We start from the raw sequence: 72,089 nt of genomic DNA, 5'->3' as shown, positions 1-72,089 counted from the left end.
ATATATTCAGCGAGATAGCCTCCCCCACTTCAACGGGCAGAGAATTCCAGAGATTCACCACCCTTTGAGTGAAGAAGTTCCTCCTCAACTCTGATCTAAACCGCGCCCTCCCCTTATTTTGAGGCTGTGCCCTCTCGTTCTGCTACTCAGCGGCATGAGCACGTTGGGCCAAAGGGCCCGTTTCCATGCTGTAGACCCGCTATGACACTGTAACTTCATGACAGCTGCATTGCTACATACATTGTAAACTGCTCAGAGTCAGAAACTTGCTCTCTTGTCCATGCTGAGTCAAGTTCGATGAGCTCCCATCAGCTGATGCAGTTTGTTCCATTTGCACAGCCAGTTGGAATCAGCGTGCAATGAATCGCGGAGTTACAACATCACGGGGTTTATTTATTCATTCCTGAGATGTCAATGTCACAAAGCGGGGACTCATCACCCATCCTTATTCTCCTATGTGATAAAGTCCTGCCTACACTCGTAGCTTGGAATTCCTCCATCACTCCTCAGTAGCGCGGTGTGCTTCACGTTCACTTGCTTTTGCCGCTCCAGCATCTTCCACCTTGGTAAATTCTCCAGAGGTTTGTGATCAGCCTGGAGTTGCACATCACCGGGCCCAACGTCTTTGAGTCTCACAGCTCCCATTGCCACTCTCACCTGATCCCTTTACTCACTAGACTGCTTACAAAGTGATTATCAAGAAATGGAATAACTTCTCCATGGATGAAAAGGAAACTTCTGAAGTCTTTCTCCACAGAGGGAGGCTTGGTATCTCACTATTCTCGTTCATCGCAACACGACAGCTCAGTGACTATCACTGTTTGCTGTGCAGATACATGGATTTGGGCCGGTGTCTGTGGGAGTTTGCGCATTCTCCCCGTGCTTGCGTGGGTTTTCTCCAGTTTCCTTCCACACCCCCAAAGATGTGCTCTTGGGCTGATTGGTGGAACAAATTGTCCCTAAATTAGTCTCCCCTCAATCTGGTTTCCAATGTGGAGGGCCGTAAGCGTAGACAAGGGTCATGGGTGGAAGAGGGAACTCACAATGTTAAGGTGGCGGCGCGGGCTCGTAGGGCCTGTTTCCCGGGCTGTGTTGTTCTTTATAAGCTGCAAGGGAAGGAAAAGGAATGAAAGGGCAACTCGACATTCTCACTACTCACCACTATGGACTCTGTGGCCAGTGCTGCTCTCCAGCTAATGTTTTGTGCTCCTTTGTGTGTCCCGTGCGCAGATACAATGATCATTCACTCTCTTGGGACTCGCATCTGTGTCACACCATTACCGATTGCCTACACTGTCTTTCCAACTCCAACGTCTCTTCATCAATACACATAGAAACGACCCTTATTGCACCCTTAGTACTTCCCTTGTCCTTGTATTGTGAGCCTCCTGTCAGCAGATACGTGTCTTTGGAGATTCACCCATCAACGAAACGTATGATTACCATGGAACTAACAGTCTAACTGCCCAGGAGAAGCAAACTAACATGACTCCTGCATTCTGTCAACCAGCACCGATTACTTGTGCCTTATAAATGTCATAAAAAGAGAGGTGAATAATTGTCCGAGAGCCAATAAAGATATCCAGCCATATGTTGGGTGGTGCAAACTTTCATTGTAGTCACCTGTAAGACTGGTAGCATGACATTATGTTGCACCAGCTTGTTAGTTATTTTAGTTTAGTGAACCCTAGTTGCTGTTTTAGTTTAGTGAACATTATTTCGGCATTGAAACCAAGTTGGTGGGACATTCCCATCTTCCCCTCTGGTACTTACACAAATCTAATGAGAGTTTCTTCTGTCAGGGGTGTCTATAGAGCAGGATGAACATTGGAGACCACGTGGTCAAAAGTGGGCGTCGGCCCTCTGGATTCTGTTAAAAGGAGAAAAAAACCAGAGGGCAAGGCTTAAGGGTGAAAGAAGAAAAGTTTAAAGGGAATATTAGAGTTGGGGGGCGGGGGGTGGAATTCTTCACGCAGAGAGTGGTGGGAATGTGGAATGAGCTGCCGGATAAACGCGGGGTCTGTTTTAACATTTAATAAAAACTTGGACGGGTTCATGGATGAGAGGGGTGTCTGCCCTCTGCAATGTTGCTGGCGTCACTGTCCCTCGCTGCTCCGTCAGGGACGTTGCTTGTGAAAGAAATGCAAGTTGACTTTAATTATAACAACAGACAAAATGAGATTTGTCTTTCTCCTTACCAGATCCAGCACCAATATCACCAAGCTGCCAGTTGTTATTCGAACAGCCTTTAGAACATAACTTCTCAACCTTCTGTCCCGTGGTCACGCCACTCTCTTTAATTCCTAACATCAGGAGTTTGTCTTTATTGGTAAAACCTCGACATATTTCGTCACGGCATTGTCTGCTCGATACAGAACGATGAATGTTTTTAAATTAATTGTATTTTTAATTTTTGTTCCACGGTGGCATTAGCTCACATCTGCTATCAACGGGCGGCACGGTAGCACAGTGGTTAGCACTGCTGCTTCACAGCTCCATGGACCTGGGTTCGATTCCCGGCTTGGGTCACTGTGTGGAGTTTGCACATTCTCCTCGTGTCTGTGTGGGTTTCCTCCCACAGTCCAAAGATGTGCGGATTAGGTTGATTGGCCATGCTAAATTGACCATAGATGCATAGGTTAGAGAGGATTAGTGGGTAAAATATGTAGGGATATGGGGGTAGGGTCTGGGTGGGATTGTGGTCGGTGCAGACTCAATGGGCCGAAGGGCCTCTTTCTGCACTGTATGGTTTCTATGATCTAAACAAATCATAGAAACCATACGGGAAACATGGAATGTAGAGATGGTATGACAATGATGGTAGACGCCAATGACATTTTATTAAGTAGAGGAAATTCTAAAACCAAATCATCTGCCAAATTACACAATCTTTTGAAAAAAGAATAATCTTAATATGCGTGAGTCAACACAGCAAACACTAAATACAACCTATGCTCCAATATCCATTTTTAATCATTAGTTAATCGTGAAGTCACAGACAAAATGTGATCCATGATAAATTAGAATTTGTATGTTAAGAAGTATATACTAATATTCCAGCTCATGAAATTTGGCCCAATGGTTCTCTTAGAGTTTGCTTGAGTTAACAAGTATTTTAAACTCTGTCTTCCTCAAAGCAAAGTTCAGTTCTTCTTCTTGGAGCTTAGAATCGGTGTGGATGGGATAGATAAAGCAACTGTACCCTTTTTTTTGAAACAGAAAATGTGGCTGCAACATACTATCAGCTTCTGAATCTCAGAATTCTATTCAGCGCGTTTGCAGTCCATCACTGATTCAATAGCTGGAGGTATAATATATTACTGGGCTAGTAATTCAGAGCTGCAGGTCACTTTCCTAAAGACAGGGGTTTGAATACGGCCGTAGCACGTGGTGCAATTTGAATTCATTAACAAATCACCCTGAATTGAACGTCTAATGATGAATATAAATTCATTGTCACTTGTACAAAATCTGAAGAAATGTTTCATCCTAACTTGGCTCCAGAGACATCAACATTATTCACTTTTTAATATTCCATGAAGCTAGTCAAGGATAATTTGGGAGAAGCAATGAAAGGAAATAAAAGATCCTCGAATGCGGCTTTCACCAGTAGGAGAAAAGGAAAATTGCAAATACGGCAGGGTGGGGATGAAGAAATTAAATATGGTGCTCGGCCCCTCGAATCTTCTCAGTGGTCCATAATATCGTAGGCCCCCCCCAATCACATATTGAATCAAGATTTGCCCCTTGGTCTCAGGACGTATCCTGTAAACTTGTCCACTTATTATAAACATGCCGAAGGGAAATATCAACCGGTCTGTCCAGACCTGCCAGAATACGATGACAACTCCATTGATTGTTGGAAATTCCAGTGTACACAAGCCTATTCAAAATGACTTATCCTCATTCAACAATCCAGACATAGGAGAAATCTGGTGAACGTTCACCGTATTCCCTATATGACAACTACATCTTGGGAGGAGGTAAAAACAACAACACTCGAATTGTGGTCCCACCAATGATAGCAGCTGTAACACAAGTTGTGTTCAAATCCTTCAGCCAGAAAGGCCAGCACACTATTTGCCTTCCTATCAGTTACTGCAGGGTGTTTTCAGTGATTGGGATACTATCACGCTAAGATCCTTTTGTACATCAAAGTTTCCAAATCTTTCACCATTTTAGTAATGCGCTGTCACTAAGTGTGTCGGTTACCCTGAGGATAGGACTTGGGATTGTTAGATAATGATACTGACACTGCTTCTTGCACTATAAAAGGCACACTCCAGTTTTGATGATTGTATTTAGCACTTTCTGAATCTTGATATACAATGAACAAAGATTAAAAAAAAGTACAGCACAGATACAGGTTCTTTGCCTTCCAAGCCTGCGTCGATCATAAAACCCTATCTGAGCTGAAAACAAATCTTCTGTCCTTATTTGGTCCGTATCCCCCTATTTCCTTCCTTTCCATGTACCCATCCAGATGCCTGTTAAATGTGCCTGCTTCCACCACCTCCCCTGGCAGCGCATGAAAAACTTTCCCCACACATCTCCCTTAAACTCCTCCCACCCCTCGCCCTTTCGTAATTGACACTTCCACACTTGGAAAAAGCCTCTGACTGTCCACCCTGTCCAAGCCTCATCATTTTGTAGACCTCTATCAGCTCTCCCCTCTGTCTTTCCAGTGAAAACAGTCCCAGTTTATTCAATCTGTCCTTATAGCCAGCACCCCCAAGACCAGACAACATCCTGGTGAACCTTCTTTGCACTCTCTCCAAAGCTTCCACATCCTGTGATAATGTGGTGACCAGAACTGCACACAATACTCCAAAGGTGGCCTAACCAAGGTTTTATATAGCTGCAACATGATTTACCAAGTCATGCCCTGGCTGATGAAGGCCATATGCCTTCTTAATTACTTTCCCTACTTGTGTTGCCACTTTTCAGGAACCTTAGAACCCTCCAAAATGCTAATATTCTAAAGGATTCTGCAATTTATAGTGTAATTCAAACCTACATGTGATCCTCCAAAGTGCATCAGCACGCATTTGCCTGGATTAAACTCCATCTGTCATTTCTGGTCACGAGTTTCCGATCTATCTATATCATGTTGCATCCTTCGCCAATCCTGTTCACTCAGCAACTCCGCCAATCTTCATGTCATCCGCAAACTTACCCACATTTTCCTCCAGGTTACTTCAATTATTTCGGGAAGTGCTAACATCCAGATATATATGCACACACACACACATTCACACACTCATAGAAACACATTTATTCAGAGAGGAACAGACACAGCGAGTAACAGAAAACCTCGCAAATAAATACACACTTAATGCGAAGACTATCACACACACACACCCACTCACCGACCCCCCCCCACTTTCGCCTTCCAGGCCTGTGCCAATCATAATTCCCTTTCTAAATTAATAACAAACCTTCTGCCCCTACTCGGTCCAAGCCACTCTATTTCCTCCCTATTCCTGTACCCATCAAGGTGCCTCTTAAATGTTGCTAATGTGCCTGCTTCCACCACCTCCCCTGGCAGTGCGTCCCAGGCACCCACCACTCTCTGCTTGAAAAGCTTCCCCGTACATTTCCCGCCTTTTATCTTGAACTAATTTGGACGGGGATTGTCAGAGGATACTAGTTTGGCAGGGGGGCTGGGAACAAAAGCAAAGGTGAATTAACTGACAGGGAACCAGGGCGTAGGGCCAGTAAGACTCAGGGAGAGAGCAGGCAGGGTGGGGTTGTTAATCAAAGAGTGTTTGGTGGATCGTATCAAAGTTCATTTGTTTCAATGCGAGAAGTCTAACAGGCAGATGAATTTGGAGCTTGGATTAGTAGTTGAATAATGATGTTGCGCTCAATCTGGCACACATAAAATTCTCTAAATTTGCACCCCTTTATTGTGGAGTCCAAGAGGCGTAGACAAAAGTCATAGGTTGAAGAAGGATTGGCATGTGGCGCTCACTGAGTGTTAAAATGGTGGCGCCGGCTTGTTGGGCCGACGGGCCTGTTTCCTGTGCTGTGTTGTTCTTTGTTACAAAGACTTGGTCAGGGGAAGGACAGAATTGGCAGCTTAACGTTCCGGGATAGACATGTTTCAGGTGGAATAGAGGGGGGTGTAAAAGGAGTGGGGGAGTTGCAGTACCGGTTAAGGAGAATATCACAGCTGATCTGCAGGAGGCCTCCTCGGAGGGCTCATACAGCGAGGCATTATGGGTAGAACTCAGGAATAGGAAGGGTGTGGACACAATATTTGGGGGTTTACCAAACAGCCATGGACAGATAGAGGGACAGATATATAGGCAGATATTGGTAAAAGTAACAGGGTTGTTATGGTGGGAAATTTTAACTTCACCTTATTGAAGTTCACCACTTAGTGCTAGTGGATGGGGCAGAGTTTGCAAGGAGTGTAGGTTTCTTGAAACAGTATGTAGATAGTCCAACTAAGGAAGGGGCTGTACTGGATCAGATACTGGGGAATGAGCCCAGCCAGGTGGTCGACATTTCAGTTGGGGAGCAGTTCGGGGACAGTGACCACAATTCAGTAAACTTTAAGGTACTGATGGATAAATACAAGTGTAGTCCTCAAGTTTAGGAAAATTGGAGGAAGGCTAATTACAACAATATTAAGCAGGAACTGAAGGATGTAGATTGGGGGCAGATGTTTGAGGGCCAATCATCATATGGTATGTGGGAGGCTTTAAAGTGTAAGTTGATAGGAATCCAGGACCAGCACATTCCTGTAAGGGTGAAGGATAAGTATGGCAAGTTTTGGAAACCTTGTAGAATGAGAATTATTGTGAACCTAGTCAAAGAGAAAAAGGAAGCCTTTGTTAAGACTAGGATGCTGGGAACACACAAAGCAAGTGTGGAATATGAGGAAAGTAGAAAGAAACTTAACCAAGGAATAAGGAGGGCTAAAATGAGTCACAAAATCATTGGCCAGCAAAATTAAGGAAAGTCCCAAGGCTTTTTATACATATATAAAGAGCAAGAGGGTTGGCCTACTCAAGGACAGGGGAAGGAATCTATGCGTGGAGGCAGAAGAAATGAGCGAGGAGGTACTCTGTGTCAGTATTCACCAAAGAGAAGGACTTGGGGTGAATGATGAGTCTGGGAGTGGGTGTGTAGATAGTTTGAGTCATGTTGAGATCAAAAAAGAGGTGTTGGGGTCTTGAGAAACATTAAAAACATAAGAACATAAGAAATAGGAGCAGGAGTAGGCCATCTAGCCCTTTGAGCCTGCCCCGCCATTCAATAAGATCATGGCTGATCTGAAGTGGATCAGTTCCACTTTCCTGCTTTCTCCCCATAACCCTTAATTCCCCTGTCTATCAGAAATCTATCTACCCGTGACTTAAATATATTCAGCGAGGTAGCCTCCACCACTTCAACGGGCAGAGAATTCCAGAGATTCACCACCCTTTGAACGAAGAAGTTCCTCAACTCCGATCTAAACTGCCCCCCCCCCTTATCTTGAGGCTGTGCCCTCTAGTCCTGCTATCCTTTCTAAGCAGGAAGAATCTTCCTACCTCTACCCTATCCATCCCCTTCATTATCTTATATGTCTCTATAAGATCCCCCCTCAGCCTTCTAAACCCCAATGAGTACAGGCCCAGTCTATGCAATCTCTCCTCATAGGCTAACCCCTTCATCTCCAGTATCAGCCTAAGGTGATAAGGTAGACAAGACCTCAAGGCCTGATGGTATATACCCCAAATACTGAGAGAGGCAAGGGAAGAAATTGCTGGAGCTTTGAGAGTAATCTTTGTATCCTCACTAGCTACGGGGGGAGGGGGGCAGGTTCAGAGGGTTGGAGAATAGCCAATGCTGTTCCTTTGTTTAAGAAGATAACAATAATAATCCATGTAATTATAGGCCAGTGAGCTTTACATCAGTGGTAGAGTTTTCTTAGACAGAATTCTTCAAGACAGGATTTACTCCCACTTGAAATTAAGTAGACTTATTCATAGGAGCACCTTGGTTTTGTGAAGTGGAGGCCGTGTCTCACTAACTTGATTGAGTTTTCTGAAGAAGTGATGAAGATGATTGATGAGGACAGGGCAATGGATGTTGTCCACATGGACTTCAGGAAGGCGTTTGACAAGGTCCTTCATGGCAGACTGGTGCAGAAGGTGAAGTCGCATGGGATCAGAGGTGAGCTGGCAAGGTGGATACAAAACTGGCTCGGTCATAGAATACAGAGGGTAGCAGTGGAAGGGTGTGTTTCTGAATGGAGGGCTGTGATAAGTGATGTTCCTCAGGGATCAGTGCTGGGGCTTTTGCTGTTTGTAATATATATTAATGATATGGAGGAAAATGGAACTGGTTTAATTAGTAACTTGTGGATGACACAAAGATTGGTGGATTTGCAGATTGAGATGAGGACCATCAGAGGACATAGATCAGTTGGACACTTGGGTGGAGAGATGGCAAATGCAGCTGAATCCAGACAAATGTGAGGTAATGCACTTTGGAAGGTCTAACACAGACAGGAATTATACATTAAATGGCAGAACCTTTAAGAGTATTGAGAGGCAGAGGGATCTGGGTGCACAGGTGCACAGGTCACTGAAAGTGGCATCACAGGTAGAGATGGTAGTCAAGGTGGCATACGGCATGCTTCCTTCATTGGCTGGGGCATTGAGTTTAAAAATTGGCAAGTCATGTTGCAGCTTTATAGAACCTTGGTTAGGCCGCACTTGGAACATAGTGCTCAATTCTGGTCACTACACTACGAGAAGACTTTGGCGCGGGTACAGTAAAGGTTTACCAGGAGGTTTCCTGGTATGGGGGCATTAGGAGAGGCAAATGACAAACATAAGCAGCTGGGATCAAGTGAATCCCTTGAAGACTATAGGGAATGTAGGAGTAGAGTCGAGAGAGAAATCAGGAGGGCAAAAAGGGGACACGAGATTGTTTTGGCAGATAAAGCAAAGGAGAATCCAAAGAGTTTCTACAAATATATAAATGGCTAAAGAGTAACCAGAGAAAGAGTAGGGCCTCTTAAAGATCAACAAGTCATCTATGTGTGGATCCACAAGAGATGGGTGAGATCCTACATGAATATTTTTCATCAGTATTTAATGTTGAGAGAAGCATGGATGTTAGGGAACTTGGGGAAATAGATATTGATGCCTTGAGGAGTGTACATATTACAGAGAAAGAGGCGCTGGAAGACTTAAAGCACACCAAGGTAGAGAAATCCCCGGGGCCTGATGAAGTGTATCCCAGGTCATTGTGGGAGGCTAGAGAGGAAATTGCAGGTCCCCTAGCCAAGATATTTGAATCATCAATAGCTACAGGTGAAGTGCCTGAAGATTGGAGAGTGGCAAGTGTTGTACCTTTGTTTAAAAAGGGCTGCTGGGAAAACCCCGAGAATTACAGACCAGTGAGCCTCACATCTGCAGTGGGTAAATTGTCGGAAGGTATTTTGAGAGACAGGATCTACAGGCATTTAGAGACATAAGGACTGATTAGGGACAGTCAGAATGGCTTTGTGAGTGGAAAATCATGTCTCACAAATTTGATTGAGATTTTTGAAGGTGTAACCAAGGTAGACAGATGAGGGCAGCGCAGTTGATGTTGTCTATATGGACTTGCAAGGCCTTTGACAAGATACCGCACAGTAGTTTATTGCATAAGGTTAAATCTCACAGGATCCAGGGTGAGGTAACTAAATGGATACAAAATTGGCTTGATGACAGAAGCCAGAGGGTGGTTGTAGAAGGATGTTTTTCAAACTGGAGGCCTGTGACCAGCAATGTGCCTCAAGGATCAGTGCTCGGCCTACTGTTATTTGTCATTTATATTAATGATTTGGATGAGAATTTAGACGGCATGGTAAGTTTGCAGATGACACCAATATTGGCGGCATAGTGGACAGTGAAGAAGGTTATCTGGGATTACATCGGGATCTTGATCAATTGGGCCAGTGGGTTGATTAATGGCAGATGGAGTTTAATTTAGATAAATGCGAGGTGATGCATTGGTCGATTGAACCAGGGCAGGAACGCACTCAGTTAATGGTAGGGCGTTGGGGAGAGTTACAGAACAAAGAGATCTAGGGGTACATGTTCATAGCGCCTTGAAAGTGGAGTCACAGGTGGACAGAGTGGTGAAGAAGGCATTTGGCATGCTTGGTTTCATTGGTCAGAACATTGAGTACAGGAGTTGGGATGTCTTGTTGAAGTTGTACAAGGCATTGGTAAAGCCACACTTGCAATACTGTGTGCAATTGTGTTCCCCCTATTATAGAATGGATATTATTAAACTAGAAAGAGTACAGAAAAGATTTATTAGGATGCTACCAGTACTTGATGGTACTTATAAGGAGAGGCTGGATAAACTGGGACTTTTTCTCTGGAGCGCAGGAGGCTGAGGGGTGATCTTATAGAGGTCTATAAAATAATGAGGGGCACTGATCAGCGAGATAGTCAATATCTTTTCCCAAAGATAAGGGACTCTAAAACTCGAGGGCATAGGATTAAGCTGAGAGGGGAGAGATACAAAAGTGTCCAGAGGGGCAATTTTTTCACACAGAGGGTGTTGAGTCAGGAACAAGGTACCAGAGTTAGTAGTAGATGCAGGTACAATTTTGTCTTTTAAAAAGCATTTAGATAATTACATGGATACAATTGATACAGAGGTATATGGGCCAAATGCGGGTAGTTGGGATTAGCTTAGGAGTTTAAAAAAAAAGGGTGGCAAGAGAGGCATGATAGATATATATATATCTATATGTATGATATACAAGAGTGGATAGTCAGAAGCTTTTCCCTGGGGTGGAAGGGTTACTTACTAGGGGGACATAGATCTAACATGCGAGGTGCAAGATTTGAAGAAGATGTACGAGTCAAGAGTGGTGGGTGCCTGGAACTCGCTGCCGGAGAGGTAGTGGAAGCAGATACGATAGTGACTTTTAAAGGGTGTCTTGACAGATATATAAATCGGATAGGAATGTAGGGATACGGTCCCTGGAAGGGTAGGGGGTTTTAGTTCAGTCGGGCAGTATGGTCAGTGCAGGCTTGGAGGGTTCTTGTGCTGTAATTTTCTTTGTTCTTTTCTTTGATACAACATGATATAATTAGATGGGCACTGATAGACATATCGTCCAGATCTGGATCCACATCTTAGGCTAAATGATAAGAAAGCTACTTGCTGAATTAAACTCTGAACTATGTTTGCCTGATGTACAGGATGCCAACTTGTAGCATCATTGGTTGAGTGACATGTTCCTTCCATCGTACACCTCTACAAGATGAAGGGCAATCGGCAAGTACGCGACAACCACCGAGGAATCTCGCTGCTCTCCATCACAGGAAAAACCCTCACAAGAGTCCTGCTAAATCGTCTGGTCACTCACCTGGAGCTGGGCTTGCTTCCAGAGTCACAGTGTGGCTTCTGCAAAGCTCGCGGGATTATCGACATGATTTTTGCCGCGCGCCAACTTCAGGAGAAGTGTCAGGAGCAGAATCACGAGCTCTACGCAATCTTTGTTGACCTCGCGAAAGCCTTCGACGCTGTCAGCCGACAAGGCCTATGGAGGATCATGTCAAAGTTCGGCTGCCCCCCCCCCAAATTCATTCAGATGGTACATGATGGCATGATGGCCAGAGTACTGGATGGCAGAGAATCCTCTGAGGCATTCCCAGTCACCAATGGCATCAAGCGGGACTGTGTGCTCGCACCCACACTGTTCAGTTTCCTCATAAGACCATCCCACCATACCAGGCTGGTAAATCTCCTCTGCACCCTTTCCAATGCCTCCACACCTTTCTTATAATGCGGCGACCAGAACTGTACGCAATACCCCAAGTGCGGCCGCACCAGTGTTTTGTGCAGTCGCAACATGATCTCACGGCTCTGACCAGACACAGTAGTGGAAGTGTCAAAAACTAAAAGCCAGACCAACAGGCTTGGCCATCTGATATTTCAAATATGTTTTTGCCATTTCACTGTCTTTTTCATTCCAAACCACTCCCAACAGAGACACAGCTCTCCTACAATTGCCATGTTTTGGTTGAGTGTTGCTGGATTATGCTTTTCAGTAATACAGTTTCGGATTCCTTGTGTGTTCTGCGTGTCTCGGTACCTATAGTGCAATTAGTCAGCAAGTTTGGCAGCTAAAGGGTAATGGTTCAACTAGTCAGCGATGGAACCTTTAGAATTCTCTCCATTAGCATTCATTCACACAGCTCCAGAAAGTTTATTTATTTATTTGTGTCACAAGTAGGCTTATATTAACACTGCAATGAAGTCACTGTGAAAACCTCTGAGTTGCCACACTCCGGCGCCTATTCAGGTACACTGAGGGAGAATTTAGCATGGCCAAGTGCACCTAACCAGCTTATCTTTCGGACCACAGCACCCAAAAGAAATCCCCACAGACACAGGGAGTATGTGCAAACTCCACACAAATGGCCACCCAAGGCTGGAATTCAACCCGTGCCCCTGCCACTGTACTACCTGGGGTGTCACTGCAAACGTGGACAACAATGATTTGTGGGCGGCATGGTAGCACAGTGGTTAGCACTGCTGCTTCACAGCTCCAGGATCCTGGGTTCGATTCCCAGCTCGGGTCACTGTCTGTGTGGAGTTTGCACATTCTCCTTGTGTCTGCGTGTGTTTCCTCCGGGTGCTCCAGTTTCCTCCCACAGTCCAAAGATGTGCGGGTTAGGTTGATTGGCCATGCTAAAAATTGCCCCTTAGTGTCCTGAAATGTGTCGGTTAGAGGGATTAGTGGGTATAATATGGGGGGGGAGACCATGCAGATGCTGTGACAACAGATGAATGAACACCGCTCAATAATCACCAGGCAAGACTTGGTGAACACTTCAGCGGTCATGGGCATTCATAAGAACATAAGAAATAAGAAGTAGGAGGCCATCTAGCCCCTCGAGCCTGCCCCTCCATTCAATAAGATCATGGCTGATCTGAAGTGGATCAGTTCCACTTTCCCGCTTTCTCCCCATAACCCTTAATTCCCCTGTCTATCAGAAACCTATCTACCTGTGACTTAAATATATTCAGCGAGGCAGCCTCCACCACTTCAACGGGCAGAGAATTCCAGAGATTCACCATCCTTTGAGTGAAGAAGTTCCTCCTCAACTCCGTTCTAAACTGCGCCCCCCCCCCCCTCTTATCTTGAGGCTGTGCCCTCTAGTTCTGCTACCCTTTCCAAGCAGGAAGAATCTCTCTATCTCTACCCTATCCATCCCCTTCATTACCTTATACGTCTCTATAAGATCCCCCCTCAGCCTTCTGAACTCCAACGAGTTTCTAACGAAATTCTAAATTTGGCCTCTGATCTTCAAGTAAGCTTTCTCCAAGGCGGCCTTCACGACACATGACAGCGCAGAGTCGCTGAGCAGAGACTGATAGCCAAGTTCCACACACGTGAGGACGGCCTCAACCGGGATCTTGTGTTCATGTCACACTATCTGTAACCCCCATGACTTGTCTGGGCTTGTCTCACTTACTGTCCTGTCTGGAGACAATACACATCTATTTAACCCATGCTTAATGCTATCTCCACTCACGTTGTCTGCACCTTTAAGACTTGATTAGCTGTAAAGAGTCGCATTCTAATCAGTATTCTGTAAACTGTGTGTGTCTTTACATGCCCTGTTTGTGATCAGAACTCCCCACTCATCTAATGAAGGGACAGAGCCCCGAAAGCTAGTGGCGTTTACTACCAAATAAACCTGTTGGACTTTAACCTGGTGTTGAGACACTTCTTACTGTGTTCATATTGCTCCAGGCGACACGAGGAAAGAATGTTGAGTATTTCTAACCTGGACTCAGACTAATACCTTGTGAAAACTGCATTTACAGGAGATGACAAAGGGAGCATTTACACAGACAAATTCAGACTAACGGAAATGTTTGTCTCTTAATTTATATTTGGGACCGACCGCGATCACTTTTGTACAGGATATTAGAAGATCAGGATTTAAAGGCAGAAGTCTCAAACCAAACATCAGATCAAAACCTGACAGAGTCACTCCATTCATTCGAACCTGAACGTAAGTGTGTCTGTGGAAAAGGATTCAGACATCTGTGTGACTGGAAACAGGGACGAGCATTGTCATGAATGATCTGAAAAACAAAACTGCAAATTTGAAATGGTGTTGTTTAACTGGGAGCCTGTGAAGCTCAGTGAGGACAGGGTGATGGGTGAGTGAATGGGACTTTGTGTCAAGGGCAGGGATTTAGATACACCCAAGGTTTTCATGGGTTAAATGAGGAAAACCGACTGGTCAAGTCTAAAGGAAATAAAGGAATGAATGACAGTTATAGAAACATAAGCTGAGACAAGGATTTAGATAAACTCAAGTTCATAATAATAGTACGAGGCTGTCGAGGCAAGTCTTGAGGGAATAAGAAATGCATGAAATTTTCGGAATCTAAACTCAGGTAGGGTCACGGTGAACCATATTACTGGGATATGTTAGGGAGGGGGTAATTTACTCCATGTTCATTTCTCAAATACAGAAAGATGTTTTTGATTTGATTTATTATTGTTACATATGCTAATATACAGTAAAAAATATTGTTTCTTGCTTGCTATACAGACAAAACATACCATTCATAGAGAAGGAAATGAGAGAGTGCAGAATGTAGTGTTACAGTCATAGCGAAGGTATAGAGAAAGATCAACTTAACGTGAGTTAAGTCCATTCAAAAGTCTGACAGGAACAGGGAAGAAGCTGTCTCGAGTCGGTTGATACGTGACCTCAGATTCTGTATCTTTTTCCTGAAGAAAGAAGGTGGAAGAGAGAATGTTCGGGGCGCGTGGGGTCCTTAATTATGCTGCCTGCTTTGCTGACACAGGGGGAAGTGTAGACTGAGTCAGTGGATGGGAGGCTGTTTCTCCAAGCATATCCCACAGTCTTTGTGGAATACGTGAGGACAGACTCGAAGGGTTAGTTTATGCTTCAAAAGCGCTAATTCAATGTTGTGCCCTTCATATTCAAACACAAAAGATAGAGAAAGGAAATACTTATACTGCAGCGATAACAGAGAACAGCTGTATTTCACACGGGATCGAGAATCATAATGTTGCTTCTAAGACAATGAGTTGTGAGTTTCTTTGAGTCTCCCAGATAGATCCATTTCTTCAGGGGTCACATGACAGACGTAGATTCAGCTATTTTCAAAGATGTTTGTGCCATTTTTAAAATGTTATAAATATCCATAAAGATATCAATACGTATTTTCAAAAATAACGCAGCGCGAGGTCTCATAGAATCATAGAACCCTACAGTGCAGAAAGAGGCCCTTTAGCCCATCGAGTCTGCACCGAACACAATCCCGCCCCCATATCCCTACATATTATGCCCATTAATCCCTCTAACCTACACACCCCTGGACATTAAGGGACAATTTCTTAGCATGGCCAATCAATCCAGCCTGCACATCTTTGGACTGTGGGAGGAAACCCACGCAGACACGAGGAGAATGTGCAAACTCCACACGAACAGTGACCCAAGCCGGGAATCAAACCCAGGACCCTGGAGCTGTGAAGCAGCAGTGCTAAGCACTGTGCTACCGTGCCACCCCAATGTCCGTCTTGTCTCAGTCCCCTCACCAGTGGAATGGCAGAGGTGTGTGGTTGGACAGTCATGTGGGGGTGAGAACCAGGGGACCCAGGTTCAAATCCCACCATGGCAGCTGTTGGAATTTGAATTTAATAGAAGTCTGAAATTAGAAGTCTAAATGATGAGCAAGAAAATACTGTCACAAAAACCCATCAGCAATGCTGTTTAGGGAAAAAAAAATCTGCCATCCTTCCCAGTCTGGCCTACACGCAACTCTAGATCTGAATCTTAAAGGGTAGATCAAACCACTCAGCTGCGTCCAACTGTTCCAAAGCCAATAAAAAGTTATAAAAAGGGGGCTGACCACCAGGCATAGATCTCGGCACGAGAAACGACGAACTCAGCCCTGTCAATGCTACAAGTCACATTTAGAAAATATATATTTTACCTTGGTTCTGAACCTTCTGATGCAGCCTCAGACAGTTGCCAGGGAGTGGGATCGAATCAGTGGCCACGGACTGGAGTTTGCAGTTGGGAAACTGAAATGAAGCATCACATCAGGATAAGACAGAGTTATCTAATTTACCATACCCAGATTGTCATTAGATTTTGAACATGGATGGAAAAAAGCACCGGGCGCAGTGGGGAGAAACCGTTCTGTGTGTGGACAAAGTTACAGCCGATTATCTGGCCTGTCAAAACATAAGTTGCAATGAAGAGAAATTGTGGAAACACAAGGATTGTGGGAAAGGATTCAACTGTCTATCAAAGAAAGAACAAAGAAAACAGCCCAGGAAACAGGCCCTTCGGTCCAACAAGCCCACGCTGCCATTTTAACATTCCCAGTCCCCCCTCCACCCATGACCCTTGTCTATGCTTACGGCATTCCACATTGAGGGAAGACTAATTTAGGGACAATTTATTACACCAATCAGTGCTGGAAATCCACAGTCACACAGGGAGAGAGATCATTCACCTGCTCCAACTGTGGGAAGGGATTCACTCAGTCAGTCCACCAACAGTGAGCTCACACTGGAGAGAGGCCATATACCTGTTGGGAGGGGATTCAATCAGTCTTCCACCCTACACCAGCGAGTTCACATTGTGAGTAGGTGAATGGGCCGTCCCCAGTGTGTGAAAGGATTCATTCAGTCATCGAGTCTGCAAACACACTAGTGTGTTAACACTGGAGAAAAACTGTTTGTCTGCTTCGAGTGTGGGAAAGGGATTGCTCAGCCATCAAACCTGGTAACATACCAGTGAGTTCAGACTAGGGAGAGGCCGTTTGACGATTTTGGGAAGGGATTCACCACCTCCTCCCACCTGCTGACACACCAGCAACTTCACACCGATGAGACACCTTCCAAATATCTGGACTGTGGCACGTGCTTTAAAAGTTCCAAGGAGCTGATGTCCCATCGACTTGTTCACAACGATGAGAGACCTTTTAAACGCCCAGACAGTGGAAAGTGTTTTAAAAGTTCTGGGGGACCTGAGGTCCCATCAACGAGTCCAGACCGATGAGAGACTGTTCAGGTGCTCTCATTGTGAGACTGACTTCAGATGGTCATCTGATCTCACGGTACACCAGCGAATTCATCCTGGGGAGAGATGGTACACCTGCTTTGAGCGTGGGAAGGGATTCACTCAATCAGTGTGCTGAAACACCAGCGAGCTCACACTGTGAAGAGACCGTTCACCTGCTCTCAGTGTGGGAAGGGATTCGCTCAGTCACCCCATATGCTGAGACACCAGAAAGTTTACAAGGAACTGCAGAGATTCAATCTTGCTGTTAAGCGTATGCAGGACTGAGCTATGATTATCAGGTTCTGTCTCTGCTGGTGTTAATAATCTCCAACTCAAAAAGTATTAATATTCTGGGTAAAAAAAATCAACCAGACTTGCTTTGTTTTCATTTTCAAACATCTCTAGTTTTCTGTGGGAGGCTGTGATTAGCCTAATTTCAAATGAAAAATGGAATTGACCATAAAACATAGGAGGAGTAGGCCATTTGGCCTACATTACAACAATAACTTTTTTGTGATCTCCATGCTTAGGAAAGGCACTATATAAATGCAAATGTCTTTTTATAATTATCTTCACCCAGTCCTCTGGTTATTGACCCTCGATAGTACGAAACGTTTCTCCTTGTATACTCTATCAAACCGCTGGTCCACAGACCTGTAATACTGTACAAATCCATTAAATCTCCATTTTTGGTCTAAAGAGGACAATCCCGGTCTCCATAATCTCTTCACAAAACTGAGTTTTCTCATTACTGCTTATGACGGAAGGCTGAGGATTGACAGGAGATTTTGGAAACTATTGTCAGTGGAGAAAATGGAGAAGGAATTGTGGCCAAACGGGCCACCTAAAATGGTGATTTGTAAAGCACTCTGGGACAATTGGGCAAGAACAGGCTGCAACCCTGGCAAGTGAATAAACAGGATATGGGTCATCTCCAGGATGGAAGAAACTTTCTGGTCACGCTGGGTTGTGTACCAGACATAAGGGCACCGTGAACCCTTACTTAGGAGGGAGGTATGTGACCTATGTGCCCCCAGCACCTACAGACATGGCCGTTGGGGACACACCCAGAGATCAGTGTGTTGGAACCTGATTGGACCCTTATCCATCAGAGAGATCAAGTCCTGATCGATTGACTGGCAATGGCCAAAAGGGGCATGAAACCCCACGGGGTATAAAGAGTGCTGCGCAACTAGGAATCTCTCTCTGACCCCACGAATGAGCTACAACAATGGTGACCATCGCCAGCACGAGGGGAGCCACCACACTCGAGAAGGAAGGAAGAAAGAACAGAGTCAGAGTGCTAGACCAGACCAAAGGACCAGACTACACAGAGAATTACCAAGACCAGCACACAGGTAAAGGCCAATATCTGCTTGGGCACTTGCCAGTCATGCAAAGTTAAGTCAAGGTCTTATATTGGACTTGAACTTTAGTATTTTCCTGAAAGATAACTTATTGTTGGTTGGGTGGGTGATTATTGATTGTGTGGGTTTAAATAATTATAAGATGAATTATAAGAATAATTATAAGTACTAATAAGGTGTCTACTCGTAGTTATTTGTCCACCGTATAAGGGTTAAAACAGACAGTGCAGCGGGCAACAGAATCAAACCAGAAAACCCAGCTTTATGAATCTTTAGAAACTCTTTGGGAACTGGAATCAGAGAAGAATGAAGGGCGAGTTGTCCAACTGAGCAGAGACAGTCAAGGCCCTTCTTTAAGATGCTGAAATATTTCCTCTGATGTTATCAGTGAAATTAACTGATCTGAAACATTGAACGGATTTTCTTTACTGTACATCAGGAATTCAAACCCAATAACAAGTATTCTAATTGTCCTGAAATTGATAAGACTGAAAGGTTCAAAGGGTGATGGCACCAGTTGTAGGAGAGCTGGTTCCCGATGACATGGATGTGTCTGTAGTGGGAGGAATCAGACTGTTTCCTTGTGTCCGCAATCAACGTCCCATCTGTTATGGTCCCAGATGGTGTTATAACTGGACAGGAATATCCCAGAATGGAATCCTGGATCCAAAGATTGTATTTTGTACGTGTTCTAGGAAAATGTGGAGGAACAGAGTCACAGGACCACTGATTAATTGTAGCAGCAAGAGGAAACATTTCTTAAACTTCCTGCTCTGTCCCAATGGAAGCTCGAGAAACAGCAGCTCAGCTTTGACCAGATATATTCCAAACTTCACACTGGGGAGAGACAATTCACCTGCTCCGAGTGTGCAAAGTGGTTCATTGATTCATCCACCCTGTTTAGACACTAGCGAACTCCGACTGGAGAGAGGCCATTCACCTGCTCTGAGCGTGGGAAGGGATTCATTCAGTCGTCCACCTGCTGACACACCAGCGAATTCACAAGTAATAATAATGGTTAAATTTACTTTTTAACCACATCCCGGACTGAACAACGTTTATTAAAGTCTGACCCCGACGATGTGTTTCGAATCTTATTAATATCTCCAACACAAATTAACTCCTTTTGAAGGTCTCTCTCTCTCTTCTCTGCCTCCTGCATCCTCACCTTCAACAACTGTGTGGAGCTTATTTGTCACTAAGATTGAGACTGTGCAAGAAACCACAACTCTAGCCCTGCAAGTTTAAAAATATACCTCTCAAGTTTTCATTTCAATTATTCATTCACGGGATATGGGTATGGTTACTGGGCAAATGTTTACTCCCTATCCTCAAATGCCTGTGAACTGAGTGGCATGCTGTTATTTCCATGTCAATAATTGCTGTGCATTTGGAATCACTAAACTAGGTAAGGACAGCAGATTTACTTCTCTAGAATGAACCAGATGGGTTTATTTTTTACACAATCAGCAACACTTTCACAGTCAGAAATGGACTTGAAATTCCAGTTGTTCATGAATTAAAATTTGAACATCTGCCATTACGGCATTTGAATCCAAATGCTCATCACCTTGGGTCACTAAATTCCTAGCACAGTGAAACAATAATAAATAAATGTATCGCAATAAACTATAAAAGGTGGTGAACGAAGGCCCATCCATCACCCAAACCAGCGTCTCCCAACCAGTAACTCTACACTTCCCACTGTCTTGGAAAAGCAGCCAGCATAATTAAGGACCCCACACGCCCCAGACATTCTCTCTTTCATTTTCTTCCATCAGGAAAAAGATACAAAAGTCTGAGGTCACGCACCAACTGACTCAAGAACAGCTTCTTCCCTGCTGCTGTCAGTTTTTTTGGAATGGACCTACCTTGCATTGAGGTGATCTTTCTCTACACCATAGCTATGACTGTAACACTACATTCTGCACTCTCTCGTTTCCTTCTCAATGAACGGTATGTTTATCTGTATTCTGCAAGAAATAATATTTTTCACTGTATACTAATACATGTGACTATAATAAATCAAATCAAATGCAGTTCACATCTATCGCTCCACTGGAACCGTCTGTCTCTACACTAACGCTTTTTTTTAAACTTGTCTCATTACCACCAAAGTTGCCTTGCACCATCATCTCCTTTTCGATTTAATCACTCCAACCTTACAGCCTATTACAAGACTGTTTCTTCCTCTCTCGCTTCATTTTCTCTGACTCTGTGGGGATGTAATAGTTGACAAACAAGTACATTCTTCCAGTTTGAATAAAAGATCTTGACTGTAAACGGTTACTATACTAAATGTTGCCAATTTGGATCAAAGATCAGCGAATGAAACATTCACTCTGCTTCTCTCGCCAGAGAAACTTTTGACCGGCTGAAAGTTTCCAACATTTTCTGTTCTGAGGCGGCATCTCCACATCATGTTTTGAGGTGGGATTTGAAGCATCGTGTTTTTGGATCCATTTTCTCTGACTTATCGTTCTCTGTTCAAAGGTGAAGGAGCTTTTGAAGAATGAGACAATAATTGCCCTCCCTCCCCCATCAACATGAAACTAAACTCACCGTTAATTCCCCCTCAGTAACAATTTGGAATGGAAGCAGGGCCTTACTTTCTCCTGCGAAGTTGGGGTGATGATGAGTGCCCTGGAGAAATGAGGGTGAATCCCCCAGTCCGGGGCAGAGGGGAACTGACCATCCATCTCTAATTCCCAAACAGAATATGCTGCCAATAATCAGCAATGATGTGGAGATGCCGGTGTTGGACTGGGGTCAACACAGTAAAAAGTCTGACATCAAATGGTCTGTGGATAGGCATATGGATAACATTGGAATAGTTTAGGTTAGAGGGTCGTTAGATTGGTTCCACTGGTCGGCACAACATTGAGGGCCGAAGGGCCTGTACTGCGCTGTAATGTTCTATGTTAACACTATCAAATAAATTTTAATAAACCATCAATTAATAAAACTATCACTATCAAATAAATTTTAATAAACTATCAAATAAACTTACTATCAAATAAATTTTAATAAACTATCAAATAAACTTACTATCAAATAAATTTTAATAAACTATCAAAAAATAGTTAATAAACTATCAAATAAACTTACTACCAAATAAATTTTAATAAACTATCAAAAAATAGTTAATAAACTATCAAATAAACCTGTTGGACTTTAACCTGGGGTTGAGAGACTTCTTCCAATAATCAGCAAGTCAGCCTGAGACTGTGGCCCCGCCCACCATTTGACAGCGTCAAATGCCCGGCTGATTGACGGCAGCTCCACACCAATAGGAAGAGAGGGGGCGGGAACTGGAGGACCGAACGCCAGCGGCTGGTCCTCCAAGCAATCGGAGAGAACGAGGAGCCGAGCATGCGCAGTGCGAGTAATGGCGATGGGGAGACAGTGACTGATGTCCAATCGGTAAGTGGGTGGAACCAAAATGCCGAAAATCTCAGCAGGTCTGGCAGCATCTGTAAAGGGAGAAAAAGAATTGACATATCGAGTCCAGGTGACTTTTTTGTCAAAGCTAAAAGGCATAGAAAGTGGGAGATATTTTATACTGTGGGGTGAGGGAACCAAAGATGAGCCATAGCCACATAAACAGGGGGAAAGGCTGCTAACGGCAGTCTATAGCGAATAGAAGGTGTGAGTGGCCAAATGGCAGAGAAACTAAAATCAGAGGGTAAGCTGTGACAGATGAAGATACAGGGGAAGATGGACAGTGGAGATGAGAGATGGATGGTGGGAGGCCGACAGTAAAATTGTGAGAAAGGGGGCAAAGGGACAAAAAAGGTAAGGAAAGGGGATAAAATAAGGGAAGAGCCGGGGTAATAAAGAAATAAAAGAGAATTTGAAATAACATGAAAACGATAGGTCAAGGTAGGGTACAGCTAATCATCTGAAGTTGTTGAATTTGATGTTGAGACCGGAAGGCTGTGCCGAGCCAGAAGATGAGAGGCTGCTCCTCCAGTTTGCATTGAGCTTCGCTGGAACATTGCAGCAAGGACAGACGTGGGAATGGGAGCAGGATTGTGTGTTAAAATGGCAAGCATCAGGAAAGTCAGAGTCCTGATTGCACACAGACCGAAGGTACTCAGCAAAGCGATCACCCAGCCTATGTTTCGTCACTCCGCTATAGAGGCGACCACATTGGGAGCAGCGAATGCAATAGATCAAATTGAAAGAGATGCAAGCGAAACGTTGCTTAACCTGGAATTAGTGTTTTGGACCTTGGATGATAAGCATGGAAGAGGTAAAGGGGCAGCTGTTATACCTTCTACATAGATCTTACTTCCACGGTAATTTGCTTTTTTTCTGATAAGTGAGTGGATTGATAGCTCAAAGGAAGGGTTTCATAAACCAGAATAATTTCCCGGTTGTCAGTTCTCTAGTTGATATCAAGCACAAACTCAGATTTCTCCCAGTTTCAGACCTGGGTTGAGAGTCCCGCAAGTTAATCAAACATCTCTCTCAAGTTTTCTTCAGTTATTCATTCAAGAGATGTGGGTGTGGTTGACTGTACCAACATTTATTGCCCATCCCAACTGCCTGTGAGCTGAGTGGCATGCTCTTCATTTCAGAATCAACAATTGCTGTGCATCTGGAATCACTTGGTAGGCCAAACCAAGTAAGGGCAGCAGATTTCCTTCTCTGAAATTAACCAGATGGTTTTTTACAATAATCAGCAATGCTTTCGTAATAAGAACATAAGAAATAGGAGCAGGAGTAGGCCATCTAGCCCCTCGAGCCTGCCCGCCATTCAATAAGATCATGGCTGACCTGTCGTGTCTCAGTTCCACATTCCCACCCTCTCCCCATAACCCTTAATCCCCTTGCCTATCAAAAACCTATCAACCCGCATCTTAAAAATATTTAACGAGGCAGCCTCCACCACTTCAACGGGCAGAGAATTCCAGAGGTTCACCACCCTTTGAATGAAGAAGTTCCTCCTCAACTCCGTTCTAAACCACACCCCCTTTATCTTGAGGTAGTTGGCAAAGGACTTTAAATTCCAGAGTTGATTGAATTAAAATTTCTCCATCTACCATGGTGGCCTTTGAATCAAGGTCCACATCACCCTCGGTCTCTAGATTAATAGCCCAGCAATAATACCACTGTGTCATTACCTCAAAGTTCCACTCTCTGCTAGCCCTTAACCCCACCTTTCTCCCATTTCTCTCCTATCTCCTCTCATGCCCTCTGACAGTGCATCTTGAACGAGACCAGTCTTCACTTTCATGATTTGATTCTCACTAAGCTGCTGAAATCCACCTTCCGCATGTCCATTAAACATGTTTACTTTGTTTTTTCCCCCAGTTAATATCTGAATTGAATTGTTCCCCATCTTAAACATATTCAAGTTGGGAATGTAGGAATTTGTGGATATTAAGGAAATCAATGGATATGGGAACAGGAATAGGAGACTGTAATTGAGCTGGAAGATCAGTTAATGGTGGAGTTATTTCCACGTAATCATAGCAGATGCAGCAACCCTTTCACTTCCTCCCTCCCCACAGTCCAGGGCTTCAAACACATTTTTCAGGGGACACAATGATTTGCTTGTACATCTTGTAATTTCACAGTGAGCGTTCACAGCAAACAAAGTTACCTCCTCGACAAAGAAAAGACTAAATCCCGATTCAGTCACTGCTTTGTGGAAAATTAACATTTTTCTCCAAGTTTAATCGTGAGTTTACAGTCACTTGCCAGTATAATTCGACATTTCACTCCCAATTTCAGCTCTCTGTCCTCAGCCTTCTGATCTGTCTTAATGAAACTCAGTGGAAGCTGGAGAAATAGCAGCTCATCTTTGATCAGTCACTTTACAAACTCCCAGACTCAACATTAATTTCAACAATTGCCAATCAGAAACAACATTCCCTTTCTTTCAAACAATAGGAGCTGCTACATGTTCCGCTGTTCCCATTTGCCACTCCGAGAAATATCTTTTGTTTCTACACTTAAAGCTTTTTTTAAATACTTATCTCATTATCACCAATGTCGCCTTGCACCATCATCCCATTTTTCATTTAATCACTCCAAATTTACATCCTGTCACTGGACTTTGTTGTATCTTGTCTCTTTTCCCTGACTTTTTAGAGGTGTAATAGTTTGTAAAAAAATACATTCTTTCAGTTTGGATAAAATATCTGTCCTTGTTTATAAATGATTAAATCTTTAAATGTTGCCTTTTTGGGTGACCGGTCAGTGAACTGAAACATTCACTCTTGTTTCCCTCTCCATAAAAGCTGTTTTACCTGCTGAGTGTTTCCAACATGTCCTGTTTTGGAGGTGGGATTTGCAGCCTCTGCAGTAACTTGTTCTTGGGTCACAGTGGATCAGTTTTCATAGAACAGAATTATAGAATTTTCTATGACTTATCATTTCTTTGTTAAAGATGATGATGGAGCTTTAAAAAAATGAGACAATAACTATCCCCCTGTTTAACATGAAACTAAACTCACTGTTAATTCCTCCTCAGTAATAAATTTAAACACAAAATTTGTACAGTGATTGAAACAGGAACTTCCTCCTCTAATCTTGTGGTGATAATTAGTGCACTAGGGAAGTGAATGTGAATCTCCCAACCCTGAACAGGGGTTGGGGGGCAACTGACCACCATCTCTAGCTCTAATTCCCAAACAGAAAATGCTGCGAATAATCAGCAAGTTTATTTGGTAGCACAAGCTTTCAGGTGATTGAAGAGTTGTGTTCACAAACAGGGCATATTGACATGCAGCCATGTCAGGTGATATTAGGGGCAGATGGTCAAAAGATCACCTGTTTGTTCAAAGAGGTAGGCCTTATAAATACAGACTCAATTTATAAGATAATGGTTGGAATGCAAGTCTTTACAGGACTGTCCTGGCTGGAGACAATATACAGCTCTTTAACCTGTTCTTAACCCTCTCTCCACTCACATTGTCTGTATCTTTAAGATTTGATTACCTGTAAAGACGTGCATTCCAACCATTATCTTGTACATTGAGTCTGTATATATGTATGCCCTGTTTGTGAACACAACTCTTCACTCACCTGAAGAAGGAATAACACTCCGAAAGCTTGTGCTACCAATTTAACCTGGTGTGGTGAGACTTCTAACTGTGCTAACCCCACTCCAATGCCGGCATCTCCACATCACAATAAGCAGCCGGTCAGCCTGAGTCTGTGGCCGTCAGAACATCCGGCTGATTGACGGCAGCTCCGGACCAATAGGAAGAGAGGGGGCGGGACTGGAGGACCAAACGGGTGCTGCTGGTCCTCCAATTGGAACGAATGGGGGGGCGGGGCTGGGAACGGAGCGTGCGCGGCCTGAGTAATGGCGATGGGGAGACAGTCATCGAATATCCAATCGGTAAGTGAGTGGAATGGCGGCTCTGACGGGAGCGATGGAACCGATAGGTGGGGCTGAGAGGCTTTGTAAATATGTTGTGTAAACCGGAAACATTATACACCGATCCACGTACGCTCGGAGCGGAGCCGCTCTTTGCCTCTGCAGATCCCAGTTAACGGTCTTTGTTGAGTACTGAGCATGCGCCGCCACCTTTGTGAGGGGCAACGTGCGTTGGAACTCAGTCACGAGCGCCATCTTTATTGGGGGTAATGGTCTTCAAATGTTTCTCAGTAAAAATATGGAAACAACTTGTCCATCAAACTGCTTCACACTTTGAGTTGCAGTGTACAAGTCATTGATCGTAATATTGTGCCGTTCAAATAATTAAACGATTAAAGTTATTTCAGTGAAATATTGTTAAGTGACATGTAGCCATGTAAAGAGATATTAGGGCAGGTGATCAAAAGATCACCTATTTATTCAGAGAGGTAGGATTTAAGGAGAATCTTAACAGAGATTACAGAGATACGGATTGTCACAACCATGGGGGAAATCAAAGGTGAGCATTTTAATATTTTGGTTCTTCTGCAAAGGAAACTGTTGTAAGTGACCTAGCCCAGGGGTGATCAAGACAGGCAGCAGAGTTTTGGATGACCTCAGGATTACAGAGGTGTTGAATGTGACAGGCTGGCAGGAATGTGTTGGGCTAGTTATGTCTGGAAGTAACGAAGGAACAGATGAAAATTTCAGCATCAGAATCAGCTGAGACTGGAGTGGAGTCGGGCAATGTTACTGCGATAGAAATTAGCAGTCTTGGGGAGGGTGATGCAGTTATTTGGTTGGATGCTCATCTTGGATTTAAATATGATCCCAAATTTGTGACAGCCTGTGTTTGTCTCAGAATTACTTACGGGTGGAGTTTGTAGCGGGCTTCAAACAATGGCTTCAGTCTTTCCAATATTTAAATAAAGGATGTTTCTTCTCATCCGGTACTGGATGCAGAATGTGATTTGGGCGAGAACTTGGAGGTGATAGTGTTCAAATACAACTGCTACCGTAGTCATTCTAGGGGACTGAGGTTGTGGGTTTTTTGGAAATTCTGCTAATGTTCTGTTTGTATTATTAATGTATGTAATCTTTCTCCTTTAGTATCTGTCTCTCCCAGTGCACCCACACCTCCCCTTCTCTGTTCATCTCCTGGAGGCCAGTGTTTGTGTCTTGGTTCAGACAGGTTCGCTTTCTTGAAGGATATTACAAAGAACAACCCAGCACGGGAAACAGGCCCTTCGGCCCAACGAGCCCACGCTGCCATCTTAACAAAGCATTTTCCTACACCTACCTTGCCCCGTGTGTATGCTAATGGTACCCCTATTGTAACCAGATTCAGGGGAGAATAGTGTAGGGTCAATTTGGTACACCAATCAGCCTAAAAGCACATCTTTGGGGTGTGGAAGGAAACCAGAGCACCCAGAGGAAACCCACGCAACCACAGAACGCGCAAACTTCCGCAGACACCAGCCCAAATCCACGTATCTGCACAGCTAGCAGTGATAGTCACTGAGCTGTTGTGGTGTCCATCTGCTGGTCCAGGTTTAAGCACACACAACGATGCGAAGTACTAGGCCACTCTCGAAACAGCCAAGAGCAGCCCACGCACGACCCACCATGTGCATGCCCCTCGTTTGACGACAAGGTGGACCGACACACCTGCGGATTAAAAGAGACAAAACATTAACATGTAGTATTACATTTCCAGTATCGTCCCAAGGCTCTGACCCTTTTTAAAACTGTAGCCTATAACCCTCCATCCCTGTGTCACTCGTGTGCCGATCTAAGTAAATCTTAAACAAGTCCAGCGTGCCTGCCTCAACCACCTTACTTGGTAGCGCATTCCATACCCCCACGACCCTCTGTGTGGAGAAACCTCCCTCTAGTATCCATATTATACTTCTCCCTCCTCACCCTTAGTTCACAAGGGGGTCACGAGCTATTTGGATTTTTACAATAATCCAGCAGCTTTCATGGTTACTTTTTCCTGGTGCCGGCCCCACAGATTTCAGATTCGTTCAGCTCAGTTTCATAACCTGTGTTTTGTGGGGTGTCTCTCAATTCTTTTTTCCTGTTTTATATAATTTCACAGGATATTAGATAGGAAGGAATTCAGGTGGGAGACTGAAAGTAAACATATCAGGATCTGACAGAACCACCTAATTTATCGTAAACTGAAGATTATCAGAATCATTTTAATCATGGAAATAATCACTGTCTGCACTGGGGAAAAGCCATGGCAATGTGGGGACTGTGGGAAGAAATTCAGTTACTGATCCCAGCTGGAAAAACATCAATGCATTCACACTGGAGACAGACCATTTATCTGTTCTACGTGTGGGAAGGGATTTACTCAGTTACCCCACCTGCTGAATCATCAACAAATTCACACTGGGGAGAGGCAATTCACCTGTTCTGAGTGTGGGAAAGGATTCACTTAGTCATCTGACTTGCTGATACACCAGCGAGTTCACATCGGAGTGAGGCCATTCTCCTGCTCTGTGCGGGGGAAGGAATTTACTAACTCATCCAATCTGCACAGACATGAACGAGCTCACACTGAGGACTGTGGGATGTGTTTTAAAAGTTCTGGACATCTAAAGTGCCATGAACGTCTTCACACTGATGAGAGACCGTTCAGGTGCTCTCACTGTCAGACTGGTTTCAAGTGATCAGCTGACCTCACTGCACACCAGCGAATTCACACTGGGGAGAGACCATTCACCTGCTCCAAGTGTGGGAAGGGTTTCATTCGGTCATCCCACCTCATGAAACACCAGCAGATTCATAAGTTAAAAAATCACATCCAGGACTGAACCATGTTCCTTTTGTGCTGTTTCTCCTGAAGGAATAAACTCCAGCCCAATTATAAATGTTACTATTCTGGAATAAAGTTATATAAATTTTGTTAAATACAGTGTCTGATCCTTTTTAATATTTCTGATACAACTTAGTTCCTTTTGCAGGGCTCTCTCTCTCCCCTACCTCGTCCATCCTCACCTCCAATAATAAGCGTGAGGAGCTCATGAAGCTTCTTTGTCACTAAGATTGAGACAACTCCATCAGCTGCCTTTTCCGCTAACTCACCAGGACAAACTGTCTATTGTTCTCTAATTGCTGTGTGACCTCGGCTTGGTTCGATGATGATGGTGCTTTACATGTACCTGCTACTTTGGTCTTTCTAGGTGGAGGTTGAGAGCTTGGGAGATTCCGTTGGATTTATGGTCAATTTAATGGTATATAAAATCCCTCTCCTTCTCCAACTCTCTCTTTCTGCCTGTCACTTGGTCTCTTGAGCAGTTCAAGACTGGATGGCAGGTTTCCTTCCCTGAACCAGTTGGGTTTTTACAACAATCCAGCAGTTTTCGTGATCACTTTTTCCTAGCGCCGGTCCCACTAATTACGAGATTCATTCAGCTCAATTTCACAACCTGCCTTTGTGTTTTTGTGGGTTCTTTCTCACTTTTTTTCTGTTTTAAATCAATTTAAAAGGGTATTAGAAGGGGAGGATTTGCAGTTGGGAAACTGAAACCAAACATTACATCAGGATCTGAGAGTCATTCAATTTATCATAACTGAATATCATTGGATTTTGAACATGGAAGGAAAAAGCATTGTTCACAGTGGGAAGAAACGTGTTCTGTGTGTAGACGAGGATTCAGCCGATCATCTGGCCTGTCACGATACAAGTACAGTCACGGGGATATTGTGGGAAGGGATTCAGAGACCCGTCTGAGCTGAAAATTGGCGGGATCTGGGGAAGGAGGTTGGGGGGGGAATTGGGAGGGGAGAGATGTTGGGAGGGATTGGTTGTGGGGGAATTGGGAGGGACTTTGGGTGGGGTAGGAAGGGAGGGTTGTATTGGGAGGGGAGAGGGAGGGATGAGTGCATCTCTGGCTAGGCTAGTATTCATTATCCATCCCTAATTGCTCCTCTTCCAGCATAGAAGCTTGAGAACGGAACCCAGCCAGCACACAGGAAGGGAGAAAACTTAGATTGAAGGAAACAAATGATGGCGATGTTAATTGTGTGTGGAATGGGCATGATTACAGTTTTCCCTGTTCTGAATTTCCAAGCTGCAGTCAGTGTGATTATTTTTGGGTTTTTTTACAGACCTTAGAAATGAAGGATTTGGAGATGCGGAACTCAAAATAAACAGCTTGGTTGAATCACTTGATTATTCACAACCTCAAGATCATCAGCTTTTGAAATAAGGAGGAGGAATGTTCTTCCGTTCTGTATCCAAGAAAATACTTGAAACATCAATGTGGGTGGAAAAGCCCTGAGGCACATACAGACCCAAGTTTCAGTGCACTGACTGTGGAAAGAGCTTTAACCAGTTACGTAGTCTGAAATAACACTGAATCATTCACATGTGTGGACGTGGCTTCAACTGATCATCCAAACATGGAGACCCACAAAGAGGTCAGCACCATGGAAAAACCATGGAAATGTGAGGACTGTGGTAAAAGATTCAATTATCCATCCCGGCTGGAATACCATCGGCACAGTCACACTGGGGAGAGGCCGTTCATTTGTTCCATTTGTGGGAAGGGATTTACTCAGAAAACATCCCTGAAGTTACATCAAAGAATTCACACTGAAGAGAGGCCTTTCAGCTGCACTCACTGTGGGAAGAGGTTCAGGTATTCTTCCACCCTCGCTACACACCAGCGAGTTCACACTGGGGAGCGACCATTCACCTGCTCCGTGTGTGAAAAGGGATTCACTCAGTCAGCCAGCCTGCTGAATCACCAACGAGTTCACACTGGAGAAAAGCCATTCACATGTTCCACATGCGGGGAGGGATTCACTCGCTCATCCGGCCTTCTGTCACACCAGCAAATTCACACGAAGGAGAAGCCATTCAGCTGCACTTACTGTGGAAAGAGTTTCGGGCAGTCATCCACCCTCGCTGTACACCAACGCACTCACACTGGGGAGAAACCGTTCACCTGTTCCGAGTGCGGGAAGGGATTCTCTCAGTCATTCGACCTGGTGAGACACCAGCGACTTCACACTGGGGAGAGACCATTCACCTGCTCTGTGTGTGGGAAGGGATTTCCCCGGTTATTCAGCCTCCAGTTACACCAGCGAATTCACACTGAGGAAAATCCATTCAGATGCAGTACATGTGGAAAAAGTTTCAGGCAATCATCTGTGCTCATTGAGCACCAGAGAATCCACACTGAGGAGAAGCCATTCAGCTGCACTACCTGTGGAAAGAGGTTCAGGCATTCTTCAGCCCTCACTGTACACCAACGGACTCACACTGGAGAGAAACCGTTCACTTGCTCTGAATGTGGCAAAGGATTTACTCAGTCATTTGATCTGGTGAGGCACCAGCGAATTCACACTGGGGAGAGACCATTCACCTGCTCTGTGTGTGGGAAGGGATTTGCCCGGCTATCTGGCCTCCAGTCACACTACCGGATTCACATCTAGGAGACTCCATTCAGCTGCACGTCCTGTGGAAAAAGCTTCAGGCTGTCACCTAAGCCCACTGCACACCAGCAAATTCACACTGAGGAGAGACTGTTCACCTTGCTGTGTGTGTGAAAAGGGGATTCTAAAGTTCCTTCAAACTGCAGACTCACCAGCCAATGCAGAAGTGACTGTGGGCGTTGATTATTGCTATTACCCCTGCTGCTAATCACATCCAAGACTTAGTCTGAGAATATTAGGTTTGTTTCTGCTGATATTTCCAATCCTGTAACCAGCTGGAGTTTTAATATTCTGGGAATTCGCTTGTCTTTGGGACCGTTGTGTCCTTTTTTAAGAGTACCATCTGTGATCTTTTCTCTTAATTCAAGAACAGGAACTTGTTTACAATAAATGTCTCAACGTTAACATCTATTCCAAATTGATCTTTGGTGAAAAAGCTATATTTCAGTGTCTGAAAGCTTTCACTGATGAGTATCTTCTCTGATTAGGAAGTGCTGATTAATCATCACTGTCAAGTCTTACTGTCCTGCATGTTCCTCACAGTGACACCTCAATTATGAAATTATATTATCAAGGAACATGTACAGAACAGTGAAATATTTTACAAATACACCAACAAATCATTGCTCAACATGGATACTGATAAAACTTTACAGTCGCTGAGTTCAACCATTTACAACACAGCAGCAACAACATTTGATAATCTTAGTCTCAGTGGTGTTAAATATAACAAAATGTCTTCTGAAGGCAGCTGGACAAACAGTTGTGGGAAATGGGAATATCAGGTCATGATGACAGATTTAGAAGTGGAAAGATGCGAGAAGGCCCAATTGTAAGATAAACACCAGTAGAGACTTGTTGGGCCGACTGGCCTATCTACACCCTGTCAAATTCTATTCATGGATTTAAATGATCAGACTGAGAGACACGGAAGGACACCACAACAGACAGAAACTCTAGAAATGTGGGGACTGTGGGAAGGGATTTAGTTTCCTATCCCAACTGGAAACTCATTGGCACAGTCATACTGGAGAGAGGCCATTTGCCTGCTTTGTGAGGAAAAGAATCATTGAGTCATCCAGCTCCCAGAAACACCAGCACATGCAGCAAGGAGGAACCAGAAGACTACTGTGTCTGCGAAGAGATTCACTCTGTCACCCAGTCTCCAGATAGTCTGTAAGAATTTTGTTCTTTCATTTTGTATGTATGTATATAGTCTGTAGGAGTTGCATTCTTTCATTGTGTGTAATATAATCTGTAGTAGTTGTTAATATAGTCTGTAGGAGTTGTGTTCTTTCACTGTGTGTTAATATAGTCTGTGGACATTATGTTTTTTCTTTCATTGTGTGTTTATACAGTCTGTAGTGTTTGTGTTCTTTCACTCTATTAATGTAGTCTGTAGCAGTTGTGTTAATTCATTTGGTCTTGATCCATAGGATACATTATATAGAGCTAAAGTCATGTCTTGAACAAGCCTGTCTGAGTTTTGAACAGTGAATTTAAAGTTAATTAGTGTCACATGTAGGCTTACATTAACATTGCAATGGAGGTACTATGAAAATACCCCAGCCGCCACACTCTGGGGGTGTTGAGGGAGAAATTAGCATGGCTATTGCACCTAACCAGCACGTCTTTGGACTGTGGGAAGAGACCCACACAGACAGAGGGAGAACGTGCAGACTCCACACAGACAGTGACCCAAGCCGGGAATTGAACTCGGGTCCCTGATGCGGTGAGGAAGCAGTGCTAAGCACTCTGTCACCTTCATCATGCTGAGATAGTGGGAAAGCAGGAGTTATTTGAAATAACAGAGGAATCAGTGAGCTCTCGAAGCAGGAGGTGCTGTTTATATGAACACACCTCTGTTTGGACAAGAAGCACATGATTGTTTCATGAAATGTCCATGGACAGTTCTCATTGGGAGCCTCAGGGGAGACAGTTGGGGGAGGTTTTCAGCATGGCGTTGCATGTATTTGAGAAAAGAACAATGAAAACAAAAAAAAATGAGAAAGAAGAAAGCTGGAAACTCTGCAAGAAAACTAGGGGCTGCGAGGAAAGAAGTAAACTCTGCTGCCCTGATATCACATGGGAAGTGTGGAGCTCATGTTGTTCTGTGAATCACTACCTGAATTTTACCTTTAGTTTCAGTTTGTTCTGTCTTCCTCTTAATAAAGCTGCTCCATAACTTAATTTTTATTTTCATATTTGATCCTGTTGTAAGGGCCTCAGTCCTGACAACCCAGGTGTTCACACCCAAAGAGATGATATCCATCCATTCCAGAAACAGGAAATGGTTCATATGTTCATCCAGCCTTACCAATCTTTAAGTTCTTCACTCTGCTCAGAGCCTTTTTAAGTGTTCTCAATGTGTGAAGAGTTTATAAAGCTCTAAACATCAGCACAGTCACAGCAGAAATAAACTATTCACCTGCATTGAGTGTTGGAAAAGATATACTAACAATTGAACCTGTTGACACAGCAGCCAGTTCACAACTGACTTGATTGGTTGGATCCACTTATCCTGGGTGCAGGGATGAGCCTGAACCAATTATTCACCACCCTAATGTCAAGTTCACCCTGAGCTGATTTTCTGATCCATATTCACTGCATCACCAAGAGTGCCGTCTTCCACCTCTGTGACAGCTCCAGGCTCTTCTGGTTCAGCCAATTTGCTGCTGTGACTCCCATTCCTGGCTTTTCTCCCTTCAGTCCTAATTATTCCAAATCTCCCCGAGCTTTCTTCTCGTACTCAGTCTGCTATAAATTCATAACGCTGCTACCTGCATTCTAATTCATAGTCAAAAATATTGGAAAATCTCAGCTGGCCTGACAGCATCTGTGGAGAGAGAATAGAGCCAATGTTTCAAGTCTGCATGATCCTTCATCAGAACTTCATCAGTATTTTGCTTTATTCTAATTCAGCCCCAGTCACACATCACCCTTGTACTCACCAATGTTCATTGGTTTCTAATCTGGCAATGCATCAATTTTACAATTTTGAGGTGTAAATTCAAATCCTGCCATGGCTCACCCCTCCCTATCTCCATAACCACCTCCAGTCCAACATCCATTCAAGATCTTTCTGCTCCTCCCATTTTGGTCTCTGATACATCCCTGATTTTTATCATTCCAGATATACATTCAGCTACCTGGCTGTAGGGCATTGGATACTCTCCCTAACCATCTTCACTCCCTACCTTTCTCCTTTCAGAGGCTCCTCTTTGACCCAGTGTTTAGTTAAATGTTCTAATATCTCCTGTTGTGTCTTAATGTTGAGATTTGTTTAATAATGACCTTGTGAAACGCTCCACATAGTTTCAATGTGCTAAAGGTGATTGAAAAATACAAGTTATTACTGCTGTTAAATGCCATTCAGGACTGAACCATCTTCGCTCAGATAGTTGGAGTTTATTGCTGCTCTGTTTACCTGGACTGAAGTTTAAAATTCTAGATTTATGTCATAAATCAGCTTTGTTTTATACTTGCTGTGATTTTTTTATCCTTTAATAAGAGGAGAATAATCCTGTTACAAATTATTCAGCTGGTTTTCATTTTCTCCTTTCTCCAGATTATTTCAATTCTCAAGCCTTTATTTACAGCTCCCCAAAACTGACCCTGAGTGTCCTTTCTCACTGCACTGTGTTTATTCTCTCTAATAATCCCTGCTGTCTGTGCTGAATGTTGGTAATAATGAAGATGAACAACATGAGTTGGCCCAGTGGTTAGCACTGCTGCCTCATAGTGGCAGGGACCCAGGTTCAGTTCCTGAGTTGGGTTACTGTCTGTGAGGAGTTTGCATGTTCTCCCTGCATGGGTTTCCTTTCACAGTCCGAAGGTTAGGTTGATCGGTCATACTAAATTGACCCTAGTTTCAGGGGGATTAGCAGAGTAAATATTTGCGGTTACCGGGCTAGGATGGGATTGTTGTCCATGCAGGATCGATAGACCGAATAGCCACCTGTATTGTGGGCAATGCATGATCCATAAAACCTGGAGCTCTTGTACCCAGCATTCCTATCTGTAGAGCATGCCCCCTCATCAGGAGGGGGCAATCAGCCTTCAGGAGAACAATGACCATGACACCACAAAACCCTGCCACAGCAACCTCTGCAAGACGTGCCAGATCATCAACATGAATGCGAGCATCTCACGTGAGAACACCATCCACCAGATACACGGGACATACTCTTGCAACTCGGCCAATATTGTCGACCTGATACACTGCAGGAAAGGATGTCCTGAGGCATGGTACATTGAGGAGACCAAGCAGACGCTACGACAATGGATGAATGAACACCGCTCGACAATCACCAGGCAAGACTGTTCTCTTCCTGTTGGGGAACACGTCAATGGTCACAGGCATTCGGCCTTTGATCTTTGCATAAACATTCTCCAAGGCGACCTTCACGACATACGGCAACACAGAGCCACTGAGCAGAGACTGATAGCCAAGTTCCGCACACATGAGGACGGCCTCAACCGGGATCTTGGGTTCACGTAACACTATCTGTAACCCCTACGACTTGCCTGGGCTTGTAAAATCTCACTTACTGTCCTGTCTGGAGACAATTCACATCTCTTTAACCTGTGCTTAACCCTCTCTCCATTCAGATTGTCTATACCTTTAAGACTTGATTTCCTGTAAAGACTTGCATTCCAACCATTATTTTGTAAATTGAATTTGTGTCTTTATATGCCCTGCTTGTGAACAGAACTCCCACTTACCTGATGAAGGAGCAGCACTCCGAAAGCTAGTGGCTTCTACTACCAAATAAACCTGTTGGACTGTAACCTGGTGTTGAGACTTCTTACTGTGTTTACCCCCATCCAACACCAGCATCTGCACATCATGAGCCTCACACGTCACAGAGGACCGTGCGCATGTGCCGTTCAGCCCTGTGTTTAGGGCATGCGCGGTACCGCCCAGTGATTTGCACATGCGTACTGCTGGTGATGGCGAAAGGATTGTGTTTGTTTCTCTGTGCGGTGGGTAAGTTTACTAGGTTGTCGAAAGGGAGCGATGGCGGCAATGACCGAGTGGAGAGGCTTCATAAATACCCTGTTTGGTTCCCAATTCCTGAAAATGCGGCCAACGGCCCCGTGTTTTTAAGCGGGACCCCCAGTTCTGGTCGTTTGATCAGAGATGCGGTTTAACGGCCGCTATGGCTCGAGGAGCATCATCATGGAGAGCAGGCAGCTTAGCGCGTGGAGCCAGTCGGGGAGAGGAGGGGTAAGCCCCGCCTGCCCATTCACTAACTGGAGGGCCAGCTGCCCGATGTCAGTCCTCCAGCCCCGCCCAGGGGAGGACATTAGTAAGAGTTTGCTGTGAAATCAAAGCATTGTTCTCAAACAGAAACTACAATAACTCCTATTTATATAGTGCTTTAACATCATAAAGCATGTCAGTGAACCTGAACACAAAATGTATAAAACAAAGCCTGACACACCCGGACATATAATGAAATATATGCGAGGACACATCATGTGTGGATCCACAAGAGTTGGGTGAGATCCGAAACAAATATGCATGGATGTTAGGGAACTTGGGGAAATAAACAGTGATGTCTTGAGGAGTGTACATATTGCAGAGAAGGTGGTGCCAGAAGTCTTAAAGTGCATCAAGGCAAATAAATTCCAGGACCTGATGAAGTATATCCCAGGGTGTTGTGGGAGACAAGGGAAGAAATTGCAGGTTCCCTAGCAGAGATATGAATCAGCGACAGCCACATGTGAGGTACCTGAAGATTGGGAGGTGGGAAATGTTGTGTCTTTGCTTATAAAGGGCTGCCGGGAATTACGGGCCTGTCATCTGTAGCGGGTAAGTTGTTAGAAGGTATTCTGAGAGACAGGATCTAAAGGTATTTAGAGAGGCGAGGACTGATTGGGGCAGTCGGCATGGCTTTGTGAGTGGAAAATCATGTCTCATGAATTTGATTGAGTTTTTTGAAGGGGTAACCAAGAAGGTGGATGAGGGCAGTGCAGTCGACATTGTCTAGATGGACTTTAGCAAGGCCTTTGACAAGGTACCGCATGGTAGGTTGTTGCATAATGTTAAATCTCACGGGATCCAGGGTGAGGTAGCCAAATAGGTGCAAAATTGGCTTGATGAGAGAACACAGTAAGAAGTTTGACAACACCAGGTTTAAGTCCAATCGTTTTATTTGATAGTAAACTCACAAGCTTTCGAGGTTAGTGAGTTTACTATCAAATAAATCGGTTGGACTTAAACCTGGTGTTGTCAGACTTCTTACTGTATTTACCCCAGTCCAACACTGGCATCTCCACACCTTGCTGAGAGAAGACAGAGGGTGGTTGTAGAAGGTTGTTTTTCAAACTGGAGGCGTGTGACCAGCAATGTGCCTTGGGGATTGGTGCTGGGTGCACTGTTAATTGTCATTTATGTTAATGATTTGGATGAGAATATTGGAGGTATGATTAGTAAGTTTGCAGATGACACCAAGATTGGTGGCAGGGTGAACAGTGAAGAAGGTTATCTAGGATTGCAACGGGATCTTGACCAATTGGGCCAGTGGGCCGATGAATGACAGATGGAGTTTAATGAGATAAATGCCAGGTGATGCATTTTGGTAGATCGAACCAGAGCAGGACTTACTCAGTTAATGGTAGGGCATTGGAGAGAATTATAGAACAAAGAGATCTCGGGTATAGGTTCTCAGCTTCTTGAAACTGGAGTCACAGGCGGTGACAGTGAAGAAAGCATTCGGCATGCTTTGTTTTATTGGTCAGAACATTGAATATAGGAGTTGGGAATTCCTGTTGAATTGTACAAGACATGGTAAGGTCACACTTGGAATACTGTGTACAGTTCTGGCCACCCTATTATAGAACGGATATTAAACTAGAAATGATGCAGAAAAGATTTACTGGGATGGTACTGGGACTTAATAGTTTAGGTTATATGAGAGGCTGGATAGACTGGGACTTTTTTCCCCTGGAGTGCAGGAGGCATAGGAGTGATCTTATAGAGCTCTACAAAGTAATGAGAGGTAAGTTAGTTAGTCAATATCTTTTGCTAAAGGTAAGGGAGTTTAAAACTCAAGGGCATATGTTTAACGTGAGAGGGGAGAAATACAAAAAGGTCCAGAGGGACAATTTTTTCACACAGAAGGTGGTGAGTGTCTGGAACAAGCTGCCAGAGGTCATAGCAGAGGCAGGTACAACTTTGTCTTTGAAAAAGCATTTAGATACTTACATGAGTAAGATTGATATCACGGGATATGAGCCAAATACAGACAATTAGGACTATCTTCATGGTTAAAACTGGGTGACGTGAATAAGTTGGACCGAAGGGCTTATTTCCATGCTGTAAACTTCTATGACTTTGAGATAGTAGGACTCGTGACCAAAAACTGGAGGAAATAGCTAGGTTCTGAGGAGAGTCTTAAGGGTGGAAAGTTATTGGAGGGAGGGAAGTCCAGAGCCTGGTGCCATAGATACTGAAGATATGGCCATCAGTGGTGGAGCAATTGTAACACGGTATTTGCAAAAAGGCCAGAATGAGAACAGTGCAAATACCTCAGAATTTCTTGGCACAAGAATAGAAATTGCAGGAAAAACTCAGCAGTGCTGACACCATCTGTGGAGAGAGGATAGGTCCAATGTTTTGAGTCTGGATGACCCTTTGTCAGAGCTTAGGGTTGAGTTTTTCCAGCATTTTCTGTTTTTGTTTTAAATTCCAGCATCCGTAGCATTTTGCTTTTATCTCAGAGAATGTTGTGGCTAGAGAAAATTTGAAAGTTGGGAAAGTCAATGCTATGGGAAAAACAAGGATGAAAATTATAAATCTGTTTTGAGAGCTACAACCTCAGGAAGCATGATGGTGAAAGGGGAACAAGATTTTTTACGAGTGAAGACAAGACAGAAAACCGCCCAAAGATGTGTAGACTAGGTGGATTGGCCACAGTAAATTGCACATTAGTCAGGGGGATTGGCAGTACAAATTTCGGGGTATGGGGATAGAGCAAGGGTGGGATTGTTGTTGGTGTGGGCTCAATGGGTAGAATGGCTTCCTTCTGCACAATAGAGATTCTATGATTAAAATGCTCGTTAAATCCAACAGGTCTGACGGCATCTGTAGTGAGAAAGAGAGTTAATGTTTCAAATCTAAATGCTGTTTCTACATATTCTACTGAGCTAATGCAGCATTTTCTGTTTTTATCTCAGATCTCCAGCATCTGCAGTATCTTGCTTTTACATTTACCTGGGAAAAGATTTCAAACATCAGTATGACTGGAAAAACACCAAGATTCTCACACACAACCAAGTGAGAGTGTTCCAATGTACTGACTGTGGAAAGAGCTTTAACCAGTTACACAAACTAAAAAAAAACACACCATTCACAGCAGGAAGAAACTGTATATACGTCGTATGTGTGGGCAAGACTCCATCTGATCACCCAACCTGGAGCAAAATAGGACACCGGCACTATGGAGAAACCCTGGAAATGTGCTGAGTGCGGGAAGGGATTCAAATTCCCTTCCCAGTTGGAAACTCACCAACGCATTCACACTGGAGAGAAACCATGGAAATGTGGAGATTGTGGGAAGGGATTCAATTACGCTTCCAGACTGGAAACTCATCGTTGCAGTCACACTGGGGAGATGCCGTTCACCTGCTCTGTGTGTGGGAAGGGATTCAGTCAGTCTTCCAACCTGCTGACACACAAACTCATTCACACTGAGGAGAGACCCTTCATCTGCACTGACTGTGGAAAGAGGTTCAGACAGTCATCCAACCTCACAGCACACCAACGTGTTCACACTGGGGAGAAGCCATTCACCTGTTCTGTGTGTGGGAAGGGATTCATCCAGTCAGCTACACTGCTGACACACCAGCGAGTTCACACTGAGGAGAGGCCGTTCAGCTGTACGCACTGTGGAAAGAGATTTAGGCATTCAGGGCACCTCATTGTACATCAACGAATTCACACTGGAGAGAGACCATTCACCTGCTCCAAGTGTGGAAAGGGGTTCGCTGATTCATCTGGCCTTCTGACACACCAGCGAGTTCACACTAGAGAGAAACCCTTCATTTGCACTGAGTGTGGGAAGGGATTTGCTCACTCATCCAATCTGGTGACACACCAGCGAGTTCATACTGGGGAAAGGCCAATCATCTGCACTGTGTGTGGAGAGGGATTCACTCAGTCATCCCAACTGCTGAGACACAAACAAATTCACAAGTGACTGTCAAGGATGAATTTTGCTGTCATTGTTGCTGTTAATCTCATCCAGGACTGAACTATGTTAATTCTGAAAGCTGGGATTTGTTACTGCTGGCAATAATCCTTGTAACAGAGCTGAAGTTTAATATTCTGGATCTGTAGCTGATTGTGTTCTCGGGGCTGCAGTGTCCTGAAAGAGCTGCTGTCTGTGATCTTTCCCCATAATTCAGGAACTCTCATCAGAAATTAGTTTACAACAAGATTCTGAACTTTAACTTCAATTCTAAATTGATCTTTGGCAAGAACTCTACAATTCAGTGTCTGAGACGTTCCGCTAATTAACATCTCCAATTAGAAAGTACTGATTAATCCTCACTGACAATTCTTACTGACTTTCCCATTACACATAGCGACATCTCCATTATCCACCAGAAAGAAAGGGAATGGATTCTGTGGCAAATCGAGAGTTGCCAAATGTTACCCTTCCTGCCTGGTACAGAATTCTGCTCAGCGTGGGAACGGAGACAAGTTCAATCCAATGCACTGTATGAAAACTTCAGAAATTTATGCAATATTATAAAAATTGTTCACTTTCTCTCTGTATTGTGAAGAAAGCTTCCATAGCATTCGGGCAATGCTTGCGGGCTGACGAACACAGGACAGGCCTGTTATCTTTGTCAAGGACATATCTCTACTACAGGCCCTGAAATAAGGTATTTCTAACCCTGATACAATTGGATCTCATGACCTGTATGTAACCCAACTTTCTGTGTAAAGGTTAAAACAGGCTGTTTGAGAGCAAAGTGATTTTGAAGCGATCTGTACTGGCGTCAGCCCAACATCCATACTGTAGATCACAGCAGTTAATCATTCGGAAACAGCTGTCACCAGCTAAGAGACCAGCACTCACTATGCATCGTCCGTCCGCTTGTCCTCCGGGACCAGTAAACCATTCTCACCTGCCATGGATCATGTGTTTTTCTTGTCTGTTTAGCTTCCACCTCATATTTAAACTGTTGACTCTCAATGAACTAATTTAAAATCACTTCAGAGCTCAATCCCTTTTCGGGTAATCTGAGTCCCGGACCTAAATCCTAACAGTCATAATGAAGACGACAGTTTTGGTCACTATTATAGAAAAAGATATAAAGGCACTGAAAAGGATGCAGAGTAGATTCATAAAGATGGTAGCAGATCGTGGCCAGAGCCTTCACAAGCTCCGTCTGCAGGATGGTGTATGTCACAGTGCAGCAGTCGCTGAGTGTCAGACTCGAGAGCCAGCCTAGATAAGGTGCTCAGCTTGATGATTATTTCCTCTTGTTATTGATGTGGATCGTTCAGAAACAATGGATTCTGATGATGTCATCCAGTCTCCATCTGAAGATGTCGTGAAGACTATCCAATCACAGTGAAGCCTGAGTGGTGAAAACAGTTTTGTTCGAGACAGCAGCAAGCCCATGACAGAGAGATCAGCAAATGGAACTAATGGGAAAGACAGCGAGGCTACACATGGATATCAGGAATAGTGTTAAGTTAATGAAGATACACAATTGTTACACCATCTGGTAGCTATTATGCAATACATCTCCCAGAATAGTGGAGTAGTGATGAACTAAGTCAGGGGGATATTGGAAACAGTGTCACAACTGCATTAAATTCTCTCTCAATTGGGATCACACCATCAATATGGTGGGGCGGGAGTGGGGGTGGGGAACTAAAATCATCAAAAATTCCAAGAGGAAATCTGAGGCTGCCATTATCAGGGATACTGTTCTGAAATTTACACTCACCGACCAGGGCTGATCACTCAGGCTGGCAATAGACTGTTCAGTGTTAAAATGTTGTTGTCTCTGTCCCAGACATTCATAGAATCCCTACAGTACAGAAGGAGGCTATTCAGCCCATTGAGTGTGCATCGACCACAATTCCAATCAGCCCCTATCTCTGTAACCCCACATATTTACCCTGCTAGTCCCCCGACACTAATTTAGCATGGCTAATCAACCTAACCCGAACATCTTTGGACTGTGGGACTGTGTGCATCTGGAAGAAACCCACGCAGACATAAGGAGAACAAGTGAGCTTCACACAGACAGTGACCCAAGCAGGGAATTGAACCCGGATCCCTGGTTCTGTGAAGCAGCAGTGCTAACCACTGTGCCACCATCCTGTTCCATATAGAGTTAGATTTCAGAGAAAGAGATGGAATGGGATTGACAAAATCGCTTATATTTCTAGAGGGTAAGCTTACTATAATTTCTGAACAATTGTGACTCTTATAGGTACCAAATCTTCGTCCCCAGTATTAGTCAGATTGGTTGCTGCTATCCATAGAATAGGACAGGACATATCCCCATATGTGTCTGTTCATGTACACAGGTGTGAATCTGCTTTGTGGATGTATGTATGTTTTTCTGTGGTTCTATGTAATGGCCTGGTTGAAATATGTATCTGTACATATATATCTGCATAATTGTTTCTCTGGTGTATGTTCGAGGTCGTTAAGGTGAGTGAGATTGTATGTGTGTGTGTGTGTGAGAGAGAGTAAGTTTTTATCTTTGTGTGTCTGTGTGTGGATATTTTTTGTGTGGTTGTCTCTGTGTGGGTGTGTGTACGAGAGAGATAGAGAATTTATGCATGTGTGTATGAGAGACAGTGAGTTCAAATGTGTGAATATTTATGTTTATGGGTACCTATGTGTGGGTATCTGTGTGTGTTGCTTTCTATTACCTGTAACACAATCCTTCCGCCCTCTGAGGAGACAATGGGACTGCTGACAATCCCAGTGAGTGATGCGAATGGAGCTGTTTGGAGATTCTTCATCCAGGATGAAACCACAGGCAGACTGTGTGCTGTGTAAAACCTGACACGTACACAACCAGGCCCCATCTCTCCTGGAACTGTATGGAGTTTCCGTTGCTTTCTCGATCTTTATGCTCACCTGACGAAGGAACATCGTTTCTGAAAGCTTGTGGGATTACTATCAAATGAACTGGTTGGATTTTAACCTGGTGTTGTGAGACTTCAGGCTGACTGTCGTCAGATCCAGTCCAGTAGATCACAGATGTGCGGGTTAGGTTGATTGGCCATGCTAAATTGACCCGAGAGTCAGGGGATTAGCAGGGTAAATATGTGGGGTTACAGAAATAGGGCCTGGATAGGATTGTGGTCGGTGCAGACCTGGTGGGCTGGATAGCCTCCTTCTGCACTGCACGTAGAACATAGAAAAACTACAGCACAAACAGGCCCTTCGGCCCACAAGTTGCGCCGATCATATCGCTACCTGCTAGGCTTACCTATAACCCTCAATCCTATTAAGTGCCATGTACTCGTCCAGAAGTCTGTTAAAAGACCCCAACGAGTTTGCCTCCACCACAACGACGGCAGCCAATTCCACTCACCTACCACCCTCTGAGTGAAAAACTTACCCCTGACATCTCTGTACCTACTCCCCAGCACCTTAAACCTGTGTCGTCTCGTAGCAACCATTTCAGCCCTGGAAAAACGCCTCTCGACATCTTATACACCTCTATCAGATCACCTCTCATCCTTCATTTCTCCAAGGAGAAAAGACGAGCTCCCTCAACCTATCCTTATAAGGCATGCCGCCCAATCCAGGCAACATCCTTGTAAATCTCCTCTGCACCCTTTCAATAGCTTCCACATCCCTCCTGTAATGAGGCGACCAGAACTGAGCACAGTACTCCAAGTGGGGTCTAACTAGAGTCTTATAAAGCTGCAGCATTATCTCCCGACTCCTAAACTCAATCCCTCAATTGATGAAGGCCAGTACGCCATACACCTTCTTAACCACATCCTCTACCTGCGAGGCCGATTTACGAGTCCTATGGACCCGGACCCCAAGGTCCTTCTAATCCTCTACGCTGCTAAGAGTCTTACCCTTGATATTATACTCCTTCATCCCATTTGACCTACCAAAATGGACCACTACACGTTTATCCGCGTTGAAGTTCATCTGCCACTTTTCCGCCAAGTCTTGCATCCTATCTATGTCACGCTGCAACTTCTGACATCCCTCCAGACTATCCACAACACCTCCAACCTTCGTGTCATCAGCAAACTTACCAACCCACCCTTCCACTTTCTCATCCAGATCATTTATAAAAATTACAAACAGCAAGGGTCCCAGAACAGATCCCTGGGGCACTCCATTGGTGACCAACTTCCAAGCAGAAAAAGACCCATCTGCAACCACTCTCTGCCTTCTGCAGGCAAGCCAGTTCTGGATCCACAAGGCTTGGATCCCACGCCCTCTCACTTTCTCAAGAAGTTTTGCATGGGCGAACCTTATCGAACATCTTGCTGAAGTCCATATAAACCACATCCACTGCTCTCCCTTCGTCAGTGTGTTTAGTCACATTTTCAAAGAACTCAACCAGGCTGGTAAGGCACGATCTGCCTTTGACAAAGCTGTGTTGACTACTTTTGAGCATACTAAACTTCTCTAAATGTTTGTAAATCCTGTCCCTCAGGATCTTCTCCATCAACTTACCAATCACTGAGGTTAGACTCACCGGTCGGTAATTTCCTGGGCTATCCCTTTTCTGTTTCTTGAATATAGGAACCACATCCACAATCCTCTGGAGCCTCTCCCATCTCCATCAATGACGCAAAGATCATCGCCAGAGGCTCTGCAATCTCTTCGCTGGCCTCCCACAGTCACTTGGGGTACATCCCATCCGGTCCCGGCGACTTATCTATCTTGATCATATTCAAAAGTTCCAACACATCCTCTTCCTTGATGTCCACATACTCGATCTCTCCAGTCCACCGCAAGCCTGCAGTAAAACCACAGATCTTTTTCCACCGTGAATACCAACATAAAGTATTCATTAAGCACCTCTGCTATTTCTACCAGTTATGTACAAACTTTCCCGTCTTCACATTTCATAGGTCCTATTCCTTCACATCTCATCCTTTTACTCTTCACATATTTGTAGAACACCTTAGGGTTCTCCTTAATCTTACCTGCCAAGGCCTTCTCATGACCCCTTCTGGCTCTCCTAATTTCCTTCTTAAGTTCCTTCCTACAAGACGTATTCTCCTCTAGATCCCGAACATCTCCTAGCTCTTTGAACTTATTGTACGCTTTTCTTTTTGACTAGGTTCATTACGACTTTCGTGCACCACGGTTCCAGTAACCTACCAAAACCTCCCTGCCTCATCGGAACGTTGTTGTGCAGAACTCCAGACAAACATTCCTTGAAAATCTGCCACCTTACTTCTCCCCGAGAATGCCTCCTTCCAATTTATTCACCTAATTTCCTGCCTGATGGCTTCATATTTCCCCACACTTTCCTAGCTTGCCTGATCCTATCTCTTTCCAATGCTAGTGTAAAGGAGATAGAGTTATGATCACTGTCCCCAAGATGTTCTCCCACTGAGAGATCCGACACCTGTCCAGGTTCATTAGCCAATACCAGATTGAGTACAGCGTCTCTTGTAGGCTTATCCACATACTGTGTCAGGAAACCCTCCTGAACACGCCTAACAAACTCCTCCCCATCCAAACCCTCGGGATATTCCAATCAATGTTTAGGAAATTAAAGTCTCCCATCACGACAACTCTGTTATTACTACATCTCTCCAGGATCTGTTTCCCTATCTGCACCTCAACATCCCTGTTACTATTGGGCGGCCTATAGAAAACACCCAGTAAAGTTATCGACCCCTTGCTGTTCTGAACTTCCACGCACAGAGACTCTGTAGACAATCCCTCCACGGCGTCCACCTTCTCTACAGCCGTGACACTACCCCGATCAACAGTGCCACTCCCTCACCTCTTTTGCCTCCCTCCCTGTCCCTCCTGAAACCCAGCACCTGAAGTATCCAGTCCTGTCCCTGAGACATCCAAGTCTCTAATGGCCACCACATCACAATTCCAAGCAGTGATCCACTCTCTAAGCTCATCCACTTTATTCACTACACTCCTGGCATTAAAATAGACACATCTCAAACCTTCGGTCTGAGCGCTCCCTTCTCCATCACCCGTCTATCCTCCCTCTTGCACTGTCTACAATCCTTCTTTATTTGCAAGCTAACCTCCTTGCTCCCAGTCACCTCATCTCGATTCCCTCCCCCCAACCATTCTAGTTTAAAGTCTCCCCGGTGGCCTTAGCCAATTTTCCCGCCAGCATATTGGTCCCCTTGCGATTCAAGTGCCACCTGAATCAGGTCACACCTGCCCCTAAAGAGGTCCCATTGATCCAGGATTCTATGGGAATTCTATGTTTAAATAGTGAAAAGGGGGGCGGGGTGAAGCTGGAGGACCAAGCCAGAGAGACTGATCTGCCAACCAATTGAAGTGAAGGAAGGATTGGATTGGAGCACTGAGATGGAGTGGCTAGTCTTCCAACCAATTGGAGTGAATGAGGGGTGGGGCTAATCCCAGAACCCCCTCTGGTTGAAAGTCAAGGGAAGAGTGGCCCTTTGTGTTTGTATCTTTAATCAGATGAAAGGCTGCAGGTGCAGAGCAAATGGATTGTTACTGCAATGGATTCATTCTGGATGGATGGGGATTCTGAGAGGGAATAACACAGTGTAGTAGAAAAGGAAATAAGAGTGCATGTTGTGTAGATAGATTGTCACAAAAGTGCTGGAGAGCAGGAGGCTTGTTGAGGAAGTCAGTGTTCACTGGGGCAGCGTGGAGAGGAAGTTGGGTAGGAAACAACTGATTTTTTAAATTTATTCATGGGATGTAGGGGTCACATCTGGTCCAACACTTACACCCGTCCCAAATTATTCTTAAACTGAGTGACTTGCTTGACCATTTCAGAGGACAGTTAAGAGTCAACCACAGTGCTGTAGCTCTGGAGTCACAGGTAGGCCAGACTAGGTAAGGATGGCAGATTTCCTTCTCTATAGGATATCAGTGAACCAGATGAGATTTTACAGATATTGACAGTGTTCATCATGAAATCTGTAATTCAAGATTTTGATTGCCATGGTTGAATTTAAATAAGTGTCCCTAGAGCATTACCTTGGCAGTTGGGATTACCAGTCCAATAGTAAAACCATCCCCCCACCGCCTCCCCAGTAGTAGTGATGAATGATTGTTTTTGAGACTGGAAGATGTAAATAGTATTTAAAGAGAGAGAGTCATTAACAATATCAGGCAACATGGGGAAGCTGGGTGATCAGTGTCTCCAAGGGACAGTGTTGGGACCATTGCTCTTCACCATAAAGTGAGTGAATGAATAAATAAAAAACGGATCCTTGTCTCTGAAAAATCTTCCACAACAAGGGAGGGGGGCATTAAATTAGAACGAGGAATCTCAGTGTACAAATACAGCCAACATCAAATCAGTGCCCAGGTTAGCGAGGGACTGGGGGAGGGATCTCAGAGTACAAATACATCAAACATTAATATTAGTGTGCAGGTTAGCGAGAGTAAAATGAAAAGCTAACAAGGAATGTGGTTTCAGTTCTAGAACTGTAGATTTGATAAGTAGGGAGTTTATGTTAAACCTGTCCTGAACCTTGATTAGAATCACATTGAGAGAATTGTGTGCAGCTTTGGTCACCATATAAAAAGAAATCTGTGTCAATACATATGAGGAAAGGATTGACACCTAGGTCAATATCCTCTGGTAAAACAAGGCTGAGGGGAGTCATAATCCATCCCTTTAACATGTTGAAATGTTCTGATAGAGAAGATTCAGAGAGAATGTTTCCTCTTTTGAGTAAGAGGTAGAACTGGAGCCCATCAACATCAGAAAATCACCAAGAAACCCAGTCAAGAATTCAGGTGAACTCTGGTGAACTTTGATGGTATCTGGGGTGGGTGGGTCAATCTGCAAATTGGACAGTGAATCTTTCATCAACCTCCCCACCCCTAGGACCCTGCAGCTCTCTTTCACAGTGAGACCCTGCCCATGGCATTGTGAGGTCATGACAGAATCTCTGCATTGCCATGGTTTCCATAAATATTTACAATTCATTGGGATCTCTCAGATGGTCAGATATTCTCTGATGTGAAGATGAATCAGTCTCTGATCTTCAACTAGACCCCAGTTACAAACATGGATCAGACTCTGATCTTCAGCCGGACTTCACCTACAAGATTAGTCGTACATGAGATGCTGTATAAAGGTTGGTGGTGTGGAGTCTAGTCTGGGGAGCCCTCACCCTCTCACTCACTCCACTGTCATCCCTGTCCTTTCTCTTATCTCCTCTCTTCATCCTCAATCAGCCACCAGCCCAGAACCCAAACCATTTCTCTGCCCATCAACCTGGCTACCATCCCACCATCCCCTCAAAACCAGAGAATTTCTCTCTATAACTCATCCAATCAGTAAAACACCTCATCACCCCCATAAAATAGATTTTCCTTCAGCCCCAAGACCTGAGACTCTGCAGCAACTCCCATGAAATGTGAGAGTCCTCATCACCTCTAAATGGTGGGACCTCACCTTCAGCTCTAAACTGCAGGGCGCCTCACTCAACCAAACCGATGAGACAGCCGATCACCTCAACATCTCTCAGTAATGACCCTCTGAAACTGCAGCATTCGCTCAGCACTGACCCTCTAACAGTGCAGCACTCCCTCCATTTATTTGATTTATTATTGTCACATGTATTAACTTACAGTGAAAAGTATTGTTTCTTGCATGCCATACAGACAAAGCATACCATTCACAGAGAAGGAAACAGAGTGCAGAATGTAGTGTTACAGTTATAGCTCAAGTGTAGAGAAAGATCAACTTCATGCAAGGTAAGATCATTCAAAAATTTGACAGCAGCAGGGAAGAAGCTGTTCTTGTGTCAGTTGGTACGTGACATATCTTTTGTATCTTTTTCCTGACCGAAGAAGGTGAAAAAGAGAATGTCCGGGGTGCGTGGGGTCCTTGATTATGCTGGCTGCTTTGCCAAGGCAGCGGGAAGTGTAGACTGAGTCAATAGTTAGGAGATTGGTTTACGTGATGGATTGGGTGACATTCACGACTTTTTGTAATTCCTTGCAGTCTTCAGGAGAGCAGGATTCATACCAAACTGTGATACAACCAGAAAGAATGCTTTCTATGGTGCATCTGTAAAAGGTGTTGAGAGTCGAAGCTGACATGCCAAATTTCCTTTGTCTTCTGAGAAAGTAGCAGCGCTGGTGGGCTTTCTTAATTATAGTGTTGGCATGGGGGACTAGGACAGGTTGTTGGTGATCTGGATGCCTAAAAATGTGAAACTCTTAGCCCTTTCCACTTCGTTCCCATTGATGTAGACAGGGGCATGTTTTCCTCTATGCTTCCTGAAGTCAATGACAGTCTCTTTCATTTTGTTAGCGTTGAGGGAAAGATTATTGTTGCCGCACCAGTTCACCAGATTCTCTACCTCATTCCTGTACTCTGTCTCATCATTGTTTGAGACCCGACGCACTACGGTGGTGTTGTCAGCAAACTTGAGAATCGAGTTGGAGGGGAATTTGACCACACAGTCAGGGGGGTATAAGGGGTATAAGAACTCTTATGTTCTTATGTTCTAATCTTTCGAAGCACTTCATAATGATGGATGTCAGAGCCACCGGCTGATAGTCATTAAGGCACGCTGCTTGGCTTTTCTTAGATACTGGGGTTGGTTGTCTTCTCGAAGCAGATAGGGACCTCAGATTATTGTAAAAAAAGGTTGAAGATGTCTGAGAATACCTCCACCAGCTGATCCACACAGGATTGGAGTGCTCGTCCAGGTACCCCATCCGGGCCAGTTGCTTTCTCTGGGTTGATCTCAAGAAAGCTGCTCTGACATCTGCAATGGTGACCACAGATACAGGTTCATCCAGGGCTTCGAGAGTGGAGGGCATGCTCTCCCTGAGCTCTTGCTCAAAACGGGGCCTCTGACAGTGCAGCTCTCCCTCAGCGCTGTCCCTCTGATAGTGCAGCGCTCCTCAGTACTCTCCTGCCGACTGTGCGACACTCCATCAGCACTGTCATCTCAGCCCTAACCCTTTGACAGTGTAGCGTTCCCTCAGTGATGTTCCTCTGTCAGTGCAGCACTTCCTTGGTGATGTTCCTCTGACAGTGCAACACTCCCTCAGCAGTGTCCCTGTGAACAATGTGAACGCCGGAATTAAGAGCAGGTTTAGGCCACTCAGCCCTTTAGACTATTCCCCCTTTCATTAAAATCATTGATGATCTGATTGTAATCTGTCAACTTCCCAAAAACCTTTAACCCACCCTTGTTGATGAAGCTCTACTTTATAAACTTGCAGAGTCTGCTTCCACTGCCTTTGAGGAAGTGTGTTCCAGAGTGTTACAAACCTCCAAAACAAACAATTTCTCCTCATTTCTGTCTCAAGTGAGTGACCCCTTATTTTTAAATAGTGAGCCCTAGTTCTAGATTCTCTGTCAAGAGGAAACATCCTCTTCACATCCACCCTGACAATAGCTGTCATGATATTCAATGTTTCAATCAAGTCGCCTCTTATTCTTCTGATATTTTCAAACCTAACATCTCTAACCTTCCCTCATAAGACAGCCCATCCATTACTGGTGTTAGTCAAGTAAACTTCTGAACGGCTTCTAACACATTCGTATCTTTGCTTAAATAACAAGACCAGTATTGTACACAATACTCCAGATGTGGTCTCACCAATTTCTTGTATAACTGAAGCAAAACCTTCCCTACTTTTGTAACCAATTTGCCTCACAATAAACAATAACATTCTATTAGAACATAGAACACTACAGCAGAAACAGGCCCTTCGGCCCACAAGTTGTGCCGATCTCATCTGTACTTCCCAAGCCATAAAACTATCTGTAACTCCCAATCCCATTAGCTTTCCTAATTACTTGCTGTACCTGTTTACTAGCCTTTTGTGATTCATGCACTAGGAAGCAGATTCCTCTGCACCCCAGAGCTTGCAATCTCTTACTATTTAGATAATATGCTTTGTTTTTATTCTTCCTGCCAAATTGGAAAATTTCACATTTGCCCATATTATACTCCAATTTCCAGATTTCTGCCCATTCACATAACCTATTTATGTCTCTGTACCCTCCTTACGTCCTCTTCATCATTTACTTTCTAATCAATCTTTGTCATCAGCAAATTTAGCAACCAAACCTCAGTCCTTTCATCCAAGTCGTTTGTATTTTTTTTGAAGTTGAGGCCTCAGGACTGATTCCTGTGACACATCATTCGTCACATCCTGCCAACCAGAAAAAGACCACTAATATCAAATCTAATTTCCTGTCAGTGAGCCATTCCTCAGACCATGTCAATATGTTACCTCCTACACAATGGTCTTTTATTTCACACAAATAGCTCTGTTGTGTCACCTTATCAAATGCCTTCTGGAAATCTAAGTACAGCATATCTACTGGTTCCCCTTTATCTGTCACACATGTGGCTCCTTCAAGGAACTTCAATAACTTGGTTAAATGTGGCCTCTCTTTCACAAAACAATGTTGCCTTTTCCTGATTGCACTCAATTTTTTCCAAGTGCTTTGCTACAGCATCTCTACTTATGGCTTCTAATATTTTCCCTATAAGAACATAAGAAATAGGAGCAGGAGTAGGCCATCCAGCCTCCCGAGCCTGCCCGCCATTCAATAAGATCATGGCTGATCTGTCGTGTCTCAGCTCCACATTCCCGCCCTCTCCCCATAACCCTTAATCCCCTTGCCTATCAAAAACCTGTCAACCCGCGTCTTAAATATATTTAGCGAGGCAGCCTCCACCACTTCAACGGGCAGAGAATTCCAGAGATTCACCACCCTTTGAGTGAAGAAGTTCCTCCTCAACTCCGTTCTAAACCGACCCCCCTTTATCTTGAGGCTGTGCCTTCTAGTCCTACTGTCCTTTCTGAGCGGGAAGAGCCTCTCCACCTCTATCCTATCCATCTCATTCATCATCTTATACGTCTCTATGAGATCTCCCTTCATTCTTCTAAATTCTAACGAGTACAAGCCTAGTTTATTCAGCCTCTCCACATAGTTCAACCCCCTCAACTCCGGTATCAGCCTAGTAAACCTCCTCTGCACTCCCTCCAAGGCCAAAATATCCTTGCGCAAGTGCAGCGACCAAAACTGCACACGGTACTGCAGCTGCGGCCTCACCAGTGCCCTGTACAGTTGCAGCAAGACCTCCCTACTTTTATATTCAATCCCCCTCACTATGAAGGCCAGCATCCCATTCGCCTTCCTGACCACCTGCTGCACCTGCAGGCTGGGTTTTTGCGACTCATGCACAAGGACCCCGAGGTCCCGCTGCACCGTCGCATGCTGCAGTTTTTCACCATGTAAGTAATAGTCCTTCCTACCATTATTCCTACCAAAGTGGACAACTTCACACTTGCCAACATTAAATTCCATTTGCCAGTTCCTGGCCCATTCGCCCAGCCTATCTAGATCCCTCTGCAGACTTTCCACACCCTCCGCACAATTTGCCGTTCCACCAATCTTGGTGTCGTCAGCAAATTTCGACACCCTACACTCGGTTCCCTCCTCCAGATCATCTATATAAATGGTAAATAGCTGACAAATGTTGCGCTAATTGCCCTGTAATTTCCGGCTTTCTGTCTTCAATCCTTTTTGAATAATATGTTTGCTATCTTCCAAATAGATCCATCAGTGAATCGTGGGAATTTTGGAAAATTAAAACCACAGGATCTAGCCACGTTTTCCAAGACTTTCAAGTGAAGTCCATCCAGACCAGAGGATACAGCCCGCAGACCCAAAACCTTTTTCAACACCACTTCCCTGGTGATTGTAATTTTCTCAGGTGCCTTCCTCTCAAATATTTCCTGATTTACAGCTATTTCTGGGATGTTATTTGTGCTCACTATAGTGCCGATTGATGCAAAACACTGGCTTAATTCATCTGCCATAACTCTTCTTTCCATTTTCAATTCCATAGAAGCTCAGTACTGAACTCCAACAGTGCAGCATTCCCTCCATATTAAACCTCCGATAGTGTGACACTCCATCAGTACTAACCCTCCAACTGTGTGACACTACATCATTACTGACCATCCATCAGTGTGTCACTTTCTCAGTACTGACCCTCCGACAGTGTAGCATGCCCTCAGTACTGACCCTTCAACAGTGTAACACGCCCTCAACACTGAGCCTCTGTCAATGTGACACTCCGTACTGACTCTCCAACAGTGTGACACGTCCTCAATACTGAGCCTGTGACAATGTGGCACTCTCTTCATACTGACGCTTCAACAGTGTGACACTCCCTCAGTACTGAACCTCCATCAGTGTGACACTCCCTCAGTACTGACTCTCCAATGGTGTGACACACCCTCAATACTGAGCCTCTGACAGTGTGACACTCCCTCAATACTGACCCTCCAACAGTGTGACATGCTCTCAGTGCTGATAGTACAGCTCTCCCTCGGTTTTTTTCTTGCTAATGTATCTACCTCTCATTTTCTTAGATTTTATCCAGGCCAGTTTGACGAATATTTGAGGTCCTGTGACTTGCAACGCCATCAGATGTGCTGTGACTGACAGCTACACCAGATGTCCTCTGACTCTCACCTCCACCAGATGGCCTTTGATTCTCAACTCCACCAGACATCCTCCAGCTCTCAGCTCCACCAGACGTCCTGCAACCCTCAGCTCCACCAGATATCCTCTACTCGCAGATGTCCATTTAGTTATTCACTGACTCTCGTAATCCATTGAAGTGTGTTAAACACTGATGACATCCCTCCTGTATGTTGTGTCATACACTGTCTGAGTCTATCCAGTGTGGTGTATTATGTACTGACTGTCCCAGTCTGGTTTGGTGTATTACATACTGACACTCTTTATCCAGTATATTGTGTTTTAAACTAACAGTCACTCCTCCTATATGTTGTGTTGAACACTGACAAACTCTATCCAGTACAGTGTGTTATAGAATGATCATCTCCATCGAGATATGTTGTATTATACCATGACTCTCTCCGGTCAGGTGTGTCGTTTGCTGACGGATGTGTTCTATCCAGTATTAGCCTCTCTCCAATGTGGTGAGCAATACACTGACTGAGTGTAGCATGTGTTGTATGTTATTGACTGACTCTTAATCTATTGAAGTGTGTTAAACACTGATGATCTCCCTCCTGTGTGTTCTGTTATACACTGTCTGTCTCTATCCAGTGTGCTGTGTCAACCACTGATTGTCTATCGAGTATGCTGTGTTATACACTGACTGCCCCAATCTAATGTGTGTTATGCCCTGACAAACAGTGGCAAACACTGACTGTCCATATCCAGTGCAGTGTGTTATCCACTGGCTGCCTCTATCCAGTGTAGTGTACCATTGACTAACAGTAATGTCCCGTTTGTGTTATATTCATTAATTGTCTCCTCCAATATGGTGAGCTATGCACTGACCGCGTGCAGCAAATGTGGTGTGTTATTCAATACACCTCTTAATTTATTGAGGTTTCTATTCAGTGCAGTGTGTTATACCCCTGGTGCCTCTATCCAGTGTGCTATGTTATGCACTGACTGTGTCTATCCAGTTTGATGTTTTATACACAGGCTGCCGCTATCCCCTGTGGTTGTTTTACACTGTCTATTCAGTGTGGAGTGCTATATACTGACTGTCTCTGTCCAGTGAGCTGTGTTGTACACCGACTGTCTCTATCCAGTGCAGTGTGTTATAGAACAAACCACCTCCATCCAGCATGTATATTACAATGACCCTGTCTTTCCAGTCTGATGTGCCATTTGCTGACTGTATTTCTCCTGTGATGTGTTTTATGCAGTATTAGCCTCCCTCCAATGTGGTGAGCAGTACACTGACCGAGTGTAATAAGTTTGTGTTATTCACTGACTCTCTTCATCTATTGAAGTGCGTTAAACATTGATGATCTCCCCCCTGTGTGTTCTGGTATGCATCAACTATCTCTATCGATTGCGCTGTGATATACACCAACCATCCTTATCCAGTGTGCTGTGTTATCTACTGACTCTCTATTCAGTGTGTTGTTTTACACACTGTTCCAAATCAGGGCAGTGTGTTAGACACAGACTTGTCTCCATCCAGCGTTGTCTTATACACTGATGGTCTCTATCCCATGCAGTTCTTAGACACGGACTGTCTCTATCGAGTGTGCTGTGTACACTGACTGTCCCGATGCATTGCGGTGTGTTATCCACTGACTGTCCCTTTCCAGTACAGTGCATTTTATGCTAATGATCTGTATCCAGTGTGGAGTGTTATACACTGTCTGCATCCAGTGTGCTGTGTTATACACTGACTCTCACTATCCAATGTGGTATGTTATACACTGACTGCCCTAGTCAAGTGTTGTGTATTATACCCTGACACTCTCTATTCAGTGCAGTGCATCATACACTATCTGTATCCAGTGCCATATGCTATATACTGACTGTCTCAATGCAGTGTTGTGTACCATTGACAAACAGTAATGTCCAGTATAGTGTTCTGTACATTAATTGTCTCCCTCCAAAATGATGGGCTATACACTGACTATGCAGCAGGTTTTGTATTAATCAATACATATCTTAATCTATTGCAGTGTGTTAAACCCTGCAGGTTTTCCTCCTGTCTGTTGTGTTATACACTGACTGTCTCTGTTGAGTGTGCTGTGTTATATCCTGACAGTCCCTATCCAGTGGATAATACACTGACTGTCTCTATCCATTGTATTGTGTTACACATTGACTGTCCCTATCCATCCAGTGTGTTACATACTGATGATCTCTATCCTGTGTGGTTGTTACTCACTGGCAGTATCTATCCAGTGTGGTATGTTATACACTGACTGTCTCAATCCAGTGTAGTGTTTCAGTGACTAACAGTAATGTCCAGTGCAGTGTTCTATGCATTGAATGTCTCCCTACAATATGGTGAACTATACACTGACAGCTTGCTGCAAGTGTTGTGTGTTATTCAATAAGTCTCTCAATCTATTGCAGTGTGTTAAACTCTAAGTGTGTCCTTCCTCTGTACTGTGTTACACAATGACTGTCTCTCTCTGCAGTGTTGTTTGTAATAGACTGACAGTTTCCATTCAGTGCGGTGTGTTATATAGATGGTGTCTATCCAATATGGTGTTATCCATTGACTGTGTCTATCCATGTGCTGTGCTATACATTAGCTATCTATATCCAATGTGCTCTTATATTCTGATTGTCTCTCCAGTGTGTAGTGTTATACACTGGCTGTCTCGATTCAGTGTCGTTGTTCGACACTGACTTTCTCTCTTCAGTGCACGTTATAGAATGACCTCCTCCTGCAAGCGTGTATTGTATTATACACTGAGTCTCTCTCTCTTTCTGAACTGGGGTGCCATTTCCTGACTGTCTATCTCCTGTGATGTGTTCGATGCAGTATTAGCTTTCCTCCAATGTGGTGAGCAATACACTGACTGAGTGTATTAAGTATAGTGGATTATTCACTGACTCTCTTAATCTACTGAACTGTGTTAAACACTGATGATCTCCCTCCTGTATATTCTATTATACATGACTGCCCCATCCAGTGTGCCGTGTTGTACGTTGACTGTCCCGATTCAGTGTGTTGTGTTAGACGCTGATGGTCTGTATCTAGTGTGTTGTGTTATACATTGATTGTCTCTATCCAGTGTGGTGTGTTATAAACTGACTGCACCAACTCAGGGTTGTGTGTTATACCCTGACTGTTTCGATTCAGTGCAGTGCATCGTACACTTATTGTCTGTACCCAGTGCAGTGTGTTGTATACTATCTGTCTTAATCGAGTGTAACGTACCAGTACCGAACAGTAACGTCCAGTGTGGTATTCTGTATATTAATCGTCTCCCTCCAATATGGTGAGCCATACACTTACTGTCTGCAGCAAGTGCTGTGTGTTATTCAAAATATCTCTTAATATTTTCTTTTCGGAATGCTGTTGATGGATGATGTTTGAGCCAACAGCTTGTGCTTTTCCAGGCTGGTTGAAACTCTGGTGGTTGGTGGTGCATCTGATAGAGTTATTGGTGATGTCCTTTCTAAGTAGTTGAATATGCGCTTTGCTGAAGGGCTTTCACAGATGACAAACTTTGAAGACCTCTTTGGGGGTTGCTTTACTGGGTATCTGATTCCTGTAATTTTTGGTATGGATTTTTGAAATTGTTGGCCAGGGTCATTATTGCACTCATGTACAAATCACAGATAGGAAGTATGTTTTCCGAATGACTGGCATCAATTTTGTCTCCTGTTGAATTTACAATCAGATTTGATATGTGTCTTGAAACAACATTGTATAAGCTGGGTTTTGCAAGGCTGTCGATGTACGCTCGCCCCCTGTTAACTATAATACGTGGAGGATTTCAAGTAACAGGCATCTCCATTTCATGTGTACTTTGGATTGGATCATTGATAGTGCCCAGCAATTCATTGTGATCAGAAGAAAAATCCCCACAAATTCCAAATGAAACTATAGATCAAACTTCCCTTCTACAAATATAGACAGGCTTTTGGTAGTAATCAAATGGAACAAGCTGTTGTTCAGTTGAACAACTGAAATGTCTCATTTTTGTCTCACTGAGTGAAATAAAGCAGGATCTGATCACTGGTCTGAATCTGTTGAAGTGTGTTAAACCCTGAGGGTGTCCCTCCTGTGTATTGTGTTATAATGTGGAGATGCTGGTGTTGGACTGGAGTAAAACAAAGAAATCCCACAACATCAGTTTAAAGTCCAAACAGGTTTATTTGTAGCAAAAGCCGCAAGCTTTCGGGACAGCCTGTCCTTTCATCAGCTGGCTGAGCTTGTGTATTGTATTATACACTGACTCTCTCTCTCTCTCCAGTGTGGTTTGTTATATACTGGGGATTTTTATTCAGTGTCTTATTCACTGACTCTGTTAATCTATTGAAGTGTGTTAAACACTGATGGTCTCCCCGCTGTGTGTTCTGTTATATACTGACTGTCTCTGTTGAGTGTGCTGTGTTATATACTGACAGTCACTATCCAGTGTATAATACACTGACTGTCTCTATCCATTGTGTTGTGTTACACATTGACTAACCCTATCCAGTGCGTGTGTTATGCACTGACTTGACCCTATCCAGTCCAGTGTGTTACATACTGATGGTCTCTATCCTGTGTGGTTCTTACTCACTGGCAGTGTCTATCCAGTGTGCTATGTTATACACTGACTGTCTCGATCCAGTGCAGTGTACCTTTGACTAACAGTAATGTCCAGTGCATTGTTCTGTGCATTGATTGTCTCCCTACAATATGGTGAGCTATACACTGACAGTGTGCAGCAAGTGTTGTGTGTTATTCAGTAAGTCTCTCAATCTTTTGCAGTGTGTTAAACTCTGAGTATGTCCCTCCTCTGTACTGTGTTATACACTGACTGTCTCTCTCTGCAGTGTTGTTTGTTATATACTGACAGTTTCCATGCAGTGTGGTGTGTTATATATTGATTGTGTCTATCCAATGTGGTGTTATACATTGCCTCTATCCATGTGCTGTGCTCTCTATCCAATGTGCTTGTTATATTCTGATTGTCTCTCTCCAGTGTGTAGTGCTTTACACTGGCTGTCTCTATCCAGTGTGGTATGTTACACACTGACTGTCCCTATCCAGTGTGGTGGTTGTGTGCTGACTGTCCCTATCCAGTGTGGTGTGTTACACACTGGCTGTCCTTATCCAGTGTGGTGTGTTACACACTGGCTGTCCTTATCCAGTGTGGTGTGTTACACACTGGCTGTCCTTATCCAGTGTGGTGTGTTACACACTGGCTGTCCTTATCCAGTGTGGTGTGTTACACACTGGCTGTCCTTATCCAGTGTGGTGTGTTACACACTGACTGTCCTTATCCAGTGTGGTGTGTTACACACTGACTGTCCTTATCCAGTGTGGTGTGTTACACACTGACTGTCCTTATCCAGTGTGGTGTGTTACACACTGACTGTCCTTATCCAGTGTGGTGTGTTACACACTGACTGTCCTTATCCAGTGTGGTGTGTTACACACTGACTGTCCTTATCCAGTGTGGTGTGTTACACACTGACTGTCCTTATCCAGTGTGGTGTGTTACACACTGACTGACCCTATCCTGTGTGGTGTGTTACACACTGACTGTCCTTATCCAGTGTGGTGTGTTACACACTGACTGTCCTTATCCAGTGTGGTGTGTTACACACTGACTGTCCTTATCCAGTGTGGTGTGTTACACACTGACTGACCCCATCCTGTGTGGTGTGTTATACACTGAATCTGTCCCTATCCTGTGTGGTGTGTTATACACTGAATCTGTCCTGTGTGGCATGTTGTACACTGACTGTCTCTCTTCAGTGTGGTTGTTGTACACTGACTGTCTCTCTTCAGTGTGGTTGTTGTACACTGACTGTCTCTCTCCAGTGTGGTTGTTGTACACTGACTGTCCCTATCCTCTGTGGTGTGTTACATATACGCTGGCTGTCTCTCTTCAGTGTGGTGTGTTATACACTCACTGTCACTATACAGTGAGCTGTGTTATGCAGTGACTGTCCCGATCCATGTGGTTGTTATACACTGTGTCTATCCAATGTGCCGTGCTATACACTGTCGCTGTCCTGTGTGGTATGTTATACACTGGCTGTGTCACTCCAGTGTGGTTGTTGTACACTGACTGTCCCTATCCAGTGTGGTGTGTTACATACTGACTGTCCCTATCCTGTTTGGCATGTGACACACTGACTGTCCCTATCCTCTGTGGTGTGTTATATATACACTGGCTGTCTCTTCAGTGTGCTGTGTTATACACTGGCATACTCTATACAATATAGTTGTTGTACACTGAATGTCTCTATCCAGTGTGGAGTGTTACACACTGACTGTTGGTATCCTATGCAATGTGTTAAGCACTGACTGTCTCTGTCCAGTGCAGTGTGTTATGTACTGACTGTCTCTATCCAGTGTAGTGTACCGTTGAATAACAGTGATGCCCAGTGCGGTGTTCTGTTAGAAACTGACTGTCTCCGTTGAGTGTGCTGTGTTTTATACTGACAGTCCCTATCCAGTGTATAATACAGTGACTGCCTCTATCCATTGTGTTGTGTTATACACTGACTGTCCTTATCCAGTCCAGTGTGTTACATACTAATGGTCTCTATCCTGTGTGGTTGTTACTCACTGGCAATGTCTATCCAGCGTGCTATGTTGTACACTGACTGTCTCGATTCAGTGTAGTGTTTCAGTGACTAACAGTAATGTCCAGTGCAGTGTTCTGTGCATTAATCGTCTCCCTCCAATATGGAGAGCTATACACTGACAGCGTGCAGCACGTGTTGTGTGTTATTCAAAATATCTCTTAATATTTTCTTTTCGGAACGCTTTCAACGGATATTTGAGCCAACAGCTTGCACTTTTCCAGGCTGGTTGAAACTCTGGTGGTTGGTGGTGCATCTGATAAAGTTATTGGTGATGTTCTTTCTAAGTAGTTGAATATGCGCTTTGCTGAAGGGCTTTCACAGATGACAAACTTTGAAGATCTCTTTGGGGGTTGCTTTACTGGGTATCTGATTCCTGTAATTTGTGGTGTGGATTTTTGAAATCGTTGGCCAGGGTCATTATTGCATTCATGTACAAATCACAGATAGGAAGTATGTTTTCCAAATGACTGGCATCAATTTTGTCTCCTGTTGAATTTACGATTAGATATGTGTCTTGAAACAACATTGTATAAGCGGGGTTTTGTAGGGCTGTCGTATGCTCGCCCCCTGTTAACGATAATAGGTGGAGGATTTCTTGAAACAGGCTTCTGCATTTGATGCGTACTTTGGATTGGATCATTGATAGCGCCCAGCAATGCATTGTGATCAGAAGAAAAATCCCCACAAGTTCCACGTGGAAATATAGATCAAAGCTCCTTTATACAACTATAGACAGACTTTTGGTAGTAATCAAATGGAACAGGCTGTTGTTCAATTGAACAACTGAAGTGTCTCATTTTTGTCTCACTGAGTCTGAAATAAAGCAGGATCCGATCACTGGTCTGAATCTATTGCAGTGTGCTCAACACTGAGGGTGTCCCTCCTGTGTATTGTGTTATACATACTGTTTCTCTCTCCAGTGTGGTTTGTTATACCCTGACGGTTTCTATTCAATGTGGTATGTTATACCCTGTCTGACTTCATCCAGTATGCTGTGTTATATACTGACTATCCAATGCAGTGTTTTATACACACTCCAGTTCAGTGTTGTTGTGTTATGCACTGGACTGTCTCTCCAGTATAGTGTATCATTGATGAACAGTAATGTCCAGTGTGGTGTTTTATACATTAATCGTCTCCCTCCTATACGTGAGCTATACACTGTCCGCGTGCAGCAAGTATTGTGTGCTATTCAATGCATTCTTAATCTATTGCAGTGTGTTAAAACTTGTGTATTGTGTTATATACTGACTGTCTCTCTCTGCAATGTGGTTTGTTATGTACTGGCGATTTTTATTCAGTGTGTTATTCACTGACTCGGTTAATCTATTGAAGTGTGTTAAACTCTGATGGTCTCCCCACTGTGTGTTCTGTTATAAACTGACTGTCTCTGTTGAGTGTGCTGTGTTATATACTGACAGTCCCTATCCAGTGTATAATACACTGACTGTCTCTATCCATTGTGTTGTGTGACACGTTTACTGTCCCTATCCAGTCCAGCATGTTACATACTGATGGTCTCTATCCTGTGTGGTTGTTACTCACAGGCAGTGTCTATCCAGTGTGTAGTGTTATACACTGGCTGTCTCTCTTCAGTGTCATTGTTCCACACTGACTTTCCCTCTTCAGTGCATGTGTTATAGAATGACCTCCTCCATCAAGCATGTATTGTACTTTACACTGAGTCTGTCTTTCCGATCTGGGGTGCCATTTGCTGCCTGTATCTCTCCTGTGATGTGTTCAATGCAGTATTAGCCTTCCTCCAATGTGTTGAGCAATACACTGACAGAGTGTATTAAGTGTTGTGGATTATTGACTGACTCTCTTAATCTATTGAATTGTGTTAAACACTGATGATCTCCCTCCTGTATGTTCTATTGTAAATGATTGGCTTGATCCAGTGTGTTGTGATGTACATTGACTGTCCTTATCCAGTGTGCCGTGTTATACGCTGACTGGCCCAATCCAGTGTGGTGTGTTATACACTGTTCCTATCCAGTGTGGTGTGTTATACAATGCCTGTGCCTATCCAGTTTTGTTTGTCATGCACTGATGGTCTCTATCCAGTGTAGTTGTTATATATTGACAGTCTCTATCCAGTGTGCTGTGTTTTACACTGACTCTCTCTGTCCAGTGTGCTGTGTTTTACACTGCCTCTCTCCAGTGTGCTGTGTTATACACTGGCTGCCCCAATCCAGTGACGTGTATTATGCCCTGACTGTCTCTATACAATGCAGTGTGTATTGCATATCTGTCTCTATCCAGTGTGGTGAGTTATACACTGACTGTCTCTATTCAGTGTGTTGTTTTTAACACTGCCTGTCCCTCTCAAGTGTAGTGTGTTACATATTCGCTGTCTCTATCCAGAGTGCTGTGTTATATACTGTCTCTATTCAGTGTGGTCTCTAATATTCTGACTGTCCCTTTCCAAGTGGTGTGTTGTACACTGAAAGTCTGTATCCAGTGTGGTTGTTACACATTGACAATCTCTATCCAGTGTGTTTTGTTCTACACTGACTGTCTCTATCCAGTGTGCTGGGTGATACACTGGCTGCCTCTCTCCAGTGTTATTGATATACACTGACTGTCCCTATCTAGTGCAGTGTGTTACACACTGACTGTCTGTATCTTGTGTGGTGTTATATACACTGAGTGTCTCTTACCAGTGCACTGTGTTATACACTGACTGTCCCGATGTCGTGAGGTGTGTTATGCACTGAGTGTCTCTATCCAGTGTGCATTGTTGTACAGTGACTATCTCTATCGAGTGTTTAGTGTTATACAATGACTGTCTCTATCGAGTATGATGTGCTGTGTTATACACTGACTGTCTATCCAGTGTGCTGTGCTGTGTCGTACACTGACTTCTCTATCCAGTGTGGTTGTTACACACTGACTGTCTATCCAGTGTGCTGTGCTGTGTTGTACACTGACTTCTCTATCCAGTGTGGTTGTTATACACTGACTGTCTATCCAGTGTGCTGTGCTGTGTTGTACACTGACTTCTCTATCCAGTGTGGTTGTTGTACACTGTCTCTGTCCCGTGTGCTGTGCTGTGTTATACACTGACTTCTCTATCCAGTGTGGTTGTTCTACACTGACTGTTCCTATTCAGTGCAGTATGTTATAGAATGACCAACTCATTCGAGCATGAATTGTGTCATACAATGACTTTCTTTCCGGTCTGATGTGCCATTTGCTGCCTGTATTTCTCCTCTGATGTGTTCTGTGCAGTATTAGCCTCCCTCCAATGTGGTGAGCAATACACTGACTGAGTGTAACAAGTGTTGTGTGTTATTCACTGACTCTCTTAATCTATTAATGTGTGTTAAAGATAGATGACCTCCCTCCTGTATGTTCTGTTATACACTGACTCCCTCTATCCAGTGTGTTGTGTTATACACCTGTTGTCCTTATCCAAGGTCTGGTGTGTTATATACTGACTGCCTGTACACTGTGTGATGTGTTATACATTGACTGTCCCGATCCAGTACGTTCTGTTACACGCTGATGGTCTCTATCTAGTGTGGAGTGTTATACACTGCCTGTATCCAGTGTGTTGTGTTATACACTGATTGTCTCTATCCAATGTGGTGTGTTATAAACTGACTGCACCAACTCAGGGTTGTGTGTTATACTCTGACTGTTTCAAATCCAGTGCAGTGCATTGTACACTTATTGTCTGTATCCAGCGCAGAGCATTGTATACTCTCTGTCTCGATCCAGTGTAGTGTTTCATTGACTAACAGTAATGTCCAGTGCAGTGTTCTGCATATTAATCGTCTCCCTCCAATATGGAGAGCTATACACTGACAGCGTGCAGCGCGTGTTGTGTGTTATTCAAAATATCTCTTAATGTTTTCTTTTCGGAATGCTGTTGATGGTTGATGTTTGAGCCAACAGCTTGTGCTTTTCCAGGCTGGTTGAATCTCTGGTGGTTGGTGGTGCATCTGATAGAGTTATTGGTGATGTCCTTTCTAAGTAGTTGAATATGCGCTTTGCTGAAGGGCTTTCACAGATGACAAACTTTGAAGACCTCTTTGGGGGTTGCTTTACTAGGTACTTGATTCTAGTAATTTCTGGTGTGGACGTTTTGAAATCGTTGGCCAGGGTCATTATTGCACTCATGTACAAATCACAGATAGGAAGTATGTTTTCCAAATGACTGGCATCAATTTTGTCTCCTGTTGAATTTACAATCAGATGAGATATGTGTCTTGAAACAACATTGTATAAGCTGGGTTTTGCAGGGCTGTCGTTGTGTGCTCGCCCCCTGTTAACTATAATAGTAGGAGGATTTCTTGAAACAGGCTTCTGCATTAGATGTGTACTTTGGATTGGATCACTGACAGCACCTAGCAATACATTGTGATCAAAAGAAAAATCCCCACAAATTCCAAATGAAAATATAGATCAAACTTCCTTTCTACAAATATAGACCAGCTTTTGGTCGTAATAAAATGGAACAGGCTGTTGTTCAGTTGAACAACGAAAATGTCTCATTTTTGTCTCACTGAGTCTGAAATAAAGCTGGATCTGTTCACTGGTCTGAATCTGTTGTCGTGTGTTAAACACTGAGGGTTTCCCCCCTGTGTATTGTATTATACACACTGCTCTCTCTCCAGTGTGGTTCGTTATATACTGACGGTTTCTATTCAGTGTGGTATGTTATACCCTGTCTGACTTTATCCAGTATGCTGTGTTATACACTGACTGTCTCTATTCAGTGCAGAGTGTTGTACACTGACTGTCTCTATCCAGTGTGGTTGTTCTACACTGACTGTCTCTATTCAGTGTAGTGTTAGACAATGATCACCTCCATCGAGCATGTATGGTGTAATGTAATGCCTCTCTGTTTCCAGTCTGGTGTGTCGTTTGCTGACTATATTTCTCCCAAGATGTGTTAGAACAAAGAAGAAAGAAAATTACAGCACAGGAACAGGCCCTTTGACCCTCCAAGCCTACACCGACCATGTTGCCCAACTTAGCTAAAACCCCCTGTCCTTCCGGGGATCATATCCCTCTATTCCCATTCGATTCATATATTTTTGCAGCGTGTCTGCACTGATCGTCTCTGTCCAGTGTGGTTGTTATACACTGACAATCTCCATCCAGGGGGCTGAGTTCTACTTTGACTGTCTCTATCCAGAGCAGTGTGTTACACACTGACTGTCTCTATCCGAAGCAGTGTGTTACACACTGACTGTCTCTATCCGGAGCTGTGTGTTACACACTGTCTCTATTCAGTGTGCTGTGTTACACACTGACTGTCTCTACCCGGAGCAGCGTGTTACACACTGACTGTCTCTACCCGGAGCAGCGTGTTACACACTGACTGTCTCTACCCGGAGCAGCGTGTTACACACTGACTGTCTCTACCCGGAGCAGCGTGTTACACACTGACTGTCTCTACCCGGAGCAGCGTGTTACACACTGACTGTCTCTACCCGGAGCAGCGTGTTACACACTGACTGTCTCTACCCGGAGCAGCGTGTTACACACTGACTGTCTCTACCCGGAGCAGCGTGTTACACACTGACTGTCTCTACCCGGAGCAGCGTGTTACACACTGACTGTCTCTACCCGGAGCAGCGTGTTACACACTGACTGTCTCTACCCGGAGCAGCGTGTTACACACTGACTGTCTCTACCCGGAGCAGCGTGTTACACACTGACTGTCTCTACCCGGAGCAGCGTGTTACACACTGACTGTCTCTACCCGGAGCAGCGTGTTACACACTGACTGTCTCTACCCGGAGCAGCGTGTTACACACTGACTGTCTCTACCCGGAGCAGTGTGCTGTGTTACACACTGACTGTCTCTATCCGGAGCAGCGTGTTACACACTGACTGTCTCTACCCGGAGCAGTGTGCTGTGTTACACACTGACTGTCTCTATCCGGAGCAGTGTGCTGTGTTACACACTGACTGTCTCTATTCAGTGTGCTGTGTTACACACTGACTGTCTCTATTCAGTGTGCTGTGTTACACGCTGACTGTCTCTACCCAGAGCAGCGTGTTACACACTGACTGTCTCTACCCGGAGCAGCGTGTTACACACTGACTGTCTCTACCCGGAGCAGTGTGCTGTGTTACACACTGACTGTCTCTATCCGGAGCAGCGTGTTACACACTGACTGTCTCTACCCGGAGCAGTGTGCTGTGTTACACACTGACTGTCTCTATCCGGAGCAGTGTGCTGTGTTACACACTGACTGTCTCTATTCAGTGTGCTGTGTTACACACTGACTGTCTCTATTCAGTGTGCTGTGTTACACGCTGACTGTCTCTACCCAGAGCAGTGTGTTACACACTGACTGTCTCTATCCGGAGCCGTGTGCTGTGTTACACACTGACTGTCTCTATCCGGAGCCGTGTGCTGTGTTACACACTGACTGTCTCTATCCGGAGCAGTGTGTTACACACTGACTGTCTCTATCCGGAGCAGTGTGCTGTGTTACACACTGACTGTCTCTATTCAGTGTGCTGTGTTACACACTGACTGTCTCTATTCAGTGTGCTGTGTTACACGCTGACTGTCTCTACCCAGAGCAGTGTGTTACACACTGACTGTCTCTATCCAGAGCAGTGTGCTGTGTTGTACACTGACTGTCTCTATCCAGAGCAGTGTGCTGTGTTACACACTGACTGTCTCTATTTAATGTGCTGTGTTACACACTGACTGTCTCTATTTAATGTGCTGTGTTACACACTGACTGTCTCTATCCAGAGCAGTGTGTTACACATTGACTGTCTCTATCCAGAGCAGTGTGCTGTGTTACACACTGACTGTCTCTATTCAGTGTGCTGTGTTACACACTGACTGTCTCTACCCAGAGCAGTGTGTTACACACTGACTGTCTCTATCCAGAGCAGTGTGCTGTGTTGTGCACTGACTCTCTGAACAGTGCGGTGTGTTATACACTCACTGTGACTGTACGGTGAGATGTATTATGCACTGACTATCTCTTCAGTGTGGTTCTTATACAGTGACAGTGTCTACACAGTGTGCCATGTTATATACTGACTGTCTCTATTCAGTGTGCTGTGTTATACACTGACTGGCTCTATGCAATGTAGTTGTTATACACTGACTGTCTTCAGTGCAATGTATTATGCACTGACTTTCTCTACCCAGTGTAGTGTATCATTGACTAACAGTAATGCACAGTGCAACGTTCTGTACATTAATCGTCTCCCTCCAATATGGTGAGGGTCACTGACCACGTGCAGCATTTGTGTATTATTCAATACATCTCTTAATCTATTGCAGTGTGTTAAACATTGAGGGTTGTCCCTCTTGTGTATTGTGTTATAACTGACTGTCCTTATTCAGTGCAATGTGTTATAGAATGACCAACTTCAGTGACTATACAATCACTCTTGTCTTTCCGGTCTGATGTGCCACTTGCTGACAGTATTTCTCCAGTGATGTTTTCTATACAATATTAACCTCCCTCCAATGTGGTGAGCAGTACTCTGACTGAGTGTAATAAGTATGTTATTCACTAACTCTTAATCTATTGAACTGTGTTAAACACTGATAATCTCCCTCCTGTATATTCTATTATACATGATTGCCTCTATCCAGAGTGCTGTGTTATACATTGACTGTCCCAATCCAGTGTGCTGTATTAGACACTGACTCTGTATCAGTGTGTTGTCGTACACACTGACTGTCACAATCCAGTGCAGCTATTATAAACTGACTGTCTCTACCCAGTGTGGTGTGTTATATACTGACTGTATCAATCCAATGCGCTGTTTTATACACTGTTCCAATTCAGTGTTGTTGTGTTACGCACTGGACTGCCTCTCCAGTGTCGTGTACCATTGATGAACAGTAATGTCCAGTGTGGTGTTTTATACATTAATTGTCTCCCTCCTATATGTGAGCTATACACTGTCCGCGTGCAGCAAGTGTTGTGTGTTATTCAATGCATTCTTAATGTATTTCAGTGTGTTAAAACTTGTGTGTTGTATTATACACTGACTGTCTCCCTCTCCAGTGTGGTTTGTTATATACTGGGGATTTTTATTCAGTGTGTTATTCACTGACTCTGTTAATCTATTGAAGCGTCTTAAACACTGATGGTCTCCCTGTTGTGTGTTCTGTTATACACTGACTGCCTCTGTTGAGTGTGCTGTGCTATATACCGACAGTCCGTAGCCAGTGTATAATACACTGACTGTCTCTATCCATTGTGTTGTGTTACACATTGACTGTCCTTATCCAGTGCATGTGTATATATACACTGACTGAGCCTATCCAACCCAGTGTGTTACATACTGACGGTCCCTATCCTGTGTGGTTGTTACTCACTGGCAATGTCTATCCAGTGTGCTATGTTATACACTGACTGTCTCGATCCAGTGTAGTTTTTCACTGACTAACAGTAAAGTCCATTGCAGTGTTCTATGCATTAATCGTCTCCCTCCAATGTGGTGAGCAAAACACTGACAGCATGCAGCACGTGTTGTGTGTTGTTCAAAATATCTCTTAATATTTTCTTTTCGGAATGCTGTTGATGGTTGATGTTTCAGCCAACAGCTTGTGCTTTTCCAGGCTGGTGGAATCTCTGTTGGTTGGTGGTGCATCTGATAGAGCTATTGGTGATGTCCTTTCTAAGTAGTTGAATATGCGCTTTGCTGAAGGGCTTTCACAGATGACAAACTTTGAAGACCTCTTTGGGGGTTGCTTTACTGGGTATCTGATTCCTGTAATTTCTGGTGTGGACTTTTTGAAATTGTTGGCCAGGGTCATTATTGCACTCATGTACAAATCACAGATAGGAAGTATGTTTTCCAAATGACTGGCATCAATTTTGTCTCCTGTTGAATTTACAATCAGATTAGGTCTTGAAACAAGATTGTATAAGCTGGGTTTTGCAGGGCTGTCATTGTATGCTCGCCCCCTGTTAACGATAATAGGTGGAGGATTTCTTGAAACAGGCATGTGCATTTGATGCGTACTTTGGATTGGATCATTGATAGCACCCAGCAATGCATTGTGATCAGAAGAAAAATCCCCACAAATTCCAAATGAAAATATAGATCAAACTTCCTTTCTACAAATATAGACAGGCTTTTGGTAGTAATCAAATGGAACAGGCTGTTGTTCAATTGAACAATTAAAATGGCTCATTTTTGTCTCACTGAGTCTGAAATAAAGCTGGATCCGATTACTGGTCAGAATCTATGCAGTGTGTTAAACACTGAGGGTGTCCCTCCTGTGTATTGTGTTATACACACTGTCTCTCCAGTGTGGTTTGTTATACCCTGACGGTTTCTATTCAGTGTGGTATGTTACACCCTGTCTGAATTTATCCAGTATGCTCTGTTACACACTGACTGTCTCTATCCAATGCGGTGTTTTATACATTGCTCCAGTTCAGTGTTGTTGTGTTATGCACTGGACTGTCTCTCCAGTGTAGTGCACCGTTGATGAACAGGAATGTCCAGTGTGGTGATTTATACAAAAATTGTCTCCCTCCTATATGTGAACTATACAGTGTCCGTGTGCAGCAAGTGTTGTGTGTTATTCAATGCATTCTTAATCTCTTGCAGTGTGTTAAAACTTGAGCTTGTGTATTGTGTTATACACTGACTGTCTCTCTCTGCAGTGTGGTTTGTTATATACTGGTGATTTTTATTCAGTGTGTTATTCACTGGCTCTGTTAATCTATTGAAGTGTGTTAAACACTGATGGTCTCCCCGCTGTGTGTTCTGTTATAAACTGACTCTCTGTTGAGTGTGCTGTGTTATATACTGACAGTCCCTATCCAGTGTATCATACACTGACTGTCTATCCATTGTGTTGTGTTACACGTTGACTGTCCCTGTCCAGTCCAGCATGTTACATACTGATGGTCTCTATCCTGTGTGGTTGTTACTCATTGGCAGTGTCTATCCAGTGTGTAGTGTTATACAGTGGCTGTCTCTATTCAGTGTCATTGTTCTACACTGACTTTCCCTCTTCAGTGCAGTGTTATAGAATGACCTCCTCCATCAAGCATCTATTGTACTTTACATTGAGTCTCTCTTTCCGATCTGGGGTGCCATTTGCTGACCGTATCTCTCCTGTGATGTGTTCAATGCAGTATTAGCCTTCCTCCAATGTGGTGAGCAGTACACTGACCGAGTGTATTAAGTGTTGTGGATTATTCACTGACTCTCTTAATCTATTGAACATTGTTAAACACTGATGGTGTCCCTCCTGTATGTTTTATTATACATGATTGCCTTATTCCAGTGTGTTGTGATGTACATTGACTGTCCCTATCCAGTGTGGTGTGTTATACACTGACTGTTCCTATCCAGTGTGGTGTGTTATACACTGACTGTCCCTATCCAGTGTGGTGTGTTATACACTGACTGTCTCTATTCAGTGTGTTGTCTTTAACACTGCCTGTACCTCTCAAGTGTAGTGTGTTACATACTCACTGTCTCTATCCAGAGTGCCCTGTTATATACTGTCTCTATTCAGTGTGGTATCTTATATTCTGACTGTCCCTTTCCAAAGCGGTGTGTTATACACTGACAGTCTGTATCCAGTGTGGTTGTTACACATTGCCAATCTCTATCCAGTATGTTGTGTTCTACACTGACTGTCTCTATCCAGTGTGCTGGGTTATAAACTGGCTGTCTCTTTCCAGTGTTATTGATATACACTGACTGTCCCTGTCTAGTGCAGTGTGTTACACACTGACTGTCTGTATCTTGTGTGGTGTTATATACACTGACTGTCTCTTAGCAGTGCGCTATGTTATACACTGATGGTCCCTATGTAGTGAGGTGTGTTATGCACTGAGTGTCTCTATCCAATGTGGTTGTTATACAGTGACTGTTTCTATCGAGTGTTTAGTGTGGAACAGTGACTGTCTCTATCAAGTGTGATGTGCTGTGTTATACACTGACTTCTGTATCCAGTGTTGTTGTTATACACTGACTGTTTCTATCCAGTGTGCTTGTTATACACTGACTGTCTCTGTCCAGTGTGCTGTGCTGTGTTTACACTGACTTCTCTATCCAGTGTGGTTGTTCTACACTGACTGTTCTTATTCAGTGCAGTATATTATAGAATGACCAACTCATTTGAGCATGAATTGTGTCATACAATGACTCTTTCTTTCCGGTCTGGTGTGCCATTTGAACATAAGAACATAAGAACATAAGAAATAGGAGCAGGAGTAGGCCATCTGGCCCTTCGAGCCTGCCCCGCCATTCAATAAGATCATGGCTGATCTGTCGTGGCTGATCTGTCGTGGCTCAGTTCCACTTTCCCGCCCTCTCCCCATAACCCTTAATCCCCTCTCTTATCAAAAACCCATCAACCCGCTTCTTAAAAATATTTAGCGAGGCAGCCTCCACCACTTCAACGGGCAGAGAATTCCAGAGATTCACCACCCTTTGAGTGAAGAAGTTCCTCCTCAACTCCGTTCTGAACCGCCCCCCCTTTATCTTGAGGCTGTGCCCCCTAGTCCTACTGTCTTTTTTGAGCGGGAAGAGTCTTTCCACCTCTATCCTATCCATCCCATTCATCATCTT

At 44.0% G+C, this 72,089-nt stretch overlaps 1 protein-coding gene and 1 pseudogene across 4 annotated transcripts; both read left to right on the top strand.

Moving 5' to 3' along the window:
• Positions 1–21,627: 21,627 nt before the first annotated feature.
• LOC145354755 (uncharacterized) lies at positions 21,628–56,743 on the top strand. Of its 4 annotated transcripts, XM_080206221.1 has the most exons (5): positions 21,628–21,868; positions 29,943–31,268; positions 39,713–42,699; positions 53,032–53,190; positions 53,855–56,743. In XM_080206221.1, the coding sequence occupies exons 2-3, from the start codon at positions 30,237–30,239 to the stop codon at positions 40,478–40,480; spliced, it is 1,800 nt and encodes a 599-aa protein (XP_080062347.1). In that variant the 5' UTR covers positions 21,628–21,868; positions 29,943–30,236; the 3' UTR covers positions 40,481–42,699; positions 53,032–53,190; positions 53,855–56,743. The 4 variants fall into 4 exon arrangements, with proteins under 4 accessions (XP_080062347.1, XP_080062344.1, XP_080062345.1 ...); XM_080206219.1 differs by lacking the exons at positions 21,628–21,868; positions 29,943–31,268 and adding an exon at positions 31,285–32,450 and having other exon boundaries at positions 39,459–42,699; XM_080206218.1 differs by lacking the exons at positions 21,628–21,868; positions 39,713–42,699; positions 53,032–53,190; positions 53,855–56,743 and adding an exon at positions 25,752–25,802 and having other exon boundaries at positions 29,943–36,068.
• On the top strand, positions 28,031–28,788 carry LOC145355163 (uncharacterized; annotated as a pseudogene).
• Positions 56,744–72,089: the final 15,346 nt, after the last annotated feature.

Source organism: Carcharhinus amblyrhynchos, chromosome 18 (assembly GCF_965287045.1).
Source record: "Carcharhinus amblyrhynchos chromosome 18, sCarAmb.v2.hapA, whole genome shotgun sequence".
NCBI classification, from domain to species: domain Eukaryota; kingdom Metazoa; phylum Chordata; class Chondrichthyes; order Carcharhiniformes; family Carcharhinidae; genus Carcharhinus; species Carcharhinus amblyrhynchos.
Note: the sequence above shows the minus strand (reverse complement) of the source record. Positions and strands in the feature narration are given on the sequence as shown.

What these genes read in the sequence shown, in the direction of transcription:
- LOC145354755 (XM_080206221.1), top strand. Translation starts at nt 30,237, where the DNA reads ATGGAGACCCACAAAGAGGTCAGCACCATGGAAAAACCATGGAAATGT. An exon ending in AGTCACACTACCGGATTCAC is followed by an intron (nt 31,269 to 39,712) that starts ATCTAGGAGACT and finishes GCAAAATAGGAC; the next exon opens with ACCGGCACTATGGAGAAACC.